The sequence below is a fragment of the Eriocheir sinensis genome, chromosome 19 (genome assembly GCF_024679095.1).
Source record: "Eriocheir sinensis breed Jianghai 21 chromosome 19, ASM2467909v1, whole genome shotgun sequence".
Taxonomy (NCBI): Eukaryota; Metazoa; Arthropoda; class Malacostraca; order Decapoda; family Varunidae; genus Eriocheir; species Eriocheir sinensis.
Window position 1 is genome coordinate 12,545,375 of NC_066527.1, and position 72,089 is coordinate 12,617,463.

General features: G+C 43.4%; 1 protein-coding gene and 1 pseudogene across 1 annotated transcript; both read right to left on the reverse strand.

Annotated features, from left to right (window-relative positions):
- Positions 1-10,138: 10,138 nt before the first annotated feature.
- LOC127000973 (calpain-D-like) lies at positions 10,139-48,065 on the reverse strand (annotated as a pseudogene).
- A 2,215-nt stretch (positions 48,066-50,280) lies between these two features.
- On the reverse strand, positions 50,281-56,676 carry LOC127000705 (salivary glue protein Sgs-3-like). The gene is made up of 3 exons (XM_050864716.1): positions 56,339-56,676; positions 50,767-51,109; positions 50,281-50,426 (listed from the first exon to the last, which is right to left on the reverse strand). Exons 2-3 carry the CDS (start codon positions 51,094-51,096, stop codon positions 50,292-50,294), a joined length of 465 nt encoding a protein of 154 aa, XP_050720673.1. The 5' UTR covers positions 51,097-51,109; positions 56,339-56,676; the 3' UTR covers positions 50,281-50,291.
- Positions 56,677-72,089: the final 15,413 nt, after the last annotated feature.

Consider the following 72,089-nt stretch of genomic DNA (forward strand, 5'->3'; position numbering starts at 1 on the left):
AAGTGATGGAATACACACACGCGTGACCACATTATCGTATATTATTACAATAGGTTGCCATTAATTACCACTTTATTTATCTAATTGCATTCCTTCCATGAAATCAATGTAAAACTCAAGACAAAGACCTAGGATGAATTCCCACACATCGATATGAATTGCCCTTCTGGTAACTCTGCTGCCCTTTAAAAATCGTGAAGGGAGAAAAGAAAGGGGAGAGAAAAAGACCCGATGGAGAGAAAAGTGGAATTTATCAGAAGCTGACTGGGAGACCTATAGCAGGAGACTGGATGAAGAAATGCAGGGATGCAGTGAGAAAGGGGAGGCAACAATGACCCAGTGGGAACAAAGTATAAAAAGAACAATACTAAAAGAAGCAAAGAAAAATGTTGGAAACAAAAGATTCAAAGAAGGGAAGACAAGGCTAAAAGGATGGTGGGACAAAGAGGTGGAAGAAGCATGGAGCACCAGGAAAAAAGAGAACAGGAAGCAGAGAGACCTGAGTAAAATGATGACGAAGCATGGGGAACAGTACAGACAAAAATGGCAAGAGGCATGGGACACCTATAAGAAGGAGAAAAAGAAAACACAGATACTGATGAGTAAGAAGATAGCAATATGGGAGGAGGAGCAGGCTCAGAAACTGAACGAGATGCCTCCAAGAGAAAGAGAGAAAGAGGGATGGAAAAGACTGCGGAGGAACCTGAGAGGTAGAGAAACGAACCAGGAAGTGAAGCTGAGGATAGAGGGAAGAGAAACCAGCAACGGTGAAGAGATAAGAACGGCAATAGAGGGATGCTGGAGGAGCATAGTGCAGACCAACACTGAAGAAGACCAAACGGGAGATCCAACAATATACGGTGACAAAAAAGAAATGGGAGGTGTTACAATAGAACTGAAGGATGTGGAAAAAGCACTAAAAGGTATAAAGAATGGAAAAGCAGGTGGAGCGGATGGAGTACTCGGTGAATTTATAAAATATGGAGGAGAAAGACTCAAACATATCCTACATGAAATGTTCCAAATAATACCGGAGGAGGGTGAGATCCCGCAAGACTGGAAAGGAAGCAGAGTAACACTGATTCACAAAGGAGCAGGGAAACCTAAGGAGGAAATAGAAAACTATAGGCCCATTTCAGTCATGAACATCATGGCAAAGATATTTGGAAAAATCTTGAATGAAAAGCTGAAAATGTGGACAGAGGAATCCAAAGCGTGGGGAGAAGAACAGAGTGGATTCAGAGAAGGAAGAGGAGGGCTGGAAAATGTGTTGCTTCTTAAGGAAATAATAAAAAGAAATAAGAAGCAAGGAAAAGAGCTGTACCTGATATTTACAGACATTGAAAAGGCATATGACACAGTGGACAGAAGCAAGCTAATGAAATTGTTAAAGCACATTGGAATAGATAGTAAAGTGGCAGAGGTGATAAAGGAGATGTACAATGAAAGTATGGTAAAATTCTCATTGGGAGACACCACCACGGATTGGATGGAGAACAATGTTGGAGTGAGACAGGGGTGTGTGATGTCACCAACATTGTCTAACTTTTACTTAGAAGAACTCCTGGTGAAAATCAGAAAATCAGAAAAAGGAGTAGGAGTAGGAGACAGAAAACTTGGGTGCTTAGCGTACGCAGATGACATTGTACTCATGGCAGAAGACAAGGCAGATATGGAGGAGCTACTGAGGATTACCAACAAGTATGGGAGGGAGTGGAAGATGAAATTTAGTGCCAGGAAATGTAAGGCCATAGAATTTAACTACAATGCCAATAGCCAGTGAGTCTTAGGAAACATCATAATAGAGGGAGTGGAGAAGTACACATACTTGGGATTGGAGGTCAGCAAAAAAGGAGTAGGAGGAGAGAAACAAAGGAAAATAAGCCAAGGAAAAGCCAGGAGGATGGTGGGCATGATCACGAACGCAGGCAGCAGGACTATTAATAAATACGAGGTAGGCAGGAGTATGTGGAAGGGGATAGCGGTGCCATACTGCCTGTACGGGTCAGAAATAACAGTACAGGGAAGGAGACCTGGCAAGACTAGAAAAGGTGCAGAACACCATGGGCAGATGGGGACTGGGTGCTCTTAGATACACAGCCGTAAAGGCCTTAAGGGGAGAAATGGGATGGAGTACATTTAGGGAGAGAATTATAAAGGGCAAGATGGGATTCATGAAGAAAATTGAACGACTAAGTGAAGAAAGATGGGTAAAAAAGGTGATAACAGAGGACAGAACAACATCCTCATGGAAAAAAGAAATAGCTAGATGGAAGAGGAGAGAAAATCTTGAAAATGAGTGGAATAGAATGAGGGTTAAGGACATCAAGAAATGCATTGCCACCAATGGCCTGGAAAAATGGCAAGCAGGAGCAGCAGAAAAGTCGACGTTAAAATGGTACAAGAGAAAACAAAAGCCTGAAAGAGAAAATTGGTGCCGGGGAGACTGGGGAGCTGCTGTTCAAGGCAAGGTCTGGAACTCTAGAGAGAGACAGAGACGAACGGTACCATTAAAACTGCAGCTTGTGTATAGGGGAAAAGGAAACAATAGAGCACCTGATAGTGGCCTGTGACAGGTATGAAGTGGAGAGGCAAAAGCTATTGGCATCTGTGGTGGAAATTATTGGGGAAGAGGAGTAGCATAGCAGATTGGTGGAGGAAGACAGAGGAATAAGTACCGTGTTAGGACTATATGGGAGTAAAGAGGAAGCAGTGAAATTAATACCTCACACAAAAATTTTCTTGACATGCTGCTGGGAAAAAAGATCTGAGCAGTGAAAGTGGAGTGAAAAGTGTAATAGTGGAAAATAGCAAAGCACATAGGCAAGTAAATCAGGGAAAAAAAAGGACAGAAAACCTAAGTTCTGGATGAAGTGCTTCAGAAAGTGATGTAATACTGAAAAGAAAAGTGTGTATAAGTGAAAAAGAAGACAAGAGGAACGAAAGGAGGACCTAAGAAGCGATACAAAGCGTCACAGGTCAAAAGAAGAAGAAGAATAGCCGCTCCTACTCCTAGAAATGGATCATCGTAAATAGGCAAGGCTTTAATCTTATCTAATCTAATATAATCTAACCTACCCTAACCTAACCTAGCTAACCAAACCTAACCAGCACTCACCCAGATTCAATAATAGCCTATATGTAACCTAACGAGGGTAGGTCACGATTGACAAGGTCTTAATACGGATATACCTATATTATTGATTTGCACAACTAATGATACCTCAAAACACTCGTATGAACTTATAAATTACCATTTGGAATAAAAACACCAAAACTAGGAGCTAGGCGGCAATAAGGGAAAAAATACCTCAGTTTATGCTTAGTTGATTAGCATGGTAGGATAAACCAATCAAGTAGCCTACCTTTAACATAATTATATATCCATGCGTATAGCCAACACACTCGACCTTGGTGCGCATCACGTGACTCGGACAAGAACCATCGAATGAACCAATTAAATCAAGGCCTTTATTTTTTTAGCACTTGTCCCCTACCACTGAACCGTTTTAGTTTCCTGGTGCTACTTCCACATGTATCCTAAGTTGTATAACCACACTCTGTACTGCCTGGGGGCTGGGATGGCATGCTCCTCCCTTCCTTTGATCTTTACTTGCAACAATGAACTATCAATCAATCAATCAATCAAAACAGCTGCAAAATATGTGCTTACTGCAGTTCAGATATTGGGGGAAAATGTTCAAAATAAGAGGAGGAAAAACACAAGAACATTATCAGGGGTACTCACGGCAGGGTAGGCAGGGCGGGGCAGGGGACAGGTTGGCGTGATGAGCAGACGGGCGGGAAAAATAACACATGGCGGAGAGGACGAGGGAATAAAAGTCAAGTTTGGGGCGTACACTATAGCTGCGCGTGGCCTTGGTGCTCATCTCCGTCCCATTGACCCCTTGAGCCCCGGGACACAGGGAACAAGTGGAACAGCGGGTCGGCACTTAGGTTTCCCCATTAACTTCATTTCCTCTTCATTCTTACCACGATCACACTTTTCACGACACGCTAACACTCTTCGATGCTTGAGAAGTGGAAGAGTTGCGTAGATAGAGATAGAAATAAGCGATAAGGCCATAAATAAATAAAAAATCACAGAGATCGGCCGGACTGGGTGGAGGTGGAAACAGACTGACGAGTGACCATTGCTAGATTATCGTACTCAGAGCCGCGTATTTAACGGTTTCTGGCCCATAAATATTGCCAAGAAAGACCAATAATTAACCATTTTATCAATAATTTTATAAGAAGCCAGTTTTTAGGGTGGAGGAGACAGTTTTTTAGGTCGGAAATCGGCAAACAGAGGAGGCTGAGTACGACAATCTGGCAACGTTGGTGATGAGCGCATGGCGGGAGGCGCCCAATGGATGCTAAATTATAACCCAATTCCTTTTTCCATTCTTATCGTGGTCACATTTTTCACCACAATCTCTATTCTTCGTCTTTTTTTCCATTATTATCGCGGTCACATTTTTCACCACAATCTCTATTCTTCGTCTTTTTTTCCATTCTTATCGCGGTCACATTTTTCACCACAATCTCTATTCTCCGTCTTTTTTTCCATTCTTATCGCGGTCACATTTTTCACCACAATCTCTATTCTCCGTCTTTTTATCCATTCTTATCGCGGTCACATTTTTCACCACAATCTCTATTCTCCGTCTTTTTTTCCATTCTTATCGCGGTCACATTTTTCACCACAATCTCTATTCTCCGTCTTTTTATCCATTCTTATCGCGGTCACATTTTTCATCACATTCTCTATTCTTCGTCTTTTTATCCATTCTTATCGCGGTCACATTTTTCACCACAATCTCTATTCTTCGTCTTTTTATCCATTCTTATCGCGGTCACATTTTTCACCACAATCTCTATTCTTCGTCTTTTTATCCATTCTTATCGCGGTCACATTTTTCAACACAATCTCTATTCTTCGTCTTTTTATCAATTTCTTATCGCGGTCACATTTTTCACCACAATCTCTATTCTTCGTCTTTTTATCCATTCCTATCGTGGTCACATTTTTCACCACAATCTCTATTCTTCGTCTTTTTATCAATTTCTTATCGCGGTCACATTTTTCACCACAATCTCTATTCTTCGTCTTTTTTTCCTTTCTTATCGTGGTCACATTTTTCACCACAAATTCTATTCTTCGTCTTTTTATCCATTCTTATCGTGGTCACATTTTTCACCACAATCTCTATTCTTCGTCTTTTTATCCATTCTTATCGCGGTCACATTTTTCACCACAATCTCTATTCTCCGTCTTTTTTCCATTCTTATCGCGGTCACATTTTTCATCACATTCTCTATTCTTCGTCTTTTTATCCATTCTTATCGCGGTCACATTTTTCATCACATTCTCTATTCTTCGTCTTTTTATCCATTCTTATCGCGGTCACATTTTTCATCACAATCTCTATTCTCCGTCTTTTTTTCCATTTTTATCGCGGTCACATTTTCACCACAATCTCTATTCTCCGTCTTTTTTTCCATTCCTATCGTGGTCACATTTTCACCACAAGCTCTATTCTCCGTCTTTTTTTCCATTCCTATCGTGGTCACATTTTCACCACAAGCTCTATTCTCCGTCTTTTTATCCATTCTTATCGCGGTCACATTTTTCACCACAATCTCTATTCTTCGTCTTTTTATCCATTCTTATCGCGGTCACATTTTTCACCACAATCTCTATTCTCCGTCTTTTTTTCCATTCCTATCGTGGTCACATTTTTCACCACAAGCTCTATTCTCCGTCTTTTTATCCATTCTTATCGCGGTCATATTTTTCACCTCAATCTCTATTCTTCGTCTTTTTATCCATTCTTATCGCGGTCACATTTTTCACCACAAGCTCTATTCTCCGTCTTTTTATCCATTCTTATCGCGGTCATATTTTTCACCTCAATCTCTATTCTTCGTCTTTTTATCCATTCTTATCGCGGTCACATTTTTCACCACAATCTCTATTCTTCGTCTTTTTTTCCATTCTTATCGCGGTCACATTTTTCACCACAATCTCTATTCTCCGTCTTTTTATCCATTATTATCGCGGTCACATTTTTCACCACAATCTCTATTCTTCGTCTTTTTTTCCATTCTTATCGCGGTCACATTTTTCACCACAATCTCTATTCTTCGTCTTTTTTTCCATTCTTATCGCGGTCACATTTTTCACCACAATCTCTATTCTTCGTCTTTTTTTCCATTATTATCGTGGTCACATTTTTCACCACAATCTCTATTCTTCGTCTTTTTATCAATTTCTTATCGCGGTCACCCTTTTCACCACAAGCTCTATTCTCCGTCTTTTTTTCCATTCCAATCGTGGTCACATTTTTCACCACGAGCTCTATTCTCCGTCTTTTCTCCATTCCTATCGCGGTCACCCTTTTCACCACAAGCTCTATTCTCCGTCTTTTCTCCATTCCTATCGCGGTCACCCTTTTCACCACAAGCTCTATTCTCCGTCTTTTTTTCCATTCCTATCGTGGTCACATTTTCACCACAATCTCTATTCTTCTTTTTATCCATTCTTATCGCGGTCACATTTTCACCACAAGCTCTATTCTCCGTCTTTTTTTCCATTCTTATCGTGGTCACATTTTCACCACAAGCTCTATTCTCCGTCTTTTTTTCCATTCTTATCGCGGTCACATTTTCACCACAAGCTCTATTCTCCGTCTTTTTTTCCATTCTTATCGTGGTCACATTTTCACCACAATCTCTATTTTTCGTCTTTTTATCCATTCTTATCGTGGTCACATTTTCACCACAAGCTCTATTCTCCGTCTTTTTTTCCATTCTTATCGTGGTCACATTTTCACCACAAGCTCTATTCTCCGTCTTTTTTTCCATTCTTATCGTGGTCACATTTTCACCACAATCTCTATTTTTCGTCTTTTTATCCATTCTTATCGTGGTCACATTTTTCACCACAAGCTCTATTCTCCGTCTTTTTTCCTCCGCTCTCTTCACCATCACTTCTTGAATGCTTAAAAGGTGGAAAAGATACATAGAAAGTAGGTACGGTAGGCTAAAGTAGAGATAATAAGCAGTAGGGAGGTAGTTTGAGGACGGCATGCAAATCAGACAAACTGCGTGAAAAATCGCTTAATATCTCCATTGATCTTACACCGTCACGCTTCTCGCCTCACGCTAGTAGTTACCGATTCGTCACGCTTCAGTCACGCCCACGAGTCCTTCCGAAAAATTACCTTCCTTCCGAAATCACTCCTTCCTTCCGAATATTGACCTCTCCTTGCTAGCTCCATCCCCAGCCTCCTCATCCCGATATACCCAGCATCTCTCCTCCTCGTCTGCTCATGTCCAAACCATCTCCAGTATTCTTCTCCCGATATATTTAGCATCCCTCTTCTGTACATGTCCAAACCATCTCCAGTATCCTTCTCCCGATATACCCAGCATCTCTCCTCCTCGTCTGCACATGTCCAAACCATCTCCAGTATCTTTCTCCCGATATACCCAGCATCTCTCCTCGTCTGCACATGTCCATACCATCTCCACCATCCTTTTCCCGATATACTCGGCATCTCTCCTCATCCTCTGCTCATGTCCAAACCATCTCCTGTCTACTTTTGCAGGAGCAGCGATGAGCGGGTCTTTTTTTTTACCTTGAGCTGTTTCCTTTCCCGTAACAAGAAAGGCCACGCACGAGCCAGGTAGTGCCAGGTAAACCCACACACAATCACTCCAAGGCAAAGTTTCAGGAACAGTACTAGAGAGCGGTTGTCTGTAGCCATCATTTAATATTTTCGGTTCGGTTAAGGGATCAAATTCTTCAACATTTCGTCTCCCAAGAACACATTTTTGACACGGTTTTCGTAGTTGTGGGCATTTCCAGAGATAGTTTAATGACCCTGGTATTAGTTCAACCCGTCTTATGTACCATGAACGTAAAAACACACCCATTAGAACCCGACTGATCTCCTCTTTGGCTTTTATAAACAGTAGATATGAAAGGCGGAAGCTTCTGAGAATACCAGCTATTTAAAATCCCTTCAACGCTTAAAGCCATACAATTTAATACTTTACCTGAGTGCCGCGCGTGTCTGCCCGTCACGACATCTGTAATTATGATAAGACGGAGAGCCTCATAACAGTTTAACATCTCAATTCGACATTACTGAGAGTCACGAACACCCTACAACACCTTCATAAATGTACGTCAAATTATTTCTTTACCGCAAAAACCGGAGTCGGAGCGTAATCCACTCACACCTTCAATTACTAGACGTGGACATAACAAACCACCTTAACCCAGATCCTCAAACGTTTTGGGCCTTACACACCCACATTTGGTAAGGCTTTCGTAGAGGTTGTGGGTATTTCCTTGAGTACAGTTTTGACAAGGCTTTTGATTATGATAAGACGGAGAGCCTCATAACAGTTTAACACCTCAATTCGACTTTACTAAGAGTCACGAACACCCTACAACACCTTCATAAATGTACGTCAAATTATTTCTTTACCGCAAAAACCGGAGGCGGAGCGTAAGCCACTCACACCAATTACTAGACGCGGACATAACAAACCACCTTAGCTAAAAAAATTTTAGCACTTGTCCCCTACCATTGTATCTTATTAGTTTCCTGGTGCTACTTCAATATGTATCCTTAGTTGTATAATATCACACTCTGTACTGCCTGGGGGTTGGGATGGCATGCTCCTCCCTTCTCCTTTATTGTTTACTTGCAACAATAAACTATCAATCAATCAATCATAACCCAGATCCTCAAACATTTTGGGCCTTAAACACCCACATTTGGTAAGGCTTTCGTAGAGGTTGTGGGTATTTCCTTGGGTATAGTTTTAACAAGACTTCTGCACCATGAATATGGAGAACACTCGATCGTGAAAACTCGACTTCATCTTCTTTGTGGCCTGTGGAAAGATTTATTATGAGAGCCAAAGGAGTCCGAGAATGTGCAGGTGTTAATCTTTCGGTATTTCCTGTTAGAAGATCGCAACAGAGTATCCTCCATTTCAATATTCTCCTGCCTTCCGCATGTCCCTCCGTCACGCCAACCGCCTGCATGTCTCACCTCATCCATAGGCTACACCTATTGGCCATATCTTTTTCCTCTTTCCAGTTCCATCTCCAGCCTCCTCAAAATATATCCAGCATCTCTCCTCCTCTGCATATGTCTAAACCATCTCCAGCATCCTTCTCCCGATATACCCAGCATCTTCTCCTCTGCACATGTCCAAATCATCTCCAGTATCCTTCTCCTGATATACCCAGCATCTCTCCTCGTCTGCACATGTCCAAACCATCTTCAACATCCTTTTCCCGATATACTCAGCATCTCTCCTCTTCCACACATGTTCAAACCACCCAAAGCAGCCTTTTCCTGATCCACTCAGCATCTCTTCTCTGCACAGGACCAAACTACCTCCAGCATACTTCTCATAATATACCTGCCATTGATTTATATAATGAATTGAGGAACAAATAACAATACAGGAAGCTATTGATACCATGAATTAAAAGAAGAAGAAGAAGAAGAAGAAGAAAGAAAGAAAGAAAGAAATATATACTGAAAATGAACAAGAACAAGAAGTAGAAAAGGAAATAGACAGAAATACAAAAAGAATAATAAACACATAAAACAAGAACTGAAAACAGAGCAAAGAAAAATATCAAAGAGAAAAAATAGAATAAGAACAAAAACAAGAACAATAATAATAGTAATGATAATAATAATAATAATAATAATAATAATAATAATAATAATAATAATAATAATAATAATATAAAAAATAATAATAATGATAATAATGATAACAATAATGATAATAATAATAAGGAAGAAAAAGATGATGATGACGAAGAAGCAAAAGAAGAAGAAAGTAAAGGCTAAAAAATGAACTAGAACAAGGACAAGAAGAATTAGAAAATGAAAAAGAAATAGAGCAGCAATAACAAAAAAAATAACAAACTATAAAGGAGAATGAGGAAAAAGAACAAAGAGAAATTGAAAAAGAAATAAAACAAGAAAAAAAATGCAGCATCTGAAAAATTATTTGGAATCATAGTCTTTGAAATCTCCAAATCAATGAAAGATCAGGCAAAATAATAATGGAAAAGAAAAAAAATCAGAGGGATAGTCATTTTTCATTAATACAAAAAATACAAAATCAACATAATGGGTGACAAAAAGAAACCATCAACAGAAATAAATGAAACAAAACCAAAAAACTTGATTACTCTAAAAAACTGATCCACCTCAGAAACCAAACATTACAAAATCAGGACACAATGACTGAAATAAACAAAGAATGAACGTTATAACACAAAACAAAACCCAAAAAACTTGATTACACTGAAAAACTGTATCACCACAGAAACCAAACATTACAAAATCAGGACACAATGACTGAAATAAACAAAGAATGAACGTTATAACACAAAACAAAACCCAAAAAACTTGATTACACTGAAAAACTGTATCACCACAGAAACCAAACATTACAAAATCAGGATGTAATGACTGAAATAAACAAAGAATGAACGTTATAACACAAAACAAAACCCAAAAAACTTGATTACACTGAAAAACTGTATCACCACAGAAACCAAACATTACAAAATCAGGACACAATGACTGACAAAAACAAAGAATGAAAGAAATAACACAAAACAAAACCCAAACTTTAAATCAAACAAAAGAAATCACCCTCCTCATAAAACAAACTGACCCCTTACAAAGAAAATAAAGCAAAAAAGAAAAACAAGGAAGCCAAACAATGCAATAAATAAGACACAAACATCAACAAAACATAAAGTGAATGTCTGAATGAGCAATGAACAGAATACATCCATGAGCATCCCAACACCAGGTCTGGGAACGTTACTAAGGTGAGCACCGGCCTGGATCAACCACCAACACAGGGAGAGATACAACAACGCTTAACATCTTTGACAATGAGTGACACTTTATTCAATTTATAAATGTTTCTACAACCCTACACACACCTTGACTCCTCCTCCTTCCACCCCAGAGCATTCCCTTCCTCCCCCCCGGCATTATTACAACATGGAGCGATGATAGGGGAGGAGAGAGAGGGGGTAGGGGGGCGGCAACAGAGGCAGGGGGAGAGACTATGTATATATATATATTTATATTTGTATGTATATATATAATATGTACCAAGAACATTTATGCCACACTGTGAGTGGGAACGATGACGACCCTTCGTCCGCAGCGTCCCTATTACCCTACGCAGGTGTAAAGGAGAGGAGAGGAGAGGAGAGAAAGAGAGACAAAGAGAGAGAGAGAGAGAGAGAGAGAGAGAGAGAGAGAGAGAGAGAGAGAAAGCCTAATGCTAGGATATTATTGTCAACTCCCCGAGCAAGTTTTTTGTGACTATGGAAAGTTATTTTTCATGGAAAGTAACTTATTTTTCCTTTCCAGATTTCTCTCTCTCTTTCGCTCTCTCTCCAGCCCTGCATATATAAACCGAGAGAAAGACGACATCTCGCCCTCGCCGGCACCACCACCGCCGGCACCACCACAGCATTGGCGATCACAAACATGGCCTTCACAAGAGTTAAGAGCATTGGGCTCTTTGAGAAAACTATAGTGATCATATTAACAACGGAGAGGCGCCATCTCCTGTGCTGCACCCTAGTCCACAAGCATCAAGAATGTCCCACCTTCCATGACGGTATACTACAGACTACTCAATTCATACCTTTGCAAATCATCCCCTTCCCTCCTCTTAAGTGTACATCATTGGTCAGTCCACAAGCAAACCACACCACTTATTCGCCAAGCTCATTACCCTGGACCCTTTAACTGAAGCTTCCCCGGGGCCCACTAACTGATGCTTGCCCAGGCCTCACAGAATCCTAAATCAAGCCCTGACCAGCACTAATTCCCGAGGCCTCACTACTGATCTGTAAATGTGTGTGTGTGTGTGTGTGTGTGTGTGTGTGTATGTGTGTGTGTGTGTGTGCTTACCTAGTTGTAGTAAACAGAGAGAGAGAGAGAGAGAGAGAGAGAGAGAGAGAGAGAGAGAGAGAGAGAGAGAGAGAGAGAGAGAGAGAGAGAGAGAGAGAGAGAGAGAGAGAGAGAAGAAATCACAGTGCAGTATTGTGAGTGAGTCAATGAGTGGGTGAGTGAGTGTGTGCGAGTGAGTGACTCAGAACAAAACTTACTCCAAATATAAATATATATGCAATAAAATGGCATAATTATAATATACAATAACACCATAAGGAACAATCAGTGATCCTACAATAACACCAATAGTAGCAGTAATAATAATAATAATAATAATAATAATAATAATAATAATAATAATAATAATAATAATAATAATAATAATAATAATAGCAACATCATAAGAGTAAATGCCATCAGCTTTTCCATACAAATAAATAATGCTATTTAAAAAGCATCAACACAAACGCAACATCAACAGTAAGACACAATACACATTATAATAACAGTAATAATAATAAAAATAATAATGATAATAATAATAATAATAATAATAATAATAATAATAATAATAATAATAATAATAATAATAATAATAAAAATAATAATAATAATAATAATAGTAATAATAATAATAGTAATAACAATAATACTAATAATGATAACAGTAATGGGTAAAAGTAATAAATGCCATCAATATATGTTTATGTATGTGGTATGTGGTCACACACACACACACACACACACACATGTAGAGTATGTTAGGGCAATGTCACATGTGGTAAAGGAAGGAAAAGGAAAAGGTAAGGAATGTAAGATAAGGTAAGTTTAGATAAGGTAAGTTTAGATAAGGTAAGGTAAGGTAAGGTAAGGTAAGGTAAGGTTAGGTAGGATGAAGTAAGGTTAAGTAAATCAAGAAGTGCCGTTTGTTAAGATGGGTTAAGTGTGTGAATAAAGAATTATAAAAAAATAAATATACCAATAAATATTAATAAGAATAACCTGTCAACCTCCCTGATGCTGGATACACAGCTGAGGGTAAAATAAAGTGCTAAAAAGTAGGTAATGAAAATAAAAATACCACCCGCTGTGAGTCAGCTGACCAGTACAAACACAGAGCACTCAATCGTTCAAGAGTCACACACACTCCAAGACACTTCCACCTTTACATCAATGAATTAAAAAGCTATGCAATGTCAAGTTCAAGAAAAATGCTGCCATGCTCAGCTGACATCACAATAGGTCATTATCATCCTGAGCTAATGCATACACACCTCCTCATCTCACCGTTACATCACACTCTGCCGCCCAACCCATATACTAACTTCCAATGGAATATGGAGGATAGAAGACATGAAATCCTAAGTTAATAAGACATGTTTGGTTCAGCAATAACATGAATGAGGACAAAGAATATTACAATGGAATTTAACAGATATCATGGGCTGGTATGAAGCTTCTGGCTCTGCTTCTATCTATGTCCTCGCACACTACCACACTCATTATTTTGAAGTTTATAGTATGCCAAAAACTGCAGTAATTACGTTAAGACACAGTAGTTTATGAAAACTCTGCTAGATGTAGTTTGGTATGAAATGTCTGGCAACACTTGTGTACGGCTGCCTCACTCATGAATTACCCTGACACAATGGCCAAAACTTCCTGGCAAGAGTTACTATCACGAGGCACGTCCACAGTGTGTTGTCATCCACTTGCACTTAATCTTGTCTACGCCATTGCTACCACACACTTCATCAGTGGTGTAGCTATTAAGGAGCCTGGGGGACCTTGACCCCCAAAGAAAGGATAGCCCCCCACCATGGGCTTCCATATGAAATTGAGTGAAAATTAATGGATAATCCTGAATGAGCTTTAGGCCCTCCATGGGTCCCTCACAAGCAGACCCTCAGCTACAACACTGCCCTTCAGATGCATCCAGTGTATCACAGCTCTTCCTCTAACACAATTCAGTAATCTCCAGTTTTCTGAGATACAAACAAACTTATGACGCTAAGTTTTATACAATAACACTCAATCGCTCCTTAACAGTATTTGAGAATTGTGCCACTCACTCCAATTCCAAGCTCACTGAGTGCCGAGTTGTGCACAATAACACAGTTTATTTCCATTGGTAAGTATTTCCACAGCTGTTCCAAGTCAAAAACAATATTCTAAAACAATGAAACAAAGATGAGGATGAGTGACAATGATGATGTAAGCTCATAAGAAAGTTTACTAAGTCTTCAGCTTTGTGTGCGTGTTGGTCATGGCTTGCGTTGGTTCATTCCAGTCTGTCCATGCAGTGAAATAATGATGTAACAAGCTAAGATAAACAAAAGTAGGATAAAAGACAAACTTGTACACAGGATCTTCAACTGTATAGCTTGGTGTGTGGCATCTGCATGTTAGCTAACCAACGCCCATCTCCCCAGCCCTGTCCACTCACAAAGATCAGCAGAAGTGCACCTGAATTAAATGATTGTGTCAAAAATACTGCTCATCCTGATGTGACATGTTCATTCTTTTGCTTCTGACCTGTGTACAGTGACAGCATGGAGTGGGTGGTTTCGTCATCAATCAATCTGTTATCACATATTGATTGAACTTATTTTTTTTATGCCATTCTGGCGTGGGCAAAATATATAACACGTCTTTTAAAGTGACCTCTGCTCAGTTTTCTGAAGAACATTTCATGGCATGTGCTTGTTGGGAAGGTGCTACAAATCGGTGTACATACCCTAAGCCCCAAGGCCAGGCCAAGGCGTACATGTGAAAGACGTTTGTGTGCGCACCATCAACACATGCACACAGGCAAGCCTAATGTGACCTATGGTAACCTTAAATAAATTATAGCGTGTGCTGTATAGCTTCTGTATCCACATATGTACAGGTGTGTGTGTTTGTGTGTGTGTGTGTGTGTGTGTGTGTGTAATTCACCACAGCCTGATCACGAGTTGGACTTGCTTTCGTCAGCAGGTACTCTCATGATGTGAGCAAGTGCTCATTGTTGTCATCTCTGGGTACTGCCAGGACCTCACAAACCAGACACCCCATCCCCCTTGCTCAAGGGGGGACAGTAACCACTCCTAGTCAACGGAAAGAATCCGGCCCTGAGCGGGGCTCGAACTGCCGCCTGTTTGGCCATGAAGCCTTGCAGCGCAGCGCTCCAACCGATTGAGCTACCAGAGAGGTGGTGTGTGTGTGTGTGTGTGTGTGTGTGTGTGTGTGTGTGTGTAAGGCCACCCCTTTCATGGGCCTGACAGCCTTGCTAGGTAGAGAAGAGTCAAAACACCCTATGCCTTCACTGACAACCACTGGGAACCATCCTCTGCAAGGGAGGGGAGCCAAAGGAAAGGGAAGAGAAGGGAAGGGAAGGAAGAGAAGGATTGGGAAGGGACAGGAGAGGAAGGGGAGGGAAGGGGAGGAGAAAGGAATAAGCAACAGGACATAACTGTACATTTTTTCATCACTTATTACTCACTTTTGAAACATGTACAAAACTGGCCATACACCTCATGAATGAACGAACCCAAGAAATTTTTACAATGAGTTCACTGTTTGCATTGTTTCTATGCCACCTATGTATGTATGTATGTACAAATGTTAAAAATACAGTTTCTATATGAACTATTTGCCCTGCCATTCTCCTAACAAAGTGACTCTTTAGAGTATTGCCACTTTATGGTTATGAGACTGGCTGGCTGACTGACTGACTGGCTGGCTGACTGACTGACTGGCTGGCTGGCTCTATGATGAGGGAGGGAAGGGGAAGGAAGGTCTGTGGGGTGATGACTGGCATCCTCAGGCAGTGCGTTTATTGTCGGTTGGAGTCGGCATGGCAAACACCAGCTGTCTCTGTATTATTATTGTCTACTGTTGGCAGTCCCCCCAGCCTAGCCAAGCACAGCTGGATATATGGCAGAGCCCACAGGGCTGGGGCCCAGCTGACCCTCTCACCTTCCAAAGGCTCTACACTGATGTCACAGAACAGCTGATTGTGCTAGTCCTTCCCTTGTGTCCTCTGGTCCTAGCATAGTTTAGTTTGGCACTGAGCTTTTCAATCTTGCCTACTTGTTAGCCTAACCTACAATGAATATGCAGTACAGACATTTTGCTACTAGACCATCAGGTATCACAACCACTTGGGTTTCACACTATGGTTACAACTTTAGCTTTGACAAAAAAGTTTTGGGACTCATCACAGTATAGTTGTAAAATGATAAAAGCCCAATATGTGCCACCATTACAGAGCCAAGAATACACATGCAAATCCAGCCCTCCCAGCATCCAAAGGTCAGGGGAGCTTTGTTCCGAGGTCAGCCATGAAAGATCAGGAATAAGAGAATATGAGGTCAGGTCACGAGACGCTGCAGCTTCCTCGTGGTGACATACGCATTCACAGCGACATAAAGTGTATGAGTGATTCTATGCTTCTGGCAGACACACACAATGCAGCACAAACCAAATAAATAACTAGATATTTATATGTACAGTAATGAATATGCATGGGGTATATGTTATGGGTACTATTTATATGTACCATGAGTAATAGTAGTAGTAGTAGTAGTAGTAGGAATAGTGGTGATATCATTAACAAGGATTATCTACTGCACGAGTGGCAGCATTGCCAACCCAACGAGACATGAGTACTGTTGGTTGGTATCCCTGGTGTGTGGTTTGGTCCATAGTTGAGGCAGCCACAGCTCAACACTTCCTTGTGGGCCTTAAATGCTCCTCTGTAAGTTTGTAAATGCTACTATATTTGTGTGTGTGTAAGTGCCCTATGCAAATCAATAAATGCTCCTAAGTATGTAGCCTGACAGCATTCACTTCACATATGTTGTCTTGCACAGTTTATATTGTTCAGACTTTCTTCAACATATTACAGACTTATTGTCTTTTCTTGCTTAGCACAGTTACCTACTTGCATGTGTATTATTTTATCTTGGTCAAAATTTGGTTTAAAACTTGATAGTAGTCAAAATCTGGTTCAAGACTGACTGACTCAATGCATTAATGACCAACTGATTGCCTTCTCCTGCCCAGGCCTTGGCTCAAAACTTGTCTGACACTACTGACTCATTAGCTGACTGTCTTACCCTATCCCCCGGACTTGGCGTCGTAGGGTGGGTGAGGTGACGTGCCCCCCAGCGAATGCCCCTATTGATTGATTGATTACCCTATCCAGAAGTTGCTTTAAACTTCCATGCCCTCACACTGCAGACTGACTTTTCTCATCCAAATTTTGGCTCAGCCCACAGGTACATGCTCCCACACAAATGAAGGCCTGACAAACAGCCGTCTTCCAAGCACTCCCTCACTAAGAGATGTCAGACGTAACCGATTAAAAAACAACAGTAGCTTCTAAATTGTTTTCTCCTTCACTGAAGTCCACATTACTTACTTCCAATACTTCTTTCTTGGCCTATTTGCACCATACTATTGCTATCAGAAAATAACTGTGTCGGGTGATATGACTGACAGGTAGAAGTGGTTTGTCTAAAACTTGAAGAGAATGGGGTTTGGCATACTGGTGCTACTGAAACTAATTTTAAGGGAATAGCAGTGGGAGGGAGAACATGTGAAGTGAGAGTTACCGTCCTAGTCATCCCAGAACCTGCCTTTGCCCTGCCTAAATCTGATATGCTTTTACTGCCAAGGTTTAATAATTCCCACCCACATACTGATACTCCTTGCAATGGTGGCGGTAGTAGTGGTGAAGATGATGAATGGCAGTATTGACGATGGTGCTGGTGATAATGGCAATGAGGGTGAAGGGGGATTTCCTAGCCCTACTGCATCTACTATTGACGAAATGAGGTTATGATGATGATAATAATGAAGCTGGTGATGATGATGACAATGATGATTGTGTGAATTCCCCAGCTTTGATTCAGTCTAATTAGAAACAAGTTAGTCTATGACACTGGACTGCTTTGGACTATCAAGTGCAGTGACTGTTCCAAAAGCAATACTGTATGTCTTAAGTAGTGTCTGCTTGACTGAATGGCTGAATTACTGAACACCATCTGTCTGACTGTTTAACTGACCGAGTGACTAACTAACTAAATGAATGGCTGAATAACTGATTGACTGAATAAGTGATTGGCTGAATAACTAACTGCTTACTTAACTGACTGAATGAATACTGAATCACTAACTGACTGAATGGCTGAATAACTGAAAGAATAAATACCTTCATGCCTGCCTCCTTAACTGACTGAAAAAAAACAAAAAAAACAATGATGATAACTACCTACCTCCTTAACTGACAGTCTGAACAACTGAATGCCTGACAGACTGAGTACCTCATCAAGTGACAGATCAACCAACAAACTTCACCCCGCCTTCCTCGGTGTGTTCCTACACCTGGCAGTGACATAAACAATGCAAACAAGGCACTGCAAACAAATGAATAACATAAATAATAGTGATTGATGATGCCACATACATACATACATACATAAAATAGACAGTGGAGTAAACTAGCATCAACTAACATGATCAAACCAACTGTAAGAAGAGTGAGGTTGAGGATGCCACACACATACAATGCCACTGTACATAAAGACCCGTCTGAAGTTAAATAGACAATAGTATAAATTAACTGGGAAAATTGTGTTTGAAGCTGCCACACATACAAACTGCTGCTTCACATACAGCAAGACTTATTTGATGAATGGAATGGTTGGCTGATTGATTTGAAGAATTCTTGAATGGCGTCAAAATACCTTTGGCAATGCGGCACCAAGTGACTTAGTAATTTATCTTGATAAACCATAAGAGGTAGTTTGAGCTGAATGGCAAAAACATTGAGTAATTCATATCTGAAAGTGTGTCATATCTAAAGGTATTAACACCAAAGGTGTAAAGTACTGTATTAAACACAATAAAAAAGTGTATGATAAATAATATTGTTTTGTAGACTAATAATCATGTTAACTGTCGCTTTTAAAAACAAATTTAATAAAATAACATAACAAAATATAACATAAAATATTGCTCAGTTCAGTATGTTCATCATCACCATCATCAGCCATTACCAAACCACTACAACACAAAGGCTTCCTTGGCACCCTCCTTCTCTCTGAGTGCTGTCACTGTGCTCCAGCCTGCTGAGGCAAGTATTTTTACTTAATCTCTTCACCTGGTTCTCTATCTGCTCTGACTTCAGTAATTTCTGAGTTGCCACTCTTATTAAGTTTATGAGTGATTTGACCTGCCCGGGTCCATTTTTTGTTCTTAATAAGCATTAGAATATGTTCAATATCTGACTGTTTCCAAATCCATGACACTCACTTCCTATATTTCTGCATTTCTTTGCTTTGATAAATTTAATACTTGTTGAACATAGTTGTTACGTAGTGGGTTTACTGAACAACACTCCTGAATTCATATAAACAAGTGTACATCAGACAATTAAACAGGAAACGAAGTGTCCTCATTCCTCAAGACTAATTTTCGTGTTGTGTGAGCAAGGCAGCACAAACTGGGCAACACAAACAGTGTGTGTAGCAATGCATATTTGTATGAGAAGGCATATATGAATACACTGATAGACATAGATATACAAAACCTTCATTTCTTGCACCCTACTTTTTGGTAATGTGGGCAGTAGTCTCAACCAGGCCTTGTGAACAAACAGATAGGAGGTGGAGTGTGAGATGACTCATGTCCCATCCCAAACTCCTATTCTTTGGTGTTGTGTGGGCAAGACAGGCTGACTTTGATCATGCTCTTAAGCTTCTTTTGCCTCCTCCTATACATAGCAGAACTTCTTTATTTTGTTACACACCAAAACAAATACACAAATGAATAAATAAATAAAAATAGAAATGTAACTGAACCAGCCAAACAGCAATATGTGTGTGTGTGTGTGTGTGTGTGTGTGTGTGTGTGTGTGTGTGTGTGTGTGTGTGTGTGTGTGTGTGTGTGTGTGTGTCTGAGTGTCTGTGTGTGTGTGTGTGTGTGTGTGTGTGTGTGTGTGTGTGTGTAATTCACCACGGCCTGATCACGTGTTGGACTCGTAATTGCCAGCAGGTACTCTCATGATGTGAGCAAGTGCTCATTGTTGTCGATCTCTGGGTACTGCCAGGACCTCACACACCACACACCCCATCCCCTTTGCTCAAGGGGGGACAGTAACCACTCCTAGTCGACAGAAAGAATCCAGCCTGAGTGGGTTCAATCCGCCGCCCTGTCAGACCATGAAGCCTGGCAGCGTAGCACTCTACCAGTTGTGCCACGGAGTGGTGTGTGTGTGTGTGTGTGTGTGTGTGTGTGTGTGTGTGTGTGTGTGTGTGTGTGTGTGTGTGTGTGTGTGTGTGTGTGTGTTTACTCAGTTATATTTACGTAATTGTAGTTTACAGGATTTGATTCATGCTCATATTGTCCTGCATCAATATCCATATCAATCCATTTATCTTTATAGGCAAATGCTACTTGCTTGACCCACATCTAGCTTTAGACCATTCCATTTGTCAAGAGTTCTAAATGGGAAGCTGAGTGTGTGTGTGTGTGTGTGTGTGTGTGTGTGTGTATATGTGTGTGTGTGTGTGTGTGTGTGTGTGTGTGTGTGTGTGTGTGATAGGATTAAAAGTCTCTCCCAACACTGTTACATTCATTATCTTTCACATAAAACATTATATATTATAACCTGAACACTATAAATCAATAAATAAATAATATGGCTTAACAGTTAAACAGTAACAAAATATAAATCAGACTGAGCATCTCTAAATTGAACTGAAGGTTGTACAAGAGTAAAGAATACAAATGCATTGTGGCAAACTCCCTCTCTCTAACCCTTGAGTTGCAAAACAGGTTGGCATCTTAACACCGGCAGTATAATTGGTTTCACACTGGGCTTGGTTAGCTGCTACAGCGACTGGTCCAGCAAAGGGTGCTGGAGACTTAGAAGATGCTAATACCCCCCTTAAAACCCCTTGATTGAGTCTGTAGCATAGAAGCATAAACAGGCTTTTCCCTAACAGCCTTGCAGAGGGGTGGGTGGCAAGGCAGCCCTGACACAGCTCATTATCACAATTCTGCTCACCTTCCACCACCATTAGGGGCTGCAGGGAGTGCAACAGGGCAGGTAGGCATCCTGTTACCCTTTTCCCATCTCATTGGAGTAGGCCAGCCTTTTGTAAATGCCAGTACACACTAGGGGTGACCATATGAGCTGTCTCCAGTGCCAGGTTGTCAGATTGATCTATTTCATTTTTCATGCCTAGTGTGGGTCAGTGTGCTGACCCAGCGAGGCCTGGCAGGAGGCATTTCTTGGTAATGACGAGGGGCATTTGTTCTTTTCAGCACAGGGTCCTGAGTCAACCAATGGCATACTCTGCTCAGCTGCTTGGCTAACCAGGCTGGAGTGTGGAAAGACACTGTGACATGGCATCACCACCAAACAGTCTCCCAGTGCTGGTAGTCACCCTCAGTGTGTGTGAGGCCAAGCTTGTACTAGACACAGCACCCTCACTTTCTGCTATGACAGGGCAGTGGGTAGTCTCCTCATTTCAACAGAATTTGGCAGCCTATCCTGAACTGGCCATGACAGGGCACCCTCATCTCTTTACCTTACACTAAATTAAGCATCCTTTCATATTTTCATCTCAGTAGTGTGGATCAACCTTTCCCAAGCTTCACCAAGACTTAGCACCCTCACTTCCTGCAATGACAGGGCACCCACCTCTCCTTACCTCACACTTCAGGAAGCTGGCACCCATTTTTAATCCCAGGGTGAAGATACACATTCCTCAGTTCACGTTTTCATTCATGCGGTAATTTTTCCTTGAATGACATTTCCTTTCCATCTTCCACTTCTTTGTAAATCATTTTCTTAATCTTCTAAACCTTATTCATTTCTGCTTTCTTTTTCTAAATTCTTTCATCATATTTTTCTTTCCTCACTTTTTTCTCCTTTTTCTCTCTCTCACACTTTTTGCATCACAGTTCTTTCTATTCTCAGTCTGACATTTACTTCCTCTCTCCCTTTACTCTCACTGAGCCCCATTTCACATTGCCTCCTATTCCCAGTATTCATTTTCTATTCTATTCAGTATTTTCCATTCTGTATTTCTATTCCCAGCATTTCATTTTCTTTTCTCACTCACTCAAGCTTCACTTAATCTCACATCACACTGCCATCTATTCCCAGCTCCACCTCACTCTGCCCAGCACTTCACAGCGACTCAGGGCAGTTTCTCACCTCACAGCCCTTCACTACAGAGTACAAGTCTTTCTCTAACGTAATGAGTCTGTGGTTCTAATGGTGTATGTGTGCGTGCCTCGGTGAACTGTCTTGTGCACACACGAACACCATTCCGTGTGTGCAAGCATCATTATCACCACTAACAACACTCTTGCAACACCAAACCACATCACTTCTGCTGTGTGAGTGCATGAACGTCAAACCACTGTGATAATATCATGGGGTGCCAAATGTCTATTGTTCATGAGTGGGAAACTATAACACACACACACACGCACACACACACACACACATACACCTGTGTGTAACATGCGTAACTAAAACCGGAGTTCCTGCAGCTGATGCTGCAGCTACAGTGGCCGTTGTTGTTCTTATTGTCGTCGTTTGCAGTGTGTCTTTTGATTGGGGTGACTAGGGGGGGTGGAGGGTGTGAAGGAGGAGATGGAGACGATGAGGAAGAGGAGGAGCACGATTTTCCTTTCCTCCCTTTCCTCCAGCTTCATTGCTCTCTCCTCCACATTGGTACAACTGCTGTGGTCTGAGGTGTAGGGCAGCCCAGCACCACCACAGCTTGCTGACTGTCTTGACTATAACAACCATTACTTGGTTGGCCTCATGCATGAGGAATTCTAAATGGGCTCCACTTGTACTGTAAATTGTATGGTTCATACGTTTGTAAAGTTTTGTAAGAGATTCAGTTGGTTTTAAGTATGTGTGCTTCAAATGCAATGGTAGCTCCAGTGTAGGGTTAAGTAGGCTTCAGGTAAGTCTCCTATGCATACCATGGCAGGCGTAGGCTTCCTTTAGGTTATCATTGCACCATCATGGGCTTAAGCAGGCCATTAACAGGGACTAGACAGCATGGTTAACCTATGCAGGCCTGACTTACTCCTTCCATGGGTATCAATAGTGAAGGTTACAGTTGAGTCCATTATCAGCTCTCAGAAGGGCACAAATCACAGTCTTGACTCCTTGTTTAACCCTCATGTAAGTGTGGGTGAGTGTGAGTCTTGGGTAGATTCATCACTAAGTCTTAAGGGAATATGGATCACAGGCTGCCACGAGACCCTGTTTGACCCTTGCATAAGCCTGGGTGAGTGTAAATCATAGTTAGGTTCACCACTCTGCGGCTCACACTCCCAACACTTCAGGCTCTTGGCGCAACTATTTTCGGAGGCTACAGAGAAGATTGGTTGAGCTGTCATGAGTGTTTCCTGCTCATGGAGTGGAAATCTTATAAAACTGCCACTGGGGTCATGACACCACCCCTGAACATCCCTACCACTTCCAAGAGAACCTTCTCAAATAGATGTACTAAGACACCCAGATGTTGGAGAATATGGAGATCAGTGTTAAGAGAGAAGGAATCACCAGGTGCCAGTACAGGCTTGGTGTGGCCTTGATACTAACAAGTCTGGGTGTGCATTTCAAAAGATGACCAATGATCACAGACTGCCTATATAAGCTCAGTGTTGCCTATGTAGACCCTTATATAGGTCTAGGCGAGTGTAGGCCGTGGGTTAGCCCGTCAATGGCTGGGTCGTGGTTGGTGCCCGGCGGCCCCCAGTCATGCAGACCAGCCGAGTGTGAGGGCCGGTGGGTGAGGCGGTGAGCAATGCTGAAGCCGCCGCTGCTTTCCAGTTGTGTCAGCACGATGATCACTTGTCTGTGGCGGAGAAGGCAAGGTTTGGTTTGGTTTAGTTAGGTTCGGTTTGGTTTAGTTAGGTTTGGTTTGGTTAGGTTTGTTTTGGTTTGGTTTGGTTTGGTTTAGTTGGGTTTGTTTTGTTTTGGTTTGGTTTGGTTTAGTTAGGTTTGGTTTGGTTTGGTTAGGTTAGGTTTGTTTTGGTTTAGTTAGGTTTGTTTTGGTTTGGTTAGGTTAGGTTTGGTTTGGTTTAGATAGGTTTGGTTTGGTTTGGTTTGGTTTAGTTAGGTTTGTTTTGGTTTGGTTAGGTTAGGTTTGGTTTGGTTTGGTTTAGTTAGGTTTGTTTTGGTTTGGTTAGGTTTGGTTTGGTTTGGGTTGGTTTAGTTAGGTTTGGTTAGGTTTGGTTTGGTTTGGGTTGGTTTGGTTTAGTTAGGTTTGTTTTGTTTTGGTTTTGTTTGGTTTGGTTTAGTTAGGTTTGTTTTGGTTTGTTTTGGTTTGGTTTGGATAGGTTAGGTTTGGTTTGGTTAGGTTTGGCTAATATAGGATAGGTGAGGTTTGGTTAGGTTTGGTTTGATTTGGTTAGGTTTGGTTAGGTTTGGTTTGATTTGGTTGGGTTTGGTTTGGTATAGGATGGGTTAGGGATAGGTTAGGTTAGGTTTGGTTTGGTTTGGTTTGGTTTGGTTTGGTTAAGTTTGGTGTGGTTTGGTTAGGTTTGGTTTGGTTAGGTTTGGTTTGGTTAGGTCTGGTTAGGTTTGGTTTGGTTAGGTTAAGCTAGGTTAGGTTAGGTTAGGTTTGTTTGGTCTGGCTAGGATAGGATAGGATAGGATATGTTAGGTTAGATTTAGTTAGGTTTGGTTAGGTTTGGTTAGACTTGGTTTGGTTTGGCTAGGATAGGTTAGGTTAGGTTAGGTTAGGTTAGGTTTGGTTTGGTTAGACTTGATTTTGTTAGGTTTGGTTTGGTTGTTGTTGTTGGTGTTTAGTAAGGTTACTGGCCACTGTCATTATCATTATTATTTTCATTGTTATTACTATTATTATTACTATCATTAAAATAAGATCTCTCCCCGGATTATTTCTCACTTATGAACACACACACACACACTCACCGGTGCAGGGGGGGCACTGAGTCGACGGTCTTAAGCTGGGCGCGAGTGGACACAACGTTGTAGCTCTCCCGGCAGTCACACATTACCTGGATACACTTGTCAGGGTGCCTGTTCTCCACCATCACCACCAGACCCGCCCAGCCCTGAAAGGAACAGTGAGGGAATGACATCACCACCATCACCATAATCATCCCTAATCTCTCCCCACTTGAGGAATGGGAACACAATAGAGAGGAAATTAAAGTAAATACACATGAACCTAAAGTAGAACATTATACAACTCATAGATAGGAACTAAAAAGAACATAATACAATATCTGAAGAGTGGCAAAATATATCCAGCTAAAACTTGTGTTACGCAGCCAGCACATCTTGGCACAGGAAAGTGGATGTCCCTGCCTAGCAAAGTCTTATATCCTTGGTGCTACATGGATTAGAGTCAGTGAGGGCATGTGACTGAAAAACAAAATGCCCCTACTCTACCTAAATGGGTTAATGGAGAGTCTATATATTAGGAAAACAAGGAGAAACAACATTCCACACATGAAAGCTTGTCTGGAGCCTCTTGTAGTCTCCTCCTACCCTTGTATATCCCTTTACCAAACCACAAAAATATCCCCTCTTACCCTTGTATATCCATTTACCAAACCACAAAAATATCCCCTCCTACCCTTGTATATCCCTTTACCAAACCACAAAAATATCCCCTCCTACCCTTGTATATCCATTTACCAAACCACAAAAATATCCCCTCCTACCCTTGTATATCCATTTACCAAAACGCAAAAATATCCCCTCCTACCCTTGCATATCCATTTACCAAACCACAAAAATATCCCCTCTTACCCTTGTATATCCATTTACCAAACCACAAAAATATCCCTTCTTACCCTTGTATATCCATTTACCAAACCACAAAAATATCCCCTCCTACCCTTGTATATCCATTTACCAAACCACAAAAGTATCCCTTCATAATCTTGTATATCCATTTACCAAACCACAAAAATATCCCCTCTTACCCTTGTATATCCATTTACCAAACCACAAAAATATCCCCTCCTACCCTTGTATATCCATTTACCAAGCCACAAAAATATCCCTTCATACTCTTCCATATCCATTTACCAAGCCACAAAAATATCCCCTCTTACCCTTGTATATCCATTTACCAAACCACAAAAATATCCCTTCATAATCTTGTATATCCTTTTACCAAACCACAAAAATATCCCCTCTTACCCTTGTATATCCCTTTACCAAACCACAAAAATATCCCCTCTTACCCTTGTATATCCATTTACCAAACCACAAAAATATCCCCTCCTACCCTTGTATATCCATTTACCAAACCACAAAATATCCCTCCTACCCTTGTATATCCATTTACCAAACCACAAAAGTATCCCTTCTTAATCTTGTATATCCATTTACCAAACCACAAAAATATCCCCTCCTACCCTTGTATATCCATTTACCAAACCACAAAAATATCCCCTCCTACCCTTGTATATCCATTTACCAAACCACAAAAATATCCCCTCCTACCCTTGTATATCCATTTACCAAACCACAAAAATATCCCCTCTTACCCTTGTATATCCATTTACCAAACCACAAAAATATCCCCTCTTACCCTTGTATATCCATTTACCAAACCACAAAAATATCCCCTCTTACCCTTGTATATCCATTTACCAAACCACAAAAATGTCCCCTCATACTCTTGCATATCCATTTACCAAACCACAAAAAAGTGAGGATGACTGAACTAGCAAGAATTGGTATATTGGGTCATTGCCCACCTTGGTAAGATAATACACAGTCATGCCCTGGCGACCCTCATGCCTCTGCCCCTTGGCCAGGCACAGGTTGACAAGGGAGTCAGCCAGGAGGGAAGGCAGGGCTGTGATCTGCTCCACGGCTACCCGTTTGCTGCTGTGGATGGCCAACACGTAGCCAGGATAGCCGTCAGACACATCCAGACCTGTGTGGAAGAAGATTCAAATATGTCATCCACTACATAAACAGATCTGTCATCTACTCCAACACTTATATAAACATCTATCATCCACTGGGTGCACACACTAACATACACAACTGTCATCCACTCAAATTAATCTTTCACATACTCCAACACATACTAACATGTCACCCACTGTCTGAAAACAAGAACATGTACAAATCTGTCATTCACTCCATAAAGAGATCCATCACCTACACCAACACAGACATAAACATCTGCCATCCACTCTATGAATACAGTACCCTCTTGCGCTTAGTCCTAAATTCTCATCATGCTGACTTTTGCGCATTACCGTCCCGACTTTCGTGCTGCTTTGACATGTACGGGTCATGTCTACCTACTGTCGGCGTCATGAGCACTGCCTGAAAAGGCGGTGTCACACTGGCCATTTTCATCCAACCATTGGGGCTACAGGCAACCGTAGTCAACCACGGTTGCCCATATGCCCAACCGGGAGCATGGGTACGTGGGTACTGTGCCGCTGTATATAAACAAACAGACGAAGAGAGTGGCTGAGGAGCGAGGAGCAGTGGAAGATGGCCCACCAAGAGACTTGTAAAGTGGACTGGCAGAGCTGCCTTGTTTAATATTTGATTGACAAGATAAGAGAACACCCTGTGCTGTGGGACCACAGTCCAAGAAACTTTTTTTCTTCAGTCTATGAAAATTGAAGAAGGACTCCCGGTGTTTTTGCCTAGTTTTGTTCTAGTTTGTCCACTCGTGGTCTTTGTGAGTGGCGAGTGAAATATGGAAACAGTAAGCAAGTTAAACCTCTCTGTGAGCTATTTTGTGGCTGCGGCGGCGAGTGCATGTACAAAAAGTCAATCATTATACAGTCGTCCCTCAAATAGTATGGGGGTTAGGGACCCAGGATCCCCGTACTATTCGAAAATCTGTATAAAATTAGTGCCCCCCCTCAGAAACACTCCTGGGCTGTGTTTGAGAGAGGGAATCGTGACTCTCAGAACGTCCCGAGTGCTCTCAAACACGTGACGCAGCAGTACGAGTAGCCAACTCGGCATGTCCGCTGGCTTCTGGCTTTGAAAGGTGGAGCGCCTTTGTGCTGTGATGACGTCATCAGCAAACATGGTGGCCCAAACAAACACATATAAGTGTTTCCATTGCATTTCACCTCTCTGTGCCACCATAACCACTGGAGCTTCCTTTTCATCTTCTGTTGTAAGGAGTTCATCGGCAAGGACAGCTAGTAATGTATATTAAACGCCGCCAGGAAGATCAGTGTACGCCATTTTGCTGTGAGTGAGACGTTGTTACCATACCAATGACGAGGCTTAATAAGAGGACGGCCTTTATCTCCACTCTTGCAGCACTCTAGGAGCACAGGTAATTACTGTGGCAAGAATTTCTTTTACACTATTGTTTTCAGGGTGTTGGCCCTGAGGGAGTAAGCCGTTTCAAAGGCTGTAGTTGGGACCGAAAGGGACAACTACCTCCTGAACCAAGACCAAGACCAAGATGATAAATACAGCGAACACTGCTCTCATTAACGTGATATGCTCTCCCTAAGGCAATGTAACTCATCCCAAAACGTAACTTCTCCTAAATCTGAATTCTTCTGCAAGGTGAACACCTATCTTGAATGCTTTGGGGTGCTTTCAGTGGGTGTTTAGTAGAACAGTGTTGCCACTGATGATGATTCTTCCATGACAATCCGTATAAAACCGAAACCGTACTATTTGAAAGTCAGCATGGTGAGAATTTAGGACTAAGGGACGACCTTATTAGTGATTTAATGATTTGCGACAGAAACAGCAGATTGTTTCATAACACACCGAAAACTACCAGAAAACATAGGTTCGTCCAACAGTATCCCACGGGCGACATTCTTGAAATTTTCCCAGTTCTCTGACGAGGTTTGGGTAAACACTCCTGTCCTCCCGTCTTTGAAGCCATAATTGTGCCCACAACCGTTTCTTCCTTCCATTTAACTGCAGCAACAAGTCAATAACTTGGGTAACGGCTGCACAATCTGCAACAGCCCTTACTTTAGCAGACAATGCCACGTGGATACAGGGCGCCTGCTTTGTTTATGGGCAGCCAGCCTTGGCCGTATGGGACGCACACCCAGAAAAGTTGGAGTTGCCAGTTGCCCCTACCACCAATGCGGTTGGAGGAAAAAGGCCCAGTGTGACACCAGCTTATGGACAACCGACAACTAGCTCCCGGTTGGGCGTACGGGCAACCGAGGTTGCCTATAGCCCCAACGGTTGGAGAAAATCAGTCAGTGTGACACCGCCTTAAGGCAGCGAGGCTGCTGATTAGGTGAGCACCATTGATGACGTCATCGGACTCGAAACGAATCACAAGCATGTTTCCAGAACTGCCAGCCAATCATAAGGCAGCCACCTTCAATTGCAGCTTCAAAACGACCCGTTCTCACTTTCCACTTTCTTCCTTTTACCAAGGTAAGTATTTTGAGATAACAAGGGAGTAAAAAAATAAATAAATAAATAAATAAATAAAGTCAGTTTCTCCACGGGTCTGAATCAATAAGCACTTCTTCATTGTTTTCAATACCCCAAGTTTCCCAATCCTCAAGTTTAGTGCAAGCGTGAAACTCAGGAGAGTATTGTACATTAACATAAACACATTTCATCATCCTGAATGCAAACACTTGAACATTAACAAGATATGAAGCTTCCCATGTAAAACTACTGACAAAGGGAACAGGTCATAATCCAAAAGAGGTCAAACCGCAAATATACACAAATCTAATGATAAATTGGATAAATATGGATCTGGAGGAAGGACATTAACAACATGACTCAACACACACACACACACACACACACACACACACACACACACAGTTTTCCATGCAGAAGCACAACAACATGGAACGGACTTGACGAGGAGACTGTGTGCAAAAACAATTCATGAATTTAAAGCCAAACTGGATAATAAGCGATATGGAGACAGGACAGCACGAGCCTAGTACGGCTCTCTTCCTGTATTTCACAAGGTAAATACAACTAGGTAAACACACACACACACACACACACACACACACACACACACACACACACACACACACACAACCCTCAAATACACACCATTCCCGACCTAACTCCCCAAGTGAAAAACCTTACCTGTGTGCCAGTGGTTGAAGGCAAGGCAGACAGCAATGTAGGCACCTGGTTCAAGCATGGCGTGGCACCCAACAAAGCCCCTGACCTGCCGCTTGGAGTGCTTGACCAGCGCTCCGACGGTGGGCGTGGCAGTGGCGGTGGTGCGGAACAACACGACGCACAGGTCCAGGGGCGAGCGCTGTGAGTTCTCCGAATTTCTGGCGGAGGAAAATGTGTTAAGTGAAGAGTAGGGGAGAGGGAGAGTTGGGGAAGGGGCAGTCTTCTTGGGATATGGCAGGGGAAGGATGCCTCTATGGGACTTTGGTAACCGTAGTTGAATAATGACTGATGAATGGCAGACAGATGTGGTGGAGAGTTAAACAAGTGAAATAAATGAACCTGGTAGCAGCGACGGGCCAAATTTGTGGCTTTACCGTGTGGCAGCAAAGGGCCAAATTTGTGCCATGATTTAAACCCCCAAAAATAGATGATACATAAACTGATCACAAATGCTTTGATATATATTATGAAATGGTTTGTGTGAGTGATGATTTTTCTCATTTTTCTCGCTTAGAGGGACCATTAAGAAACATGATCCCTGCTACTACCAGGTTAAGCAGAACATTGCCATAGTCCCTAAATTTGGTCTAGACACACAAAACAAAATAACAAAGATATAAAGGGAGCACAATCTTGCCAATCCTCAACACATGTCTCCAATAAATAATAAATAACTAAATAAAAGAGATGACTGCTTTCCCTCATTCTCAACTGTCTCCTCCTCCTCCTCCTCCTCCTCCTCCTCATCATCATCAGGCCCACCCACCTGTGCCCCTCCTGGAAGAGTGTGAATTCCACCTCAGTCGGCTCCAGCACAGTTATGAGTGTGGGTGTGAGGGCACGCCGGTCAGCCAGGGTGGGCAGCGAGCCAGTCACCCGCACCTCAGACCAGTGACTGTGCACCTTGCAGATGTCTATACAGTCAAAGTACCTAGTGGGAGAAATGGTTGTAGTAGTGGCAGTAGTAGTAGTGGCAGTAGTAGTAGTAGTAGTAGTAGTAGTAGTAGTAGTAGTAGTAGTAGTAGTTAAAGTAGAAATAGTAGTAGTAGCAGTAGCAGAAGAAATTTGGGTAGTAATAGGAGAATGGGAACAGAGACTAACTGATTGATTGATTATTTAGGTGGGAATAGAGATCAAACCTTTTTACAGCAAAGGATGTAACTCAAGGGTAAAATAAACAAGTATATAAAAAGCCTGCCATAACACTGCTTCCACAAACAGAGAACAGTAGAAGCCAAGAGAGAGTCACACTCAACTGGGGAGATATTTTAACACCTGTACTCTGGCAAGCTTTCATGTTGTGGGAAGAAGGATATACAGGTGATGGATTACTGTACAAGAGTTGACCAGTGAAAGGAATGAAAGAATGAAGATGCTACATAGGCCTCAGCTGGAGTAGAAAGTGAGATGCAGCATAGGCCTCAGCTGGAGTAGAAAGTGAGATGCAGCATAGGCCTCAGCTGGAGTAGAAAGTGAGATGCAGCATAGGCCTCAGCTGGAGTAGAAAGTGAAATACAGCATAGGCCTCAGCTGGAGTAGAAAGTGAGATGCAGCATAGGCCTCAGCTGGAGTAGAAAGTGAGATGCAGCACAGGCCTCAGCTGGAGTAGAAAGTGAGATGCAGCACAGGCCTCAGCTGGAGTAGAAAGTGAGATGCAGCATAGGCCTCAGCTGGAGTAGAAAGTGAGATGCAGCATAGGCCTCAGCTGGAGTAGAAAGTGAGATGCAGCATAGGCCTCAGCTGGAGTAGAAAGTGAAATACAGCATAGGCCTCAGCTGGAGTAGAAAGTGAAATACAGCATAGGCCTCAGCTGGAGTAGAAAGTGAAATACAGCATAGGCCTCAGCTGGAGTAGAAAGTGAAATACAGCATAGGCCTCAGCTGGAGTAGAAAGTGAAATACAGCATAGGCCTCAGCTGGAGTAGAAAGTGAAATACAGCATAGGCCTCAGCTGGAGTAGAAAGTGAAATACAGCAAAGGCCTCAGCTGAGTAGAAAGTGAAATACAGCATAGGCCTCAGCTGGAGTAGAAAAGAATACAGCATAGGCCTCAGCTTGAGTAGAAAGTGAAATACAGCATAGGCCTCAGCTGGAGTAGAAAGTGAGATGCAGCATAGGCCTCAGCTGGAGTAGAAAGTGAAATACAGCATAGGCCTCAGCTGGAGTAGAAAGTGAAATACAGCATAGGCCTCAGCTGGAGTAGAAAGTGAGATGCAGCACAGGCCTCAGCTGGAGTAGAAAGTGAAATACAGCATAGGCCTCAGCTGGAGTAGAAAGTGAAATACAGCATAGGCCTCAGCTGGAGTAGAAAGTGAGATGCAGCACAGGCCTCAGCTGGAGTAGAAAGTGAGATGCAGCATAGGCCTCAGCTGGAGTAGAAAGTGAGATGCAGCACAGGCCTCAGCTGGAGTAGAAAGTGAGATGCAGCATAGGCCTCAGCTGGAGTAGAAAGTGAAATACAGCATAGGCCTCAGCTGGAGTAGAAAGTGAAATACAGCATAGGCCTCAGCTGGAGTAGAAAGTAGAGTGTCCACAACTGTACAGACACAACACAACTGCACTTACTTCAACACGTCCATAAATGATATCCAGAACACGCCGTCACTCCCCCCCTGAGGCAAGAGTTTCTCCCGCAGCTCTGTGGTCCAGAGGGTTGACTCGTCGCACCACTCCCCCTTCCAGGAGTAGTGGCCCCAGGGGTTACGCAGGCGCAGGAGTCGCAGGCTGTTAATATCCTGAACGTCGAGCACAGAGTATGCGTGTCTGGGGAGGCAGGACAGTAGTGTTGTTAGGTTAAGAGTTACTGCTACTACTACTGCAACTACTTGTTACCAGTGGTGGGCACCGCTAACCGAAGAGTTAGCAAGCTAATTGGTAATCCACTAACTAAAAAGTTAGCTTTGCTTATGCTCTAAAACCCTTAAAAACAGACCTAGTGACCTGAAATTTCAATATGATGTAGCTTAGACATAGAGCTTTCCAGAAAGGTATAGCATGCCAAAATCAGATGATGATAAGTTTATTTCTTGTCAGGTGGAAAATGTAGCATTCTTGTTATTAAATCTCAAGTTCAAAGAGTTATAAATGGAAAATGCAATACACTAAAATACCCAAAAGTTTCTCTAATAATTGACCAATTACCCTACTTTAAGGTGTAATTTACCCAAAAGTGGAAGCCCTGGAATTATTGCGCCGTGTGGCTTAACTGGTGCTGTGTCTGCCCACAACGGACAAGAACAAACCTGTATGAATTTTTTAGTGGACCTAAAGTAGGCGGAGGAGGAACTACATTTAGCGGAAGCTAATTGGTCCGCTAAATATTTCCACAGTTAGCAAAAACGCTAATCAGCTAACGAAAAAGTTAGCTTCGCTAATTAGCGGTTAGCGGAACCGTGCCCACCACTGCTTATTACTACTATTATTGCTACTACTACTACTACTACTACTACTACTACTACTACTACTAATAATAATAATAATAATAATAATAATAATAATAATATAAACAAACTTTCACCCTTGCCTTTCAAAACTTACCTTTCCTTAGTACACCTAAATAAAACCTGTGCCGAAGAAAGGGTGACTGCTCTAACCCAACAAACAACTGTCCTATAGCTTTATCTTCTTGTCTTCTAAAGCTTTTGAAATAACCCTTAACAGGAAATTTCTTGAGCATCTGTCAACTTACAACATAGTTTATGATCACCAGCATATATTCCTCGTTTACCTCTTAATCCATTCAACACGAGGACGCGTATACTGCGTCCTTGCGTGCCCCGTACCATATCTGAGGATGCGCATACTGCGTCCTGGCTCGCTTTAGCCAATATACAAGTTATTTTATCTCTATATTTATGATTCCATCTCAAAGTTATCAATTAATTTATGTTTCTTTATGTGCACCACTTAATTCTGCATGTTTTCATATATAATACATGATGATTATGTTGAGTTTATAGCTGAAAACTTGTTATATTCAACAGTGACATTTGAAATTTGGCGCACGCAGCGATCCCGGATACGGCGCAGGGCACTGTATTGGCCCGGCTGTAGCAAGTTTCTTTATGTGTACCATTTAATTTTGCATGTTTTCATATATAATACATGATGACTAAGTTGAGTTTATGGCTGAAAACTTGTTATATTCAATAGGGACATTTGAACTTTGGCGTGCACGGCAATCTTGGATACGGAGCGGGGCGCTGTTTTGGCCCGGCCGTAGTGAAGAGGTTAAATTCCACTCCAATGTTGCTTCTCTATCTATCTTCCATCTTCTGTCACTCCTAGTGTCTGGCTGCATACAACTTTCTACTCCAACTCACCCCAATGCTCTCCAAGTTCCTGATTCAAAAGTTTCAGCCCCTTCATCCCTTTCACTAGTAAATTCTGAACTGATGATTGATTGATTAATTGAGAACTTTCTTCCATGGCCTGCAGGAAAACTCTGAAAGAGCCTTTGTTTGTCTTAACTTCCTCCTTCCAAAGATTTGAACAATTTTGAAAGTGGAATATTTGGACACCTCTCCACCACCACTGCCACCACCACCACCACCACCCACCTCGGCCGCAGCCCCTGACTCTTGTACTCCTCATCCACGACCTTCATGTTGCCACCGCCGCAGGACGCCCCCATGAGGAAGCCGGCCGCCCTCGAACTGAGCAGCTGCGCCCAAATCAAGTCCTCGTCGATGTCATCCTCATGTGGTGATGACGATGCCTGTGTGGGGAACAAGGGGTGATGAACGATGACCAGATGATGGGTGGTGATGGAGTGGTGACAAGGGGTAACAGGTGGTGAACAGGTACTTGTGTGAGGGAGCTGTGGGGTGACGTGCTTGTGTGTCTGTATGTGTGGGTGGGTGTGATGGTGTCAGGAGGTACTGGGTGTATGTTTAACCCAGTGGCTGTGGGGATCATGTTTCTTAAAGGCCCCTCTAAGCAAGAAAAAATCATCACTCACGCAAACCATTTCATAATATATATCAATGCATTTGTGATCAGTTTATGCATCATCTATTTTGGGGAGGTTATATCATGGCAAAAATTTGGCCTGTCGCTGCTACACGGTAAAGCCACAAATTTGGCCCGTCGCTGCAACCGGGTTAAGAGTTTGTATATCGGGAGGTGAACAAGTGGTGGGTGGTGTACTAGTGGTGTTACAGGGCATGGGAGACCAATGATAGGGTGATGAGGGTGCTGTGGAGGGGCATGGAAGGTGTAAGTTGTGGTATGATGTGTGGATGACAGGGGACAGGAGGGTGTGATGGGATGGTGTGTGGATACTGTCACATGATGGACGGATAGAGTCAGATGCCAATTTGACAGCTCTCCCTTCCTAGGCCATTTTCTTGAGATAGTTTCCAACAATGTAAGTTAGCAGGCCCAATTCCCTACAAACTCTTCATGAACCAATCTTACAGGCTTATGGCTACAGCATATGAAACTTCACTGTATGCGGTGGTATGGCACAAATACCCTAAGATAGAAATAAAGTAGTGAAGCTATGTGGAATTCAAGAGGCAGAAAAGTTTAGAAGCTGGGGTTGGTTTCTAAGTTAGCATTACGTGACATCTCTGAATAAGTGAGAGCATGTCACAACTAGGTAAATACAACTAGGTAAATACACACACACATACACACACACACACACAACAGGATAACAGGACAAACTATGAATTTGCTGAAGAACATAAGGACGACATTTGTGTATTTGGACAAAGAGATAATGAAGAAAATAATAGTTACAATGATTAGGCCAAGGTTGGAGTATGCAGCAGTGGTCTGGTCTCCTCTTGAAAAGAAGAATATAAGAAAGCTGGAAAGAGTACAGAGAATGGCAACTAAGATGGTACCAGAACTTAGGGATCGGACTTACGAGGAAAGACTCAATAGCATGGGGCTCACAACCCTGGAGAGGAGAAGAAAAAGAGGAGACCTGATAGCGGTGTACAGGGTGGCGAGCGGGGTGGAGAATCTGGACAGAGAGGACCTGTGTGTGTGGAGCGAGAGAGAAACAAGAGGACATGGAAAGAAGTTGAAGGCAACCACGTGTAGGCGAGATGTGAAAAAGTTTAGCTTCCCAAACAGAAGCATTGAGCTGTGGAATGGACTGGAGGAGGAGGTGGTTTGTGCAAGAAACATTCATGATTTTAAGGAAAAGTTGGATAAGAGAGGATATGGAGACGGGACAGCGCGAGCGTAGCTCTTTTCCCATATGTCACAACTAGGTAAATAAACTAGGTAAGGTAAATACACACACACACACACATACCTGGAGTGGCAAACTCTCGCAGGGTGCACCAGTGAGGGTGGCCAAGCCCTCTATAGCCCGGCCAGACACCAGCGCTTCATAGCAGCCGTGCACCTTGGCCACGGCCTTCTCTATCAGTGGCACCCAAAGCTGGCGTCTCTTAGCCTGTGAGTACACCAGGCGGCAGTGGCGGTCACAGGGGAGCAGGTCGTCCACAATGACCGTCACCCATCGACCTGCCTTGCACAGCCGCACCTGCAAGGAGGAGATAAAATAAATTAGAGGAAATATGGCAACTATACTTTATTACTTATCAAATTAATAGAATGAGCCATACTAGGCAAACATGTATGTAGCAGAATTCAGCTATTTACTTCAGAACAAGAGCATGTGGTATGAGGAAAGAGGGTGAAGAGTGTGGAGTGGTGGAAGAGGTAAAGCAAAATTCACTGAGGCCGTTCAAATATTTTGTGAGAACGCAGAATGAGGATTTTGTGAAGAGGTATTATGAGAATGAGACAAGAAAGCAGAGGATGATTGGGAGACCCAGCATAAGAAGGGTCAAAGTAGGCTTACTGGGGAATGTATTATGAAGAGATGTGGAAGGGGTGTGTGAATGTTATGAAAAGGGAGTGAATGAGCCGGGAGAACTGGAGACTTCTGCCATGCCTCTTGTGCCCTGAGAGGGAAGAGGGTGTCACAGCTATAGGTAGATACTGACTTAACTAATCAAAGGAAGGAAGGGTGAGTCACAGCTACAGGTAAACACTGACTAAACTAATCAAAGGAAGGAAGGGTGAGTCACAGCTACAGGTAAACACTGACTAAACTAATCAAAGGAAGGAAGGGTGAGTCACAGCTACAGGTAAACACTGACTTAACTAATCAAAGGAAGGAAGGGTGAGTCACAGCTACAGGTAAACACTGACTAAACTAATCAAAGGAAGGAAGGGTGAGTCACAGCTACAGGTAAACACTGACTAAACTAATCAAAGGAAGGAAGGGTGAGTCACAGCTACAGGTAAACACTGACTAAACTAATCAAAGGAAGGAAGGGTGAGTCACAGCTACAGGTAAACACTGACTAATCAAAGGAAGGAAGGGTGAGTCACAGCTACAGGTAAACACTGACTTAACTAATCAAAGGAAGGAAGGGTGAGTCACAGCTACAGGTAAACACTGACTAAACTGATCAAAGGAAGGAAGGGTGAGTCACAGCTACAGGTAAACACTGACTAAACTAATCAAAGGAAGGAAGGGTGAGTCACAGCTACAGGTAAACACTGACTAAACTAATCAAAGGAAGGAAGGGTGAGTCACAGCTACAGGTAAACACTGACTAAACTAATAAAAGGAGAGTGAAGAGAGTCACAGCTACAGGTAAACAATGACTAAACTAATAAAAGGAGAGTGAAGAGAGTCACAGCTACAGGTAAACACTGACTAAGTTAATCAAAGGAGAGTGGAGAGTCACAGCTACAGGTGAACACTGACTAAACTAATCAAAGGAGAGTGAAGAGAGTCACAGCTACAGGTAAACACTGACTAAGTTAATCAAAGGAGAGTGGAGAGAGTCACAGCTACAGGTAAACACTGACTAAACTAACCAATGGAGGGAGGAGAGAGTCACAGCTACAGGTAAACACTGACTAAACTAATCAATGGAGGGAGGAGAGAGTCACAGCTACAGGTAAACACTGACTAAACTAATCAAAGGAAGGAAGGGTGAGTCACAGCTACAGGTAAACACTGACTAAACTAATGAAAGGAGGGAGGAGAGAGTCACAGTTACAGGTAAACACTGACTAAACTAATCAAAGGAGAGTGGCGAGAATCACAGCTACAGGTAAACACTGACTAAACTATTCAAAGGAGAGTGGAGAGAGTCACAGCTAGAGCTAAAGGAAGGAAGGGTGAGTCACAGCTACAGATAAACACTGACTAAGTTAATCAAAGGAGAGTGGAGAGGGTCACAGCTACAGGTAATCACTGACTAAACTAATCAATGGAGGGAGAAGAGTCACAGCTATAGGTAAACACTGACTAAACTAATCAAAGGAAGGAAGGGTGTGTCACAGCTACAGGTAAACACTGACTAAGTTAATCAAAGGAGAGTGGAGAGAGTCACAGCTACAGGTAAACACTGACTAAACTAATCAAAGGAAGGAAGGGTGAGTCACAGCTACAGGTAAACACTGACTAAGTTAATCAAAGGAGAGTGGAGAGAGTCACAGCTACAGGTAAACACTGACTAAGTTAATCAAAGGAGAGTGGAGAGAGTCACAGCTACAGGTGAACACTGACTAAACTAATCAAAGGAGAGTGGAGAGAGTCACAGCTACAGGTAAACACTGACTAAACTAATCAAAGGAGAGTGGAGAGAGTCACAGCTACAGGTAAACACTGACTAAACTATTCAAAGGAGGGAGGAGAGAATCACAGTTACAGGTGAACACTGACTAAACTATTCAAAGGAGGGAGGAGAGAGTCACAGCTACAGGTGAACACTGACTAAACTATTCAAAGGAGAGTGAAGAGAGTCACAGCTACAGGTAAACACTGACTAAGTTAATCAAAGGAGAGTGGAGAGAGTCACAGCTACAGGTGAACACAGACTAAACTATTCAAAGGAGAGTGAAGAGTCACAGCTACAGGTAAACAATGACTAAGTTAATCAAAGGAGAGTGGAGAGAGTTACAGCTACAGGTAAACACTGACTAAACTAATGAAAGGAGAGTGGAGAGAGTCACAGCTACAGGTAAACACTGACTAAGTTAATCAAAGGAGAGTGGAGAGAGTCACAGCTACAGGTAAACACTGACTAAAATATTCAAAGGAGAGTGAAGAGTCACAGCTACAGGTAAACACTGACTAAGTTAATCAAAGGAGAGTGGAGAGAGTCACAGCTACAGGTAAACACTGACTAAACTAATCAAAGGAAGGAAGGGTGAGTCACAGCTACAGGTAAACACTGACTAAGTTAATCAAAGGAGAGTGGAGAGAGTCACAGCTACAGGTGAACACTGACTAAATTATTCAAAGGAGGGAGGAGAGAGTCACAGCTACAGGTAAACACTGACTAAGTTAATCAAAGGAGAGTGGAGAGAGTCACAGCTACAGGTGAACACTGACTAAACTAATCAAAGGAGAGTGGAGAGAGTCACAGCTACAGGTAAACACTGACTAAACTATTCAAAGGAGGGAGGAGAGTCACAGCTACAGGTAAACACTGACTAAACTAATCAATGGAGGGAGGAAAGAGTCACAGCTACAGGTGAACACTGACTAAACTATTCAAAGGAGAGTGGAGAGTCAGAGCTACAGGTGAACACTGACTAAGCTAATCAAAGGAGAGTGGAGAGAGTCACAGCTACAGGTGAACACTGACTAAACTATTCAAAGGAGGGAGGAGAGAATCACAGTTACAGGTGAACACTGACTAAACTATTCAAAGGAGGGAGGAGAGAGTCACAGCTACAGGTGAACACTGACTAAACTATTCAAAGGAGAGTGAAGAGAGTCACAGCTACAGGTAAACACTGACTAAGTTAATCAAAGGAGAGTGGAGAGAGTCACAGCTACAGGTGAACACAGACTAAACTATTCAAAGGAGAGTGAAGAGTCACAGCTACAGGTAAACAATGACTAAGTTAATAAAGGAGAGTGGAGAGAGTCACAGCTACAGGTAAACACTGACTAAACTAATGAAAGGAGAGTGGAGAGAGTCACAGCTACAGGTAAACACTGACTAAGTTAATCAAAGGAGAGTGGAGAGAGTCACAGCTACAGGTAAACACTGACTAAAATATTCAAAGGAGAGTGAAGAGTCACAGCTACAGGTAAACACTGACTAAGTTAATCAAAGGAGAGTGGAGAGAGTCACAGCTACAGGTAAACACTGACTAAGTTAATCAAAAGAGAGTGGAGAGAGTCACAGCTACAGGTGAACACTGACTAAGTTAATCAAAGGAGAGTGACGAGAGTCACAGCAACAGGTGAACACTGACTAAACTAATCAAAGGAGAGTGAAGAGAGTCACAGCTACAGGTAAACACTGACTAAACTAATCAATGGAGGGAGGAGAGAGTCACAGCTACAGGTAAACACTGACTAAACTAATCAAAGGAAGGAAGGGTGAGTCACAGCTACAGGTAAACACTGACTAAACTAATGAAAGGAGGGAGGAGAGAGTCACAGCTACAGGTAAACACTGACTAAACTAATCAATGTAGGGAAGAGAGTCACAGCTACAGGTAAACACTGACTAAACTATTCAAAGGAGGGAGGAGAGAGTCACAGCTACAGGTAAACACTGACTAAACTGATGAAAGGAGAGTGGAGAGAGTCACAGCTACAGGTGAACACTGACTAAACTAATCAAAGGAGGGAGGAGAGAGTCACAGCTACAGGTAAACTCTGACTAAACTAATGCAAGGATGGAGGAGAGTCACAGCTACAGGTGAACTGACTAAACTAATCAATGGAGGAAGGAGAGAGTCACAGCTACAGGTAAACACTGACTAAACTAATCAATGGAGGGAGGAGAGAGTCACAGCTACAGGTGAACACTGACTAAACTATTCAAAGGAGAGTCGAGAGTCACAGCTACAGGTAAACACTGACTAAACTAATAAAAGGAGGAGGGAGAGTCACAGCTACAGGTAAACACTGACTAAACTAATCAAAGGAGGAGGAGAGAGTCACAGCTACAGGTGAACACTGACTAAACTATTCAAGGAGGAGGAGAGAGTCACAGCTACAGGTGACCACTGACTAAACTAATCAAAGGAGGGAGGAGAGAGTCACAGCTACAGGTGAACACTGACTAAACTTACCAATGGAGGGAGGAGAGTGTCACAGCTACAGATGAACACTGACTAAACTAATCAGAGGAGAGTGGAGAGAGTCACAGCTACAGGTAAACACTGACTAAACTAATCAAAGGAAGGAAGGGTGAGTCACAGCTACAGGTAAACACTGACTAAACTATTTAAAGGAGGGAGGAAAGAGTCACAGCTACAGGTAAACACTGACTAAACTATTTAAAGGAGGGAGGAGAGAGTCACAGCTACAGGTAAACACTGACTAAGTTAATCAAAGGAGAGTGGAGAGAGTCACAGCTACAGGTGAACACTGACTAAATTATTCAAAGGAGGGAGGAGAGAGTCACAGCTACAGGTAAACACTGACTAAACTAGTCAAAGGAGGGAGGAGAGAGTCACAGCTACAGGTAAACACTGACTAAACTATTTAAAGGAGGGAGGAGAGAGTCACAGCTACAGGTGAACACTGACTAAAATAATCAAAGGAGGGAGGAGAGAGTCACAGCTACAGGTAAACACTGACTAAACTAATCAAAGGAGGAGAGAGTCACAGCTACAGGTAAACACTGACTAAAATAATCAAAGGAGGGAGGAGAGAGTCACAGCTACAGGTAAACACTGACTAAACTAATCAAAGGAGGGAGGAGAGAGTCACAGCTACAGGTAAACACTGACTAAACTAGTCAAAGGAGGGAGGAGAGAGTCACAGCTACAGGTGAACACTGACTAAACTAATCAAAGGAGGGAGGAGAGAGTCACAGCTACAGGTGAACACTGACTAAACTAATCAAAGGAGGGAGGAGAGAGTCACAGCTACAGAGCCACAGAACAGGAGAATTTGGTTGACTTTATCACAGGTGCCATGTTTTTTGTTTGTTTTTTACAGCAAAGGAGACAGCACAAGGACACACACAAAAAAAAAGGAAATATAAAAAAGCCTGCTTCTCGCTGCTCCTGTAAAGAATCCGAAGAGGTGGCTGAAAGAGCAGTCACTTACGTTACCAAGAGTCACACAAAACTCAAACTAATGCTGAGACAATAATTTTTTTTTATGGTCTATGTACTACTCTGAGATCCTGATGATACCTAGAGCACAAAAAAATACTTGTAGGCTATCCGCTACAGGTAGATAATGACTAAACTAATCAAAGAAAACTCCTCTATATCATGAAATTAAAAGTACATAAGTAAATAATGAAAACACCATCATAGTTTTTTTTTATATATCTAGGCTACCATGACAGAAAAAAAGGAGCCAAGGATAAAGTTTAATTGGCAGGTTGGGTCAGAGGTCATGGAGGGACTCGATCTAAGCGACACATCCCCTCACCTGGTACACTCCTTCAGGACAGAAGTCTCGCGTCACCATGATCTTCTTCACCAGGTCGTCACGCTCGGCCAGCACCGCCAAGGCACTCAGCAGCCAGCAGTTCCCCAGCACTCCTGAGGGGGGATGAGGATAGATATAGATAGATAAATAGTGTAAAGAAGAAATTAAATCACAGTACAATGCACCAGATCACCATCAACACACACACACACACACACATACACATACACATACACACACACACACACACACACACACACACACACACACACACAAGAGAGAGAAGGGTGGGCTGATTGTGTGTATCTCAATTTGAAAAAAGCTTTTGACAAGGTTCCACACAAAAGGTTAATCTGGACACTACAGAAGTGGGGAGGAATGGGTGGAAAGGTTATCGAGTGGATGAAGGATTACTTAATGGGAAGAGAAATGAGGACAGTGGTTAGAGAGGAGAAATCAAATTGGAGGAGAGTAGAGATTGGAGTTCCTCAAGGCTCAGTTCTGGCACCAATAATGTTCATAATATATATAAACGACATGCCAAAGGGTATAAAAAGTTATATGAGCCTTTTTGCAGACGATGCAAAGTTATTCAGAAAGAGAACGGAGGAAAATTGTGAGGAGCTGCAAAAAGACCTGGACAGAGTGTATAGATGGAGCCAGTTATGGGAGATGGAATTTAATGCAAACAAATGCCAAGTTATGGAAATGGGGAAAAGTAAAAAAAAAAGACCAAGGAAAACATACAGGATGGGAGAAGAAAACCTAAAGGTGGTACATGAAGAAAAAGATTTGGGAGTAACGATGCAAGACACACTATCCCCAGAAAAGCACATAAACAAGCTGTTTGGAGAAACCTACAGGATGATGCAAAATATAAGGGTATCATTCCATTTTATGGACAAGGAAATGATGAAGAAAATTATAACAATGATAAGACCAAAACTTGAATATGCAACAGTTGTATGGTCGCCTCACAAAAAGAAGGATATCAGAAAGCTGGAAAGGATACAGAGAATTGCAACTAAAATGGTCCCAGAACTCTCGAATATGACGTATGAAGACAGATTGAAGGAGATGGACTTGACGACACTGGAACATAGAGGGGAGAGAGAAGATCTGATCACGCTGTATAAGTTGTTAAATAAGTTTGATGAGGTGGATAGAGATGATTTCTTCTTAACTGCAAGAACGGCTGGGAGGACATGGGAAGAAACTTAATAAAGGAACCAGTTAGAGTGACTTAAAAAGTATAGTTTTCCACATAGCAGTGTTAACACATGGAACAGCTTGCAGGAAGAGGTGGTGGAGGCGAACAGTGTCCAACAAATGAAGGAAAGGCTGGATGAATGTAGATATGGAGATGGGACGTTTAGAGCTTAGGTCAGGCCCGGTAGACTACAAATAGGTAAATACACACACACACACACATTGAAACCACTCCACCCACCCTGTGATATGTCTGAGGGCAGGGGCGTGCGAAAGACTGCCCACTTCACGTTCCTGTTGTCAGAGGAGTCTGTGACGATCTCATGCGGCCGCAGCCACTGGGTGACGCGAGACTCATTTTTGTCAGTCGCGTTGAAGAACAGCGACCGAGGCACCGGAGGGAAGGAGTCGTCCACAAAGGGATGCTGGTTCTAGGAGGGAGGGGGATAACAACTTATTAACTAAATGACTCACTGATTGAAGTTTTGGTCATCACCTTAATTAGTCACCATCAAACCACTGGACAACAAAGGTCTTTCACAATGCCCTGCACTTCTCTGTCCGCTGTGTACTCCATCCTACTCAGGCACAGGTTGTAATTTCATCTCTCCACCTCATTCTCTGTTGGCCATGACTTTAATAAATCATGGGTTGCCACTCTGTTACTTTGGTTGTCCATCTGTTCATTTGAAGGAAGAGTATGACTTACTTGCCCAAGACCACTTCTTACTTTTACCATTGGGGTGCTGAAGTTTTACATGTTGACAGGCATCTCTGAGTCAGTTAAATGAACCTAAAGGAAAAGTTACTGGCAATGCAGGTGAGTGCTATGCTTCCTATTTCCACCTGGCAGCTGATGTTCCCTGGATGCCTAAGGGCCGCTTCCACAGTCACGTTTGTTTGTTTTGATCGTTACCAATGAGCAGCGATCGCCGCTACCAGCAAGAAATCCGCTTTCACAGTCGTCCTTTGTGGCACTATTTGTTTACATCAGTACCAGAAATTGGAACCTTTGGTAACAGAGCTCTGGTAGCTGCAGGGGCTCCCTAATGGAGCTTACCAATGACATTATTTAGTAAACAATACAAATTCTTGCTCTCAAATGGTTATATTATTTCTTTAAATAGATGTGAAAAAATATTACACAATACAGCAACACGTTGCACGGCTTCAATGGTAATATAAGAAAAAAATTAGAAGAATTTGAATGACATGAATTCACTTCACCACTGACCAGTAAACGACCTGCTGAGAATTTCAATTTGATTGATTGATGGTTTATTGTTGGAAAAGTACACAACAAAGAAGAAGGGAGGACTTTAATACTTGTCACCATTATTCACCTGTTGTGCCTTCTTGCTCAAACTCTCGTATTATTCTAGACAGCCTAATATGTATGAATAAGGCAAATATAATGAAATCAGCCCTATTAAGTAAATAATAAATGTGAAGTCTGATAAATAAGTGTGAATTATGAATAAATGTAATTGATATAGGCGAAGAGTCTGTCTTGCTGACATCTATTAATATAAAAAAAAAATTAATTAATACTTCTCACCATTATTTCACCTCTTCCGCTTCGAGGGGTGGATCAGCGAGACACTCCATATTTTTTCATTATATTTATTCTTCACAGTTACTCTTTATATTTATTCTTCACGTTTACTTTTTGTACGTTTATTTTTCATATTACTCCTTCATAATCCTCCACTCAGCTGATGTAATGTTGACATTTCCTGCCGCTCCAGCACGCCAACACTGCCAAATCACACGCCTTCGTCTTGTCATGATCGTCACCACGCTGGTAGTCGCCGATACCACGAAAACAGCGACCGTGAAGCGGATCAAGGCGATGGTAATGCCTGTTACCAGGATGGTGGGGCCTTTGGTTAGGGTGCGTACCAGACGACTGTGAAAGCGGCCCTAAACCTATTTACCTCCCTTTCCTTCCTTCCTTTCCCTTTCTTCATGATTCCCCTTTGTATTGCATCAGTAACTGTGCATCCATGCATTAGTTGGATTCAGGTCCTGTCACTCCTGTGTTCATGGCAGTCACAAAGTTACAGCCATGAACACCCTGGCCCTGCCTCTTTGTACTGCCTTCATAACTGTGCATCCACAGCTTGGTTGTATTCAAGTCTTGTCCCTCCCATGTTCATACCAGCCATTACCATGACCAACCAATGAACATATGGCTATGAACCCCTTGCCCTGCCCTGCCCTCCACTCACCTGTTTGCAGTAGTGTACGATGCGCGTCCATCGGTGCAGTGCGTCCTGCACCTCCATCTCTCGCAGGACATCCATCAGCTCAGACTGGCCCCGGTGAGTGGCTCCCGGCCCCGGCCAGGCCCCATCCACCTCCCCGAGGGTGGGAGAGGAGCCACACATGGAGCAGGACACGGCCGAGGTACTGTTGCTGAAGGTGCCGGCGCCGCAGCTCCAGGATGATGGTGCTTGGCAGGCGGGGCAGGGCGGGCGGGGAGTTAGGAGTGACAGGAGAGGCAGCCCTGGCCCCCCCAGAGTCCTGACTGGCTGGAGGTGAGGTGGGCCGTGTCTTGGGTATGGCCCCATTACTGCTGACCCGGGAAGGTACTGCCGGCGCTGCTCCTGATGCTGCTGCCTCAGCCCCACTGTTTTGATTGTCCTGGCCAGGGGTCGTCAGCCCTTCACTGGCCGCCTCCAGACTCATGCGCTGCAAGCTGGGGGACTTCTGAGCTGGCAGACTCCAGACAGGGCCAGTCAGATGCTCAGACTTGGGCCGGGTAGCGTCCCTGGCCTTGGCCTCGGCACTCAGCTTGTCTCTGGTGCCGCCAGTGCCGTCGACGCGAGCCTTGCAAGCCTTGCAGCGGCGCAAGATTGGGTTCTTGAGGTGCACACCACGCAGCTCCAGCACTCACAGCGCTTCAACGTGGCATCATCCACGTAGCAGATGCTCTTCAGCCATGAGCCCCCGCCGTCACGACAGGCGTTCTCTGCCCCGGAGTTGACCAGCGTGCACTTAACGCACGTCCAGGCCTGGTCTGGCGAGTCAGCGCCGGCCTCCCGCAGGTCTGTTGTCAGCAGCTGAAAGTCCTCCTGCAGGCCCTGGCTCAACACCTCCCTGTTCTTGGCCTGTTCAGCTGCCGCCGCCGCCGCACGCTCCTCCTCAGCCCGCCGCGGACCGCGCTGCGTCACAGCTCTCAGACCAGGAAGGTTGTGGCGAAGAGCAGAAGGCACACGCCCACATGTCCGCCTCCGCCAGGGAAAACTCCTCCTCCTCCTCCTCCTCCTCCTCCTCCCCCTGCCTGGCTGCAGCCGCCGCCTTGCTCGCTGCATTGTGGGTCAGGTCAACCACTGCCGGGGTTGCCGCACGAGACAGGTCCACCATCATTGCTGTAGTGGCCACCTCCAGGGCCTCACCACCCTCGGGGCCAGCCTGCGCAGGGCCTGACATGGCCGGTGGGTTGGTGGGCGAGGACAGTCGGCCAGCCACAAACTTGGCGAGGGACTCGGCCACGTTCAGGTTGGTTGTGTCACTGTTGGACTTCCTGAGGGCAGGACGTTGCTGCTGGTGGTTCTCACTGGGGTCACAGTTGCCATTGAGCACGTCGGCAGCCGGGGTTGGGGTGGTGGGGCCGGCTGGCCGGCGGGGCAGTGTGGTGGGTATGTTTGGCCGGCGAGGGGCGTCGCACACCTCACACGACTCAAACTCTTGTGGGTTCCTGAGGGTGCACCGCTTGCACACCCAGGCCTCCCGCCTCCCTCCTCCCTTCAGTGATGCTGGGGTTCTGGTTGTTGTCCAGGTCCGGGACGGGCAGTGGCGGGGGGGTGGGCGGCGGCCAGGGCAGGGAAGTCGCCTCTGGCGGCTAAGCTTAGAGCAGCGGAGGTGAGGCCGCAAGGCACCTGCCTCTTGGGGGCGATTACACTCCGCCTCGGGGAGCCGAGGCCGTGGCAGCAGCGGCACTGTTGCCCAGGAAGTAGAGGCTGTTCTCCACCATGAGGCCCCTCCACCTCCTCCACTGGGGCTGGCGGCGGCCAGGCCACCAGCCCCCACCTCCACCCGCCCTGGCCGTGCCCCACCAGCTTCATGGGAGGAGCAGGTGGAGCTGTGGGCAGAGTTGTAGTGGCGGCAGCGATGGCACTTCCAGGAGAGCTTGACGGCGGGGCAGCTGACAGCACGCTGGGGAGGAGCTCATGGCCGCGCCATGCACACCCGCTGCAGGGCCTGCATGGGGGCCATGATGACCAGCGCCCGGCCGGGCTCAGCAGCTCCCGTGGCACCAAGGGAGGCAGTGCCCACCGCCCAGCTCACCAGCTGTGCCACAGATGATGCACTCGCTGGCATGACACACATTGAGAACCTGAGGAAGGGAGAAAGGAAGGTAAGTTTGTGTGTGTGTGTGTGTGTGTGGGTGGGGGGGGGGGTTGTCTGGTTTAAGCTCCCTCATATTGTTTTCAAAAGACATACTGAGGGTCACAATTTGTCTCCTTCAATTACCCACAACACATAATGACCTTCGAACACATGCATATGTACACATGCACGCATGTACAAATAGGTAAATACATACACACACACAAACACATACACACACACACTCACACACACACACTCACACACTAATAAACAGGACCAGAAAATGTAAGGGAACACAAAAGCAAACTGAGGAAGACTAAATGCATGAGTGATGTCAAGAAATACAACTTTATGTGCAGATGAAAAGACACTTGGAATGGACTGAGGGAAGAAGTAATTGAAGCGGTGTGTTCATAAATTAAAAGGAAGGCTGAACACATATAGATAAAGAGAAGGGACACTTCAAGCAAAGCTCAGGCCCTTTGCACTACAACTAAGCAAATACACACACACACACACACACACACACACACACACACACACACACACATGCACGCACGCACGTACACATTTAATTCAATGAAAACTGAATCAGCTTAGTCACCTTTGTCTAGCACTTATGAACAATGTGGAGTCTCAAGAACTAAAAAAATGAGATTAAACAAAAAAATGATGATCTTTTTCTGAGTGAAGTGCCCGCCACACTGAACACACACACACACAACCACAGCAAGAGGGGAGTGAATGAGTAGTGTGGAGCTGCACATGTCAACCAGAGATGTGTGTGTGGTGATAAGGGTGCCAAGTCAACTCACTGATTAGATTACACTTAATTGCGTGATAAAAGAATTTTTCCCTTGTCCTCTGACCTCAATATGTTAATCTCTTGCTGTTTGTCTGTTTATATGTATGTCAATCAGTTAAACTGTCTGTTTGTTTGCCTATATGTCTGTACATCTCTCATTCTCTGTCTGTCTGTCTGTCTGACTTTCTGTCTGGTTACTGTTACACACACACACACACACACACACACACACACACTGGAAACAAAGTAGGGAGAGAGGAGATCTGATCACACTGTATAAGTTGGCAAATAAGTTTGATGAGATGGATAGAGATGATCTCTTCTCTACTGCGAGAACGCAGGGGCTGAGAGGACATGGAAAGAAACTTAATAAAGGAACCTGTTTGAATGACTTGAAAAAGTATAGTTTTCCACATAGAAGTGTTAACACATGGAACAGCTTGCGGGAAGAGGTGGTGTAGGCGAGCAGCGTCCATCAAATGAAGGAAAGGCTGGATGAATGTAGATATGGAGACAGGACTATTAGAGCTCAGCTCGGTAGACTACAAATAGGTAAATACACACACACAAAAACTGAATGGCAGATACACACACAAACATTACACACATTCTGCAAAGTAAGGGCCGCTTTCACAGTCATTTTGTTTATTTTGATCATTACCAATGGCGGCCATCGATGCTATAGCATTTCCACATAAAACTGGCCGATGGGGTAGTGGCAGCTGCGGGGTTAGCCTAGCCCTGCAAATTGGCACACACTCTAATCACCTCTCGCCTCCTCTGCAGCCACCATTACCCCATAGGCCAGTTTCATGTGGAAAACTATAGCGTCGATTGCCGCCATTGATAACAATCAAAATAAACAAAGTGACTGTGAAAGTGGCCCTAAGAGAGTACAAGTACTAAGAAGACGTCAGAAAACTATTCAATAAGAAACAAAAATATCACAAAAGCAAGAGACCAGAAGGACTTGGGGATGTTGGTCCAAGATAGACTGTCACCAGAAGAAACATTGAAAACATTATGATCTATAATTATGAGAGACTTATAAGCAGTTGACAAACATTGGTGGTAGTATCTCACTACATGGACAAAGAGATGATGAAGAAATGAAGAGGCTTTGGTCTGCTCCAGGTTCTAACATGTGGCAGTAGAATGTTCCCAACATAAAGAGAAACATACAAAAAAGATCAAAAGAATACCCAGAGCAGCAGCCAAGATGGTCCCTGGCCTGACGGATTCATCATGAAATGAAAGACTGTTATTATTCAGTATTATTATTTTTACACACTACACACAGTGAAGTAATTGACACATATACATACGTTGCACTAAATACACAAAGAACACACGCACGCACACACACACACACACACACACAAACACACCCAGCCCAAGGGCCGCACACGCACGTACACTCACTTGCAGTTGCGACATATCCACTTGTCTTTTGAGGTGTTAGAAGCTGCCTTGGGGGTTCCCTGCTGACCTGTTGTTGCTGTTGTGGGACCAACGTATGACCATCGATGAAGGCCTGACCCAAGGTGGGACGACTAGGAGAGGAAGAAGAGGTCATTAGAGGTCAGTTATGGAGAGAACTATAATGACTTATGCCACACACACACACACACATGCACAAAAAAATAAAGAATATAATGATTGAAGAAAGAACGACAGAAAAGAAATACACATACACACCCAGAAAGACAGCTGAAGACAAAGTATGAAATATGGTAAAACTTGTACACTACTACTACTACAACTATTATTACTACTACTACTCCTACTACTACTGCTAATGTTACTACTACTGTTACCAGCACTACTACTACAACTACTTAGCAAATCTGTAGCCATAAGTCCATGCCCACAACAGCAACCCCCACCCCATACCTGTCGAGTCCTCCATTGCGCGCAGATCACACACTGGTCGGTGGAGGCAAGGTTGAGGAAGCGGCAGGCATGACACGGCCACTTGCTGCCGACCCCAAGCGAGTCACTCTTCTTGATCCCGTGGCGCTTGCGACCCTCCTCACTGCGGGTGCTTTCACAGGACGCTGAGTGACGGAGGGGCTTACGTGTCGGAGCGGTGGTGGTAGTGGTGATGGAAGTGATGGTGGAGGTGGTGGTGGTGCGAGTAATGGTGGTGGCGGCGGCGGCGGTGGCGGTGGGCGTGGCGTGCGGTGTGTCTTCCTGGCTAGGCACGCTTCCACCTCTGGCCATAACAGACGGGCGGCTGTGTGGGGGTGACGGAGGTGTCTATTAGGACGTGTGACAACAAATACACTTAAGCTTACAATGGGGTTATGTTACGAGAAACCTAATGTAAGTTGAAAATTTTGTCCAAGAAACCTGTTAAGTAGAAAATATTGCCTGAGAAACCTGTTAAGTAGAAAATATTGCCTGAGAAACCTAAAGTAAGTTGAAAATTTTGTCCAAGAAACCTGTTAAGTAGAAAATATTGCCTGAGAAACCTGTTAAGTAGAAAATATTGTCTGAGAAACCTAAAGTAAGTTGAAAATTTTGTCCAAGAAACCTGTTAAGTAGAAAATATTGTCTGAGAAACCTGTTGTAGGTTGAAAATTTTGTCCAAGAAACCTGTTAAGTAGAAAATATTGTCTGAGAAACCTGTTGTAGGTTGAAAATTTTGTCCAAGAAACCTGTTAAGTAGAAAATATTGTCTGAGAAACCTGTTAAGTAGAAAATATTGTCTGAAAAACCTGTTGTAAGTAGAAAATATTGTCTGAGAAACCTGTTAAGTAGAAAATATTGTCTGAAAAACCTGTTGTAAGTTGAAAATATTGTCTGAGAAACCTGTTGTAAGTAGAAAATATTGCCTGAGAAATCTGTTGTAAGTAGAAAATATTGCCTGAGAAACCTGTTAAGTAGAAAATATTGTCTGAGAAACCTGTTAAGTAGAAAATATTGTCTGAGAAACCTGTTAAGTAGAAAATATTGTCTGAGAAACCTGTTGTAAGTAGAAAATATTGCCTGAGAAATCTGTTGTAAGTAGAAAATAGTCTGAAAAACCTGTTGTAAGTAGAAAATATTGTCTGAAAAACCTGTTGTAAGTAGAAAATATTGCCTGAGAAATCTGTTGTAAGTAGAAAATAGTCTGAGAAACCTGTTGTAAGTAGAAAATATTGTCTGAAAAACCTGTTGTAAGTAGAAAATATTGTCTGAAAAACCTGTTGTAAGTAGAAAATATTGTCTGAAAAACCTGTTGTAAGTTGAAAATATTGTCTGAAAAACCTGTTGTAAGTAGAAAATATTGTCTGAAAAACCTGTTGTAAGTTGAAAATATTGTCTGAAAAACCTGTTGTAAGTAGAAAATATTGTCTGAAAAACCTGTTGTAAGTTGAAAATATTGTCTGAAAAACCTGTTATAAGAAGAAAATATTGTCTGAGAAACATGTAAGTTGAAAATACTGTAACCAAATTCACACTTATTGACCATCAGCTTAGTCCAGCCAACCTTAAACATGCTCAGAATGGGCAAAAATGGTATAACATTAAAGTTAGGAAGTGAGCATTGCAAATTATAGAACAAAGGTTGAAGATATTATGACTATTAAGAATGAAAAATGGACTTACGCAGGTTATTAAAGAAACTGCAATAACATAGTGAAAAAATCCAGTAATGCATAAAACTGATAAGATGTAAATGATAAACCTGATAATAGATGGACAAAAAGTGACAGAGTGGCAACCCAGAAATTGTAGAAATCAAGACAGACAGAACCAGGTTAAGAAGTTAGAGCATATGTCTGAGCAGGATGGAGTACACAATAGTCTGCTCACTTAAGTCCGACCCAAGCTGACAACATAAACCTAAGCGTGTTTGCAAGCTGAGTGCTGATTGGGTACTGCTATGGCTTCCAAGTTTTCTTTAACCTCTGTTTGTGTTTATCTCACGCAGCACTTTCTGCTAATCTGCACTGAGCTTACGAACACGCTTAGGTTATGTTGTCAGCTTGGGGTAGACTTAAGTGATCAGACTATAGCATCAAACAAGAAGAAGGGAAGAATGTTGGAAAAGGCCTTTGTCCAGCAGCGAACTAGTAACAAGTGATGATGATAATGATGAGGTTATCATTTAAAGGGTCACTCTTTGCTATGCCATGCTATCACTAGGCTGCGGCATCATTAAAAGAATTCCTCAGATAAGTCAGTTTATTATCTTGAAGCTGTATTACTTGATAAGGCTGGTTTAGTTATCAGCCACATCGCCATCCTAGGAGGGCAACTTCTCTATTTGGTCAGTTTCGTTTAGTTAGTGGCCTCCATAAGCATATTTCTATTTGCATATTTATACATAAAGAATAAAACTATCTCTTACAAATAGAGGAGGGGTGTGAGTGTATATATTTAAGGAGTTACTAAATATTATTACCTGGGCACAACTGAAACATAGTAACCTAACTAGGGATGATAATCTACTGCTGCTAGATTGGTAACTGTGACCAAAGAAAAATAACTAACCAGCCTTGCCTGTCTAGCTCAAGCAAGGATAGTGACTCCTGGCTGCTTCATCTTGTTAACTCACTTGTACACTTTTGGTCTTTTCTAGGGAAGAGCAGACATGGCATCGCACACTGAGCCAAGAATTAAATGAAACTTGGGATACAGTTAATGGCTGTGTCCTTCCTTCCATTCTCCTTTCCTTTCCCTCCTTTCCCTTTCCTTCACTGAACTTCCCTTCCCTTCCTATATTAGTGAACTTGGGGTGTAGTTAGTGACTGTGTCCACTTGATCCTGTGTATGGTGCAGCATCCCTGTCCAGTTATTACAGGTTACAGGTCTCTCCATCTTAGTAGACATTTAGCACATGAAATATGAAAGTAATGACTCTGTAAGGGATTGCCAGTTAATCTGTATATCTTTGTCACAATTACAGTGAGACAAAAACCTGTCATCTCCAACATGTTACTTCATTTACTCAAAACTGATTTCTTGTTGCTTGATATTCTCAGTCTGCCAAACCATATTTATGGCAATTCTTTATCATTTACTTTATATTTCATGTATAATTAACCCTGGTCCAGATTTACTATTAACTGCCCATCTGTGACTTTATTTGCTTTATTCTTACTTCTCTGTTTTGATTGTCTTCCTCCCTATTTATTTGACTTTCTTTTCCTTCTTTTCTTTTCTTTCCTTTTGCTCCCTTCCCTTCCCTTCTTTACCATGCCAGATTGCCTTCTATCATCATTTTTTTTTTAAAGTTAGGTCTTTCCTTTCTTTAACTGTCCATCACACTTCATCCTAAATTCTCTGTTTTAGGTGTAATGGAGTTAGTATTTGTAATTTTCCTATAGACTGTGTCAAACCAGGGCAGGTCTATAAATACATAACACTAACTGGCAACAAGCTTGGGACATGTTCTGTACATGTTTCTTTTGTGATAGCTGGAAAAACTGTGTCAGGGCAAGGAAGGTCAACTAACTTAAGATATACAATTATTGCACACACAGAAGAGGTATACAGACTAACAGACACAGAGGACACGTTCTGTACATGTTTCTTTTGTGAGAGCTGGAGAAACTGTTGAGACAGGGAGGGTCCAGAATGACACAATTATTGCACAGTGATACACAGTTATTGCACACACAGAAGAAATATAGACTAACAAACACCGAGGACAGACTAGGGACACGTTCTGTATGTTTCTTTTGTGATGGCAGGAAAAACTATGTCAGGGCAGGGAGGGTCAAGAAAAACACCCACCGTGACATATGGTACACAGTTACTGAACACACAGAAGAGGTATAAAGACTAATAGACGCAGAGGACAAGCCTGGGACATGTTCTGTACATGTTTCTTTTGTGATAGCTGGAAAACTATGTCAGGGGAGGGAGGGTCAACACAAACACAAATACTGCCCAATGGTACACAGGTTTCTCACACCCGTAAGAGATACAGACATTAACAGACAGAGGACACGTTTGGAACATGTTATGTACATGTTTCTTTTGTGATAAATGGAAAAACTATGTCAGGGCAGGGAGGGTCAACTCAGACACAAACACTGCCCAATGCTACACAGTTCTCTCACACACATAAGAGATGGACACTAACAGACAGAGGACAAGTTTAGGACACATTCTATACATGTTTCTTTTGTGATGGCAGGAAAAACAAGGTCAGGGCAGGGAGGGTCAACACAGACAAATACTGACCAATACTACACAGGTTTCTCACACACATAAGAGATACAGACATTAACAGACAGAGGACAAGTTTAGGACACGTTCTGTACATGTTTCTTTTGTGATGGCAGGAAAAACAAGGTCAGGGCAGGGAGGGTCAACACAAGACACAAATACTAACCAATGCTACACAGTTATTGCACACAAAGAAGAAATATAAAGACTAATAAACACAAGAGGACAAGTTTGGGACACGTTCTGAACATGTTTCTTTTGTGATGGCAAGAAAAAAACAGGTCAGGGCAGGGAGGGTCAACTCAGACACAAATACTAACCAATGCTACACAGTTATTGCACAGAGAGAAGAAATATAAAGACAAACAAACGCAGAGGACAAGTTTGGGACACGTTCTGTACATGTTTCTTTAGTGATGGCAAGAAAAAACAGGTCAGGGCAGGGAGGGTCAACTCAGACACAACTACTAACCAATGCTACACAGTTATTGCACACAGAGAAGAAATATAAGGACTAACAAACACAGAGGACAAGTTTGGGACACGTTCTGTACATGTTTCTTTTGTGATGGCAGGAAAAAAACAGGTCAGGGCAGGGAGGGTCAACTCAGACACAACTACTAACCAATGCTACACAGTTATTGCACACAGAGAAGAAATATAAGGACTAACAAACGCAGAGGACAAGTTTGGGACACGTTCTTAACATGTTTCTTTTGTGATAGATGGAAAAACTATGTCAGGGCAGGGAGGCTCAAAAAACACCCACAATGACAAATGATACACAGTTGTTGAACACACAGCAGATGTATATAGATAAACAGACACAGAGGACAAGTTTGAGACACGTTCTGAACATGTTTCTTTTGTGATGGCAGGAAAAACAAGGTCAGGGCAGGGAGGGTCAACACAAGACACAAATCCTAACCAATGCTACACAGTTTTTCCACACACACAAGAGATACAGACACTAACAGACAGAGGACAGGTTCAGGACACGTTCTCTACACAACAATCTCGCGTCAATGAACAAATTCCCTCAAAATCTGCCATGGTGGGAAATCTTCAGCCAACCCAAACTTTCCCCTCCAGTATATTCCCGAGGCTGCTACGGGGCCTGACCTTCTGCCTGGAGACTCTACAGCATCACAGGAAACTCATATAAAAATTACAAGCACAAAAACAAACGCCAGACTGAAAAAAAACACTAAAGTCAAGACGAGTATGAATATTGAAAGGGAGTCCGAGTTGATTTAAAGGGCAATGCAGGGATGTGACGGGAGTTTTGGCACCCTCTTACCTTTTCTCCGGCCCTTGGCATCCCCAGGAGGAGAATTTGACCGTCCAGGAGGAGCGTGAGCGGTCAAATCAGGTCAAATAAGAAGACGGGAAGGGGCAGTCACCTCTTTGTTCCCAATGTTTACATCACGATGGCGTCTCCTTGCCACACCTCTCCAGCCCACTCATCCTTCCTTCTCATGGGGTTTGCTGCCTCCAGGGGCCACGTGTAGGGCTGGGGGGAGGGCAGGATGTGTATTAGTCTCTCTTCCTTTGTTTTATGGGGTGTGGATGATATGGGAGGGGTCATTGGCCGTGTAAAGTGCTGCAAACGTGTGATGTTTTGGCCCCTCGTCCTGTCCTGCGCGGCCAGCTGATCACAGCCCGGCGCCACTTTCAAATTGTTATGTCTTTTATTTTTCACTTTTCCTATTATCCCATGTTACTCTTTCTCATATAAACCTCTCCTCATATATTTTCTCCTCTGATTTTCCTCCTCTTCCTTCTCTTCTTCTTCCTCTTAAGCCAAACCAGCAAAACATAATCATATATAATACGTCATTTTGGTGACGGTAACATGAATAATAAGTGGTAACGAAATTCATAATGTTGAAAGTGTTCGTGACTTAAGTTAGGAGTGTTGCTGGATTCTACTTTAACACTGCAGTGTCATAAATAATGTTGTAAAGATTGCTGGATATCACCCTAGATTTATTGCATTTATCAAGAAATACCTTTTTTTTTTTTTTTACAACAAAGGAGGCAGCTCAAGGGCACACAAAAAAAAAGAAAACAATAATAAGAAAAAAGCCCGCTACTCGCTGCTCCTAAAAAAGAAACAAAAGAGGTGGCCGAAAGCAAGGTCAAATACGAGAGGAGAGATGTCCTGATACCTGGATGAAGATTCTCAAGAAATTGGTGATTAACAATATTATATCAAGAGTGGATTATTGTAACTCAATCTGCTATAACCTGCCAAAGCTTCAATTAAGGAAATTATAGTTGGTCTTAAATAGAGCAGCACTGGTTGCCAATAGAAGCAAGGATAGTATTTAAGTTATGTGTTTTGACACACCAAGCTTTGATTACTGGCCGTCCACCGTATTTGAGAGAATTATTACACGAAATATAGCCAGGTGAAGGCATTAACACTCGCCGAGCCACTTCAGGAATCACACTTCATGAACCACGGTACTCTTCAAATGTTACATTGCGCGCTTTCAGTTCTGCCGCCCCAAGACTGACAATAAACTCCCTCCTGACATTAGAAGAACAAAGGATCTCTCCAAATTTAAGAAAGAACTAAAATCTTTTCTGTTCTTTGACTGCTACGACATGGAAACGTTGACAATAAACATAGCGTATAAGTTGTAATCAATATTGAAAATTTAATGAATTAAAATATGTGGGTCCTGCAGAGCGCTTCGGCGGAAGTGGGAATAAACAAGAAGCACAAGTAACAAGTAAGCATATTTTTTTTTCTCTCCTTTCCTATTTCCCCATGTTAGTCTTTCTCATATAAACCTCTCCTCTATAATTTTTCTTCTGATTTACGTCCTCTTCTTCCTCCTCCTCCTTCTCTTCCTACTCCTCAGTCAAACAAGCGAGCATCAATTCAATTTTTCCCTCCTTTCCTAGCTCTTCCCCCATGTTACTCTTTCTCTTCTAAATCTCACCCCTATAATTTATTTTCTGATTTATGTCCTCTTCTTTCTACTCCTCTTCCTCTTCCTCTTCTTCTTCCTCCTCCTCCTCCTCCTCCTCCCACTCCTCCTCGTCCTCCTCCTCCCCCCAAAGAAAGTAACGATAAATTATAGATAAAGGGCACCCAGTTATAGCAAGTCTTGAAAAGCATTAGCAGGAAATTAATGAAAAAAAAAAAAGCTTTCATCTCTTCGAACTGACTGAATCACTAAATAGCAGACAATCTCGTAATGAATCAACATATACTTCCGTTCCTTGCTCCTCTTTGAATTAGTGTTGTAGCTGAGGGGTGAAGATGAAATGCCAGAATTTTCTCTTTTTTGCACTCCCACACGACCATCGCGTGTAACGAAACACACGAGAAATTAATCCAGCCAAGGATAGGTTTGCCGGCGCCGGGGATCGAACCCGCGACCAGCATAACGGGTGACTGGGTGAGCCACTCCTGTACCAGTCGGTGATTGAGATGGTGATGGTGGTGATGATGGTTCAGATGGCGTGATATTGGTGGTGATGGTGGCCGGTGGTGATGATGGTTCAGATGGCGTGATATTGGTGGTGATGGTGATGGTGGTGATGATGGTTCAGATGGCGTGATATTGATGGTGATGGTGATGGTGATGATGATGGTTCAGATGGCGTGATATTGGTGGTGATGGTGGTGGTGGTGATGATGGTTCAGATGGCGTGATATTGATGGTGATGGTGATGGTGGTGATGATGGTTCAGATGGCGTGATATTGGTGGTGATGGTGGTGGTGGTGATGATGGTTCAGATGGCGTGATATTGATGGTGATGGTGGTGGTGGTGATGATGGTTCAGATGGCGTGATATTGGTGGTGATGGTGGTGGTGGTGATGATGGTTCAGATGGCGTGATATTGGTGGTGATGGTGATGGTGGTGATGATGGTTCAGATGGCGTGATATTGGTGGTGATGGTGATGGTGGTGATGATGGTTCAGATGGCGTGATATTGGTGGTGATGGTGGTGGTGGTGATGATGGTTCAGATGGCGTGATATTGGTGGTGATGGTGGTGGTGATGATGGTTCAGATGGCGTGATATTGGTGGTGATGGTGATGGTGGTGATGATGGTTCAGATGGCGTGATATTGGTGGTGATGGTGGTGGTGATGATGGTTCAGATGGCGTGATATTGGTGGTGATGGTGGTGGTGGTGATGATGGTTCAGATGGCGTGATATTGGTGGTGATGGTGATGGTGGTGATGATGGTTCAGATGGCGTGATATTGGTGGTGATGGTGGTGGTGGTGATGATGGTTCAGATGGCGTGATATTGGTGGTGATGGTGATGGTGGTGATGATGGTTCAGATGGCGTGATATTGGTGGTGATGGTGATGGTGGTGATGATGGTTCAGATGGCGTGATATTGGTGGTGATGGTGGCCGGTGGTGATGATGGCTCAGATGGCGTGATATTGGTACGTGGTGATGGTGGTGGTGGTGATGATGGTTCAGATGGCGTGATATTGGTGGTGATGGTGGTGGTGGTGATGATGGTTCAGATGGCGTGATATTGGTGGTGATGGTGGTACGTGGTGGTGATGATGGTTCAGATGGCGTGATATTGGTGGTGATGGTGATGATGGCTCAGATGGCGTGATATTGGTACGTGGTGATGGTGGTGGTGGTGATGATGGTTCAGATGGCGTGATGGTGATGGTGATGATGGTTCAGATGGCGTGATATTGGTGGTGATGGTGATGGTGGTGATGATGGTTCAGATGGCGTGATATTGGTGGTGATGGTGATGGTGGTGATGATGGTTCAGATGGCGTGATATTGGTGGTGATGGTGGTGGTGATGATGGTTCAGATGGCGTGATATTGGTGGTGATGGTGGTGGTGATGATGGTTCAGATGGCGTGATATTGGTGGTGATGGTGATGGTGGTGATGATGGTTCAGATGGCGTGATATTGGTGGTGATGGTGGTGGTGATGATGGTTCAGATGGCGTGATATTGGTGGTGATGGTGGTGGTAGTGGTGGTGTTTGTGTATGTGTGTGTGCGTTTGATTAACACTACCTAAGAGAGAGAGAGAGAGAGAGATGGGTGACGGTAACGAGGACTCTCTCTCTCTCTCTCTCTCACCCACCCACACACACACACACACACACACACCATACAGAAGCATAACAACATGGAACGGACTTGACGAGGAGACTGTGTGTGCAAAAACGATTCATGAATTTAAGTCAAACTGGATAATAAGCGTTATGGAGACGGGACAGCACGAGCCTAGTACGGCTCTTTTCCTGTATTCCACAACTAGGTAAATACAACTAGGTAAATACACACACACACACACACACACACACACACACCACAGTCCATGAACTTAATTGAAACGTTCATCTTTACAAACGTTTTGTCTGATGCGATTTTGGTATGTAGGTCTGGTGTGTGTGTGTGTGTGTGTGTGTGTGTGTGTGTGTGTGTGTGTGTATTGGAAAAGGACTGTAATGGCCCGAAATGTACTACAATTGTAATGGTATTTTTCCCCATGTAAATAAAAAAAACCTGCACCGGATGGTACCGCTGATGCATCGCGGGTTATGGCAAATAAAAATACATGTAGATATACATCATAAAACAACGAGAACACATCAAATATAAAACAAATCCCCTGTCTTCCTTCACTTCCCAGCGGCAAGCCCCTTGTTTTCCTTCACTTCCCAGCTACCGATATCTAAAATAAAATTGTATGAGAGACTTTAACGTTAAGATCGCTTGATGACCAGGCTATGGCCTTTTCCATATTTGGTTGCTCACTTTAGCTGATGAGGCAGGATGGAATGTTTGCAGAGTGATGTGTTTACATAGCTTGAGAGACCATCAGGAAAATTGAAGGTGTGCTGGTGCGCTTTAATAAAAGAAAAATATTGACACATATGTTTGAAAAAGAATCAAAATGAAAGAAACATTCAATGCATGTAAGTTTTATAAATAATGCAAGAAAAAGTCAGAAAACTTGATTAATACTTTGAGGAGGAGAAAGCGGAGGCTGTGTGGACAACCACAAGGACCCAGCATGCAGTGCCAGTCCAATCCTGCATACATGCTGCAGACCTGCAAGAAATCCTGCTATGTGTGCTGCTGACCTGCCACGAGAACATGACCAAAGCTTTCCTTCCTGTGTGTCCTGATCACCCATTCTCGACAATCTCCTTTCCTTACTTGTTTCTCTCAGTACATGAAAACCGTGACGCACAAACACTTGCTGTCGCTGCACCTCCACCTACAGGATTATTGTCTGTCATGATTTCATTATTCAGGGAGTGGCCCGTGGAAAAATACCGCGGGTGTCCCCGCCATTTTTTATTGAGAGAGCGGGAAGATGCATCACAGGTAGGCGGGAGCAGCGAGCTTTTCAAATCATTTCGTTATTACTGCCAAAGCTGAGCTATATGTGGGATGCATGAACCACAATATGACCAAGTGCATGCGTTAGGCTATTAATAAATAATAAATCCATAGCCGTTAGGGCGTTTTAGCGTAAGTGTTGCACAGAAAACGAGATGTCAGTATGGCGAGAGCTGGCATCTTGGCCGCGGCCGGGGCGCGGAGCATTGTGGTCCCGCCGCCATCTTCCAAGCATCTTCCGCCCAGACTCGACCGCGACTCCGCGAGCAGACGTCCCTCACCAGCCTTCCGTGCCACGTGTCTATCGTGGTGATTTTCCTGCTTTGTAGTATCAACAAGTCCAGAGTGACTGTGTACTACTAGCGAGGGGACCCGTTGGAAGGTAAGGAGGGCACGGCGTGTTGCAGAGAGGACTGAAGAAGGATTCCAGGGCCCCAGACTCACGAGGTAGATCAGGTGTGGCTCCCTCTTCGCCTACCTACAGCTAAGTACATATTTTGCATAGGATGTTATAAGATAGATAGCTAGGTTGCTGTGTGCCTGGTATTAATTAATTAATTCTTAATTTCCAGAGAGTTTCTTTGTTGCTTAAATAAACTTAAGAGCTGGTTCATCTGGTCTTTGCTTACCCTATGAGAGATGTGACTGGTCAGATATTTAAATAATAATGGACTAGGAGGGGCCAGTGGCGTTCCTGAGGGGGGGGGGCGAGGGGGGGCTGTTTGAAATCGCCCCCCGGGCCCCAAAGTGAGGGGGGCCCCAAAATGCGAAATTTAACCATTGCTGGATTAAGTGGATCTTCAATTATTCAGTGTGCACCTAGTTTTAAGAAATAAAATGTCTGAAATTTGCATTTACAAGTGCCTTTAAAATGATTCTACAATTGCTCATATTCTAAAAATTTTCCCGGGGTGGGGGGGTGGGGGCTAACAGCACCCCACTAAACCCCGCAGCTGCTTTGGCTCATTGTGCTCGCCTCTCACCCCATAAGAGGGGCCCCAAATGGGAATGAGCCCCCCGGGCCCCAAAATGTCTAGGAACGCCCCTGGGAGGGGCTGTGAGTCTGATAACTCAATTTTCAGATATTTTATTTTATATTTTTTATTGCTGAGAATTTACGGAATTTTCGGAAGTCCAGACCTTTCAAGAACCCCACATTGTCCTTATGCACCCAACACACTGGACGGTCTTTCCAAGCGCCTGCTTGCCTGTCTCACACACCATCACGTTGGCTTCTTTCCATACCGTCTGGCTGCTACTAAAACAAATGTGTGCCCAACGAACACACTTTACTGTCTTCTATTCACTAGTGTTTCTGTCTCATGATTTGTGTTGACCTTCCTTGCCTGCAGGCAGGTATGTCTGCCACACATTTCTTTATTTTTCATTCACCTCGCTTTTTATACAAAACAACTGTTTGTCTTTCCCACTTTTATGAGTTTGCCTATACGACAAACTCGTTTTTGCCTTTTCACACAGAATGATTTGCCTTTTCCACTCACAATCTGCACTCTATACACGTCCTTCTGCCTGCCCCGACACGCGCGCACTTCCCTCCAGTAGGTGCAGCAGACCTCTTCAAATCCAGGAAGCGTCTGGCTCACCTGCACATTCTAAGATTTCACCCCATCATGTGGGTTTCAATTCTTGCACACCTGCACACATGTTCTCTAAAAGACCTCAACAAAACCTGGCAAATTTCCTTACGTGTCAGTCACGCTGGGACTTACTGCTCACGAGGCTTGTGTGTGGAGAGAAAACATGATAATGAAATAATCATACTTCACTGCGGTAGTGCTCCTGTGAATGGAATTCATATAAATTTGATAGTTACAGAAAATTAAAATACGCTTGCTTAAAGCGCTGGGAAAATAAATGTATAAAAAAGTGACAAAAAAGTCTTCCCTTTCATAACCGTAACGAGGATACTTTGTACCGTAGACTTAGGTATCGCAGTTGTGTAATTTTTCATTAAAAAAAATGTACTTTATGAACGAAGTGTTAATCAGTGTTGCTTTTAGTGATCCTAATAAAAATCTGTGGTACTTGGTGGTTTATATGTTAACCCAGTGTGTAAATAGTGTGAAGGACGAAAAGACAACTAGAAAGAAAAAAAAGCGCGTGTGTGTGTGTGTGTGTGTGTGTGTGTGTGTATGTAATTCACCTCTTGGTCTGCTGCGGGTCTCTCTCGAGACAGCCAGCCGTTCCCCTACAGCAGAGCACAGAGCTCGTAGTACCGACCTTTGGGTAGGACTGAGACCACTGACGTGTGTGTGTGTGTGTGTGTGTGTGTGTGTGTGTGAACGACTAATATATATATATATATATATATATATATATATATATATATATATAGAGAGAGAGAGAGAGAGAGAGAGAGAGAGAGAGAGAGAGAGAGAGAGAGAGAGATTTTTACATAGATTTTACATAGAAAATCAGACCACACAGACCCCATGGTCCAAACTAGGTGGTCTGTCCTAAACTTAAGTGATTCTACATTAATCAGAAAGCTCCAAAACGTTGCATTTCAACTCTAGTTAATATTAAGTTGAAGGAAGTGATGGTCGAGCTTGTTTTTGAAGGAGTCAATCGTGTTACACTGGGCCACTGACGGTGGGAGCTTATTCCATTCTCGCACTACAACGTTGGTGAAGAAAAATTTGGTGCAGTCTGAATTTACTTGTCTACATTTGAGTTTTACGCCATTGTTCCTCGTACGCAAAATGTCATCGATCATAAACAATGCTGATCTGTCTACATTCGTGAAACCATTAAGGATTTTAAAACATTCAATCAGTTTTCCTCGGAGGCGACGTTTCTCAAGAGAGAACATGTTAAGGGTTGAAAGCATTTCTTCGTAAGATTTGTTGCGCAAGGAAGGGATCATTTTTGTTGCCCGACGCTGAACACCTTCTAATTTAGCAATGTCCTTTGCATGGTGGGGAGACCAAAACTGTACCACATATTCCAAGTGGGGTCTGACTAAACCATTGTAGAGTGGAAGTATTACATCTTTATTCCTGAATAAAAAGTTTCTTTTAATGAAGCCGAACATTCTGTTCGCTTTATTTGCTGCATCGATGCATTGCTGTGAGAATTTGAGGTTTGACGCGATTTTGACCCCCAGGTCTTTAACGCATTGAACGCTTTTGAGTTTAACGCCGCGCATTTCGTAATCGAACTTCTTATTCCTTGTTCCAACTTGAAGGACCTGGCACTTGTCTACATTAAAGGGCATCTCCCATCTATCCGACCAAACTGAAATTTTGTGCAAATCCTCTTGGAGGCCTTGCCTGTCTTCGTCAGTGTGAACCGAGTTACCAATCTTTGTGTCGTCTGCAAATTTACTAATGCGATTATTGAGTCCAACATCCACATCGCTGATGTAAATAATGAAGAGCACTGGGCCAAGAACCGAGCCCTGATGGACGCCACTAGTGACCGGCGCCCACTCTGAGTTAAATCCATCAATCACCACTCTTTGTTGTCTGTTGCTCAACCAATTCGCGATCCACTGGTTTACTTGACCGTCAATGCCTATTTGCTTTAATTTATAAAGTAATTTATGATGTGGGACTTTATCAAACGCTTTCTGGAAATCAAGATAGACTACGTCCAGTGATTTGGTTACGTCATAAACTGTGAAGAGGTCGTTATAAAAGGTCAATAGGTTTGATAGGCAGGATCTTTTGTTACGGAAGCCATGTTGTGAGTCCCCAATTTTATCTCTAATTATGCCCTCAAGTAGCTTACCTACAACCGAAGTTAGACTAATGAGCCTGTAATTACCTGGTACTTTTTTGTCTCCTTTCTTAAAAATCGGTGTCACGTTAACCTTTTTCCAATCCGAAGGGACGATGCCTTGTCGCAAGGACATATTGAATACGGTTGTGAGGGAGGAGACTATTTCGCTCTTTGTTTCTTTGAGCAGAACACAAAGAAAGAACAAACAACAGCAGCCTGCTGGTCCTTACGAGGTTGTTTGTGACAAGCTACACTAGCTATCTAATCAAAGGTGGAAGATGAAGGACAGCAAAGGCGAAGGCTCCTCCCCACCCCCCCATCCCTCCAGCCAAAGCTGGCAGTAAAGGAAAAAGAACCATGCAGCATGGAAAAACTGCATGGAATTTATGTAGGAAAGAGGAAAGAACTACCATTACTGCTACCACTAACCGGGCGATAAAAGCGGACAAGGACACCAGTATTCGAAAGAACTTAACGTTATTACGACAATGAGTAATATCTTAGTTGCTGGTTGGATTCAAAACACTTGTCTAATCTATTCTTGAAGGCCGTAACTGTTGTACTATCAACGACATCACAAGGTAGAGAGTTCCAAACATTAACAACTCGATTGAAGAAGAAGTGTTTAGCTTCGTGCGACGAGAATCTTTTACCACTTATCTTCAAATTGTGATTTCTTCTTGTTCTATTTGATCGATCAATTGTAAAGTAATCTTCCGCATTAATATCACTGAATCCTTTAAACATTTTAAACACTTCTATTAGATCGCCTCGCATTCTTCGTTTTGATAGGCTGAATAAATTTACTTCTTTAAGCCTTTGTTCATATGACAAATTTCTCAACCTAGGAATCATCTTTGTTACTCTTCGTTGGACCCGTTCCAACTTTTCTATGTCTTTTCTGTGGTAGGGAGACCAAAACTGTACACAGTACTCTAGACGGGGTCGAACCAACGAATTATACAGTTTTAATATTACTTTTTCCGATTTATTATTAAAGACTCGTCCGATGAAGCCAGAAGTAGGGTATACTTTGTCAGGTCCAGGACTTTTATTTGTTTTAAGTGATTGGAGGGCTTTAAGGACTTTATCGGTTGTTATTTCAAAGTTAGACAATGCATGCTCGGGATTTACATTAGTACTGGTGTTGGTGGTAGTGGTGGGAGGACTGTTAGTATGAAACACCTAGGAAAAGTAGCTGTTTAAGAGGTTTGCAACGTGCTGGCTGTCAGTCACTAGTGCACCGTCACTGTTTGTTAAGGGTCCAATTCCACTTCTGATCGCCTTTCTGTTGTTTATGTAACTGAAGAAGGATTTCAGATTATTTTTACAGTTGGCCGCAATATTTTCTTCATATCTACGCTTTGCCTGACATACTAATCTTTTTACTCGTCGCCTGGCATCATGATAAAAGTCTAATGTTTTCGGGCGTGCTTTGCTCTTCCTTTAGCCTGTAAAACAATTTTCTCTCCTTGACTGAGTGTTTAATTTCGTTATTAAACCAAGGTGGGCTTTTATTAGTGTTACTTCGCTTCTCACACAAAGGGACGAATGTGTTCTGCTGGGTGAGTAAATGATTTTTAAACCTAAACCAAGCCAGAGAGAGCGAAAACGTCACGTAAACAATCAAAGGACCACCAACCAATCCCACCATGACCATAATTATAAACGCGTGTTATGTAAATGCCCGCGGCATTCGAAATAAATTCATAGACTTGGAAGAACTTGCTGCAACGGAAAACTTTCACATTATCGCCGTCGCGGAGTCATGGTTAACACAAATAACACACGTTCTCTCTCTCTCTCTCTCTCTCTCTCTCTCTCTCTCTCTCTCTCTCTCTCTCTCTCACACACACACACACACACACACACACGCGCGCGCGCACGGACACCTTTCAGGGCTCACCCAACAAACTTCGACACACCGCATACTCATGCGCTCATGCCCTCCATCTCTCTCTCTCTCTCTCTCTCTCTCTCTCTCTCTCTTTTTATTTAAACACATGTTTAGTACATTAGTACATGGCAATATTTTTTTTCCCTAAGCTATAGTTTCCCCGTCCGGGGGAGCTATTCGAAAGCCTCTGCCGAGATTACATTTGTATTCTATACAGTTATTTACAAGTGCTTACAATTATATACAAGCGTTTACATTTACGCTTTTACGGTGGGTGTAGGAGTGGGACGCAACCTTCATCTGCTGAGTGGACAGTTGTGTCACGTGCACATCAGCAGTGAGGTTGTTCCACCACACCACCGTTGCGATGGAGAAGGCACGTTGGTGGGTGCTGGAGCGGGATATTGGCACTTCCAGGAGGGAGGCGTTGCTCCGTACCGTTCTCGTGCTGTGCTTATTCCTCCTCCAGGTACCCCTCAGGTCCGTCAGGTGGGGCACTTGGCCCACTTGTGCCCTGTGTAGCACCGTCAGGACACTGACTCTGTGGCGGTGCTCCAGGCTGTCCAGCTGGTTCGTGGCTGCTCTTGCCCGTCCCTCGTGTTGTTGTTGTCGTCGCTGTCTCCCATTGGCTCGGTCGGTGGTGCTGGGTGCCGCTGATGAGGCGTTTTGCCCTTCTCTTCACCTTGTCCTGCAGGTTAAGGTGGCAGCGGGCACTGGCCATCCAGGTGAGCGGTGCATATTCCATCACTGGACGGACTTGTGCCTTATAGAGGGTGTTCAGGCCTTCAGCGTCAAGGAGATTCCTCATGCGGCGCAGGAGGGTTACCTTCCGGGAGGCTTTACGCGCCACCCTTTTAAGATGACGGTCGAAAAGCAGCTGAGAGTCTACCTCCACGTCTAGGATGTCGACGCTGGCCTGCAGAGGGACAGTGTCGTTCCCGAATCTCAGCCTGCCGTGGAGTTGCCTCGCGTCCTCCCGAGAGCGTGATATTACCATGGCCTGGGTTTTGTCAGGGGCAAATCTGACTTGCCACCTCTTTCCCCAGGCCATTATGTCTGCCAACTGTCTGTTGACGGACTTCATCACGTCCTGGTGTGAGGGCTGAACTAACACACACACACACACACACACACACACACACACACACACACACACTGGCATTTACACTCGGGTTAGTTAGAAGGTTCGTGCTTCTATTGATTGTTATTCGGTCCACGAGCAGTTGTGGTATTGATGCTTCGTCCACTCTGCTTTGCTTCGCCCGCCGTCCTGAGGCTTCATCTGATGCAATTACCATCTCGTTCGGGCTTCACTCAGTCCACGTAGCGTCGAGACGAGTCGATGTCGGCTGGGTACGAGGAAGGAGCATGAGAGCGGAGTTAACCACTGCAATGACAGGACCTTGAGCGTCCAAGTACCTCCCTCTCACCTTTGGAGCCAAGCAGCCACGTGGGCAACGGTTTGCTTGTGTTTCCCGTCCACCCTACCCGATTCAGAAGTCTCCACGCCAGCTGACACTGCCTGTCCGTCTCGCCGACTTACCCGTTGCTCTCGGGTCACCAAGATCGGGTCCTCTGGTAGCTGCCATTCTACCGAGCCCGTAACTCCATCGTGTGACTTCTTCAAGGTAGCTGTTCTGCTGTCTTCCCTACACCCGAGGAACCACTTTCAGCTGCCCGTTCGGGCTGCCGTGTCACGTGTGTCCTGTCTGTCTGGTCGAGACCACGGGAGTGTACTGGACTTGTATTTATTATACATGCACTTATATTTGTTGCTTGTTTATTATATTTCCTTAGAAACCTGGTGAAGGTATAATCATGAAACCTGGTGAAGGTATAATCATACTTGGACTGGATTGAAGCAATCAGTCCTATTACCATCAGAAACGTCTGGCCTTGACACCTGGGCTTCCTCCCTCTTGTATGTTCTGGAGAGGGTGCAGGGCTTCCTCCCTCTTGTATGTTCTGGAGAGGGTGCAGTCGTTAGCGTAGGAGCTTGCTGCCGCAATGGTTTGCAGGAGGTCGTTGAAGTATATGTTCCACAGGATAGGTCCAAGGACGGACTCCTGAGGAATGGAGGCCTCCACCGGGAAGATGGTCGAGGTGTTTCCGTTGACTGCTACGCCGAGGCTCCTATTTGAGGGGTAGTTGCAGAGCAGGCGCAGCAGGTCCCCCGTGATGCCTATAGTTGCTGGAGCTTCGCCGTCAGACCGCGGTGCCACACGGAGTCGAACACATCAGCTAAGGGCAATCACGAGAGAGGGGTGGCCGTCATCAAGGGCGTCATGCCAGCACTTTGAGAGGAGGAGGTGGAAGGTGGAGCGGCCCTTCCGAAAACCAAACTGCTTCGGTGACTGCAGGTGGTTCTCCTCGAGGGAGGATGTCAGTTGCTCCCCGATGATCCTCTCAAATATCTTGTAGATGATTGGGAGGACTCTCTCTCTCTCTCTCTCTCTCTCTCTCTCTCTCTCTCTCTCTCTCTCTCTCTCTCTCTCTCTCTCTCTCTCTCTCTCTCTCTCTCTCTCTCTCTCTCTCTCTCTCCTCGGGGATGATATTGCTTCTCGCTGACCTAGAATTTTCCTCCTCCTCCTCCTCCGTTAACATATTGAATGATTTTTTTTTGCCTCCGTTTTTAAAGAAATCTTACCCGAAAGGCAACTAGAATCCCCTAGAGATATTGATGACACATCCTTGAGTAGTATTAAGGCACGTCCAGACGAGGGGCAGTTGCCCGCCGTGCAAACACTGTTACTATATCATACTAAGCAGCGGGATGACGTCAAAAGCACAGAAACGAAGGAAACAGATCTGGCAACAAAGTGCTACCAGATTTTGCTGTGTGCCACAGTCTCTACTCCGTTCACCGGGCAAAGACTGGCGGGCAAACTTGTGTCCACACTTGGGGCAGTTGCCCGCCTGGCACTGCCCGTTGATCGTATATTCATCGCTTGTTTAGCAGGGTTACCAGGTCGAAGAGTTGGTGGAGGGTTTTTGTCACTACCAGGCGCATATAGCAGACCGTTCACTCCAGGGCAGGCAGCGGCCGATAGCACAACCGGACTGAGAGTAGCACAACATGGGCTACAGCAAGGGTGCTGTCTATATAGGTCAATTAATTGCACGGTGGCTTCCCTTGACCACACCTGTTCTTTGCCACATGGGACAGACATGTTCTCTCGTCAAGTGTATAGTGGAAATCTGAAACTGACTGCAAGAGAGTTCCGCAGGTTAACCGTGAGTCTGGCAACATGCTCTCTTTATACCAACCATCAAACCAGCAGGCATTGTCTCGTGCACGGGCAAGGGCACTTGATTTGCCCGTAGTTTTCCCGCGTCATCAGTTCTTCGCTCCTACCATGCATCAAAACAGTTGAAGCAGTATGATATCTGGTAACAGTGTTTGCACGGCGGGCAGCTGCCCCTCGTCTGGACGGGGCTTTAGCGACATTGTAGAAAGTGATCTAGTACAAATTATCGATGATATTGAAGTAAACAAAACGCCCGGCCCAGATAAAATATCCCCGCGTATTATTAGAGGCAAAACATCAGATCATGCAGCAAGCCCCTCTTGAGCATATTCTCAAAGTCGCTAAACACAGGAAAAGTACCACTAGAATGGAAACTCCCTAACGTAATTCCTATCATTAAAAAAGGCAAGTCACAACCAGGTAATTATCGACCGATCAGTCTAACGTCAATCGTGTGCAAAATTTTGGAGACGATCATTCGTGGAAAAATGGTAGTTTTTTTTAAGATAACAGACTAATTAAGGATTTGCAACATGGTTTTCGAAACAAACGTTTCTGTTTGACTAACCTTCTCGACTTCTTCAACTACATCTTTAATGTGTACGATGAAAGTCAATCAGTAGACTTTGTATATTTGGACTTTCAGAAAGCATTTGACAAAGTCCCTCACAACCGCCTCCTTTGTAAATTGCAAGCTCACGGTATAACTGGTAATATTCATAAGTGGCTTAAAGACTGGCTTACCGACCGTAAACAGAGAGTTGTTATGAATGGTATATCATCTGACTGGCGAGATGTCAATAGCGGTGTTCCACAGGGGTCGGTGTTGGGACCTGTTCTGTTTTTAGTGTACGTAAATGACTTTGACGAGGGGCTATCGTGTAAAATATCGAAATTTGCAGACGACACTAAAATAGCCAGCAGTCACTACGACAATGGGTAAAGAACACTTCCAAGCTGATCTCGAACGTTTAAGCAGTTGGGCACGAACATGGCAAATGAATTTCAATATTGAAAAGTGCAAGGTTATGCATATCGGAATCAACAACGATCGTATTCATTATCAAATTAACGGAGTGCGACTTTCTGAAGCCAGCAAAGAAAAAGATCTTGGAGTAATAATTTCGAACGATCTTAAACCGAGTCAACATTGCACAGAAGAAGTAAAAACTGCCAACAAAGTGATCGGATTTATTGGTCGAACACAAATCAGAAAAAAGTAATATTGACGCTGTACAATTCGTTAGTTCGCCCACATCTTGAGTATTGCGTTCAGTTTTGGTCTCCCTATTACAGAAAAGATATAGATAAACTCGAGAGGGTGCAGCGTCGACCTACTAAAATGATCCCAAGACTGCGAAACAAACCGTACGAAGACAAACTTAAAGAACTGAACTTATTCAGCGTATCAAAGCGCAGGCTAAGAGGTGACCTTATAGAAGTGTTTAAGATGTTCAAGGGATTCGATAACGTTAATGTGCATGATTACTTTACAGTCTCTCAATCAAGTGTAACAAGAAACAATGGATACAAAATAACGAGGAAGCGTTTCAACTCAAATGAATCAAAACACTTCTTCTTCAGCCGTGTCATCATTGTATGGAATGGTCTGCCTCAAAACGTCGTCGAAAGCGAAACTATTTGCACGTTCAAAAACCAACTAGACAAATATTTAGAAGCTAACCCGAACATCCGCTATTTTGCTCCGGTCTAACAGAAAGTAGTGTTAGCTTAGTTGTCGTGTATGATCTTCCTTCTGTCCACGTAAAATTCCATTGTAGTTTTTCTATACTA

Coding starts and splice junctions, on each gene's coding strand:
- LOC127000705 (XM_050864716.1), bottom strand. CDS start 51,096: ATGGCCAGAGGTGGAAGCGTGCCTAGCCAGGAAGACACACCGCACGCC. Junction 50,427..50,766: donor CGCAATGGAGGACTCGACAG/GTATGGGGTGGG, acceptor TTCCTCTCCTAG/TCGTCCCACCTTGGGTCAGG.